Below are 72089 nucleotides of genomic sequence, written 5' to 3' on the forward strand. Positions count from 1 at the left end.
TATTTGCTCAACTGCAACACGAGTTTCTTTCACGATTTTTGTTGCTTGAACTCGACTCTCGCGTCACATTCGAATAACAGCAAAATTTACGATTTTAAAACAAATATTCTAAGTTTCACGGTTTTTAACGTCACTTTGGCAACCTGTACCTTTACAACTCGATTCAATCCGTAGACAAGTCAACCGAAGTCAAAACTTCTTTTTTGGCGGAATCAGCGCCATTTTTGCTGTGCTTGTGACTGGTGTTAGGGTGCTGCATTATCCTGCAGCCTTTCACGCTTCGACTACATTCATTCGCAACATTATGGCAACGGAGAGCATTTGGAAGGGCCTCATAATGTCCCCGAATGAAATGGTTGTGCGGTCTTCTAAGAAGTACTTAATCTCAAACGAGCTCCACCGCATGGATGACTTGATTCGCAGGCGATAACTTTCGGAAATACAGTGGAATCTCGATGATACGAATCTCACGGGGTCACGAAAAAAAATTTGCCGCGTATCTGCGTGCTTCGCTGCAAATGTCGTCGAAAGACGATAGTCTTCTGCCGGCCGTACTACATGAGTGCTAGTCTGATCCGCGGCCACCCGTGATGCTGTTCTCGTACCATTTCCGTCCTGGCATGAAGGTTTGTTTGAACAGATTTCATTTTACCGCATTATTTCATCAAGCGGCCATTTATGTTTTGCCCTGCCTCAGACAGCGCTTCCTTTATGTTGAATCGGCCGCATCTGGCTGGCATTGATAAAATTGAGGAGGCGCTGCGTGAGACATGGACGCCATCTGGCAATACATCGGGAAACATGAGCTTGTGCAGAGGGTTTCCTTCCTCCATGTCAGAGGGCGCTCGTCGGCGCACAGTCGGGGAACATCGTTCGTCGGCGCGCATAGCATGGCATTTTCAGCGCAGCTTAAGAAACTAGGGTCTTTAGAGTTACGTATCTATGTATTTTCTATTAAAGGAACACACCTCCTAATACTTACCTAGTGATGTCGCGCCTCAGATATGCGTAATATTTACTTTGTGATCGATAACGTTCACAAGTATGAACAGCCGTACCAGTTTAAGTAGTGTGGGCGGTAAGCAAGTGGTCCAACTTTGGCCGGGTGGCTGAATCGGGTGACAGACAGACAAACAGGCAGGCAGACAGACAGACAGACAGACAGACCAAATTTTCAGCGTTTAAGTTCCCCAAGAAAGACTATCGTCTTTAATATTCGTATTAGCCGAAATTGATATCATCGAAACACAATTAAAACTAGCTAAATTATGGGGGGATGAGAGCATCAGATTGCGAAAATCGAGAGAAAAATTTATTTTTGAAAACCACGCGTTTCGGTATCTGCAACGCCTAATCTATGCTGTATCAAAATGGTTTGGCTGAAAACGCGCTAAAAGTGGCCGAAAAAGATTTATTCGTCAGTGCGCAGGGCGAGAAAACAGCTTTAAATGGCGCAAAATCACCGCAATTCCCAGAGACATATCGTATTTTCAGCCACCGAGCACCGCCATCTTGGTATCTTTCGAAAGCTCAAAGTTTCGCCGTTCCGCTTCTCAATTCATTTGTCGTCGCCATCTTGTAACAAACGCGCAAACTCAAAAGAAGCGCGGGTCTATGATAGGTAGTCACACAGACCCTCCGATGAAAGCGGCCTCCAATTGGCTGCCGTGCTGAAAGGCGTCTCTCCATTGGTTGCTGCTGTGGCAGAGGCAAGATGGCAACCGCAGTTGTCTGCTTCGTAAACCACACCGGCGTCTTCACTTGACACAGCAGAATTCGGATTACTGAGAGCTCCCAGGTTAGTGATGGATCGTCGCTCGTTGGAGAAAAAATTTTGGACGAAGCACGCCTTCGGAATACGGAAGCGCAAGCCTCCTACGGCAAGAAAAATACGGCGATTAGCGGGAGAAGCGGAGGAGCACCCGACTGAACGTGCCGCGCTACTCGCACCGTGGATTACGTGCCGCGCTATCTTGCACCGTGTGACTCCGGCAGCGAAACCGACAATCGCCCTGTGCCATCGGCACCGATAACGCAGTCGACGGAAGACGCGCCAACGGAGGCTCCCGCGCCTCGGCGTACGGCCACGCGAATCAGCCGAGATCGTATCTCGGTAGACATAGCTCGCTGCGACTAGGCAAAATGGCGCAAACACAAAGAACGCGGCCCGAAGCACAGCAGCCACTCTGTCCGATGGGCGGCCGCCGAAAAGGAGGAAAAGCACGAAAGCAAGAAAAGCGCCACCGCTTCAAATTCTTCGCTCCCAGTCGCGGCCTATTCGCTGTCCGACGCCGCATCCGCGCCTCCGCACCAAAAGAGAAAGGGCGTGACTGCGCGCTGTTCTCTTTCTCGGCCGTCGGTGGGGCGGCGTTTATTCATATCAACCAACGCGGGTCAAAAATCTATTCATAACAACCGTACTCTAGCACGTTGCAAAGTAATGGGGCTTGGCCGGGACCACAGAAAAAGTCGTATCATCCGGAAATTCGTATTAGCCGTGATCGTATCATCAAGATTCCACTGTAGCTTCGCTTTCGCAAGGCTGGGCTCGTTTCGGCACTGAGCCCCTAGAAGTATACGACTGACAGCACTCTTGCCACTGACGTGCTTGGCACAGCGCCAGAAACACTAGTCGGGGACGCTTTCGGTGCAGAGTCACGCGAAATTTCACGAAAGTGAAACTATCTCACAAAGTGATAGCCCAAGAAAAGCTCCATCTACTTCTCAGATAATGATGATAAGTAAAGAGAACTCGTTTCCGAATTTATTCCTTGAATAAAGGTACCATTTCACTTTCTGTTCATCGCACGTTACATCCTCGGCTTTATTTATTTTTTTTATTTTTTTCGTGCACTGAAAAAGTCGGCCACCGCGTTACAATCGTGCTCATGTTACATTCGAGTAAATACGGTAAATACAGTTGCTGACTGAATGTTTTGGACACGGAAGAGGTCGCAAAAATGTCTTAGTTATCGAGCAGGTTCTAAAAACAAATTTCGTTGATAAATTCAATTTGTTGCTTTTGAGAACTCCAGCACCGCGGATAAGTCGGTTGAGGCCACGAGTGCATTTCGTGTTAGCCCATCAGCGTGTGTGTCGTCGTGAAGTTCAGATATTGTGCGTGTGACCTTCGCGACACTGTCAGTTTAAACTGTGTTCTGCAAATTGATCAGTTCGGAACGTTGTCTATACATGAGCCTACGCCATTCCTACCAGTACGTGCACTTTCGAACTTTTGCTATACACATATGCAGTAGTTGCCGGCTGATCACCTGCGAACCCTGCATCAAGCGCGCTGCCGTCACAAGCATATGGCAACCTGTGCACGTGATCTCGCACTACATCAACGTGTATTCATCTACAGGTACAAACATATACAAAGGGCGAGCTTCCCATGACGGCATGCCCCTAAACGCCCCCACCAGCTAGGCCTAACCAGCGTTGTTTCATCTGGAGTCTGCGACCAAAGTTGCAATTCGGTGCAAGTCCACGAAATGCTTCGCAGTGGCTGTAGGGCACTTGGAAAACAGAAGAACAACCGCGCCAACAAAAGTGAGGGCCCATCCCAATAGTATGCTTCGATTCCTGGACACACGTGGCTGCTTGGTCTACTGTGTTTTACACATGCACAGCCTATGAAAATTTTTATTTTGGTTATAATGCGGTACCATTTATAGTGCGGCAATTCACGACTACGGCAACTTACCTTATAAGCAGTCTATTCTGTACCACTGGTGCCACCGTGCAATTTTTAGTTTTTACCACTGTGTTAGACTGCACGATCATCAGGATCGGCCAATGAAAACAGTCACAAGAAATTGCGTTTAATTCCCAAAGAATGCTGAAAGCATTAAAAAAATACTAACACTCATGTTACCTTCAGAATGAACTCGCCTACAACAGTTTTTGACTACGGAAGAGCTTAATGACTGACTCCCTAACCAGACGCCCCACCAAATGTGGCAGCTCTTGGGTGAACACTATGCAAACACTCATGGTGCTCTGCTCGGGGAACTTTTCCTGCAGCCCCTACCCCATCCCGCTCACCTCGTCCTCGCCACCTCGAACGACACCATGCAAGAGCGCTTGGCTAAGCTAACCGACAAGATCAGCAAGGCCACCACTCTTTCTTATCTGGCACGCTCTCCTCCATTCCCTTTCCTATTGTTCCCGATAGAGGGTACCTGCCTACCAAAAGTTGCACAGTAACAGCTGTAATCATGCCATTTCTGCAATTTTGTTCAGTTCCAGTTGAATATTCTGGATGTCTGAAGGCTGTAAGGCAACCTCACTCACCTGTGTGCGAGGAGGGGGCTTTGCAGGTGAAACAGCTTTTCTCTCTGCTGCAGTTGAGACTCCGTTGAGACGCTTCCCAGCGCCTCGTGTCCTCTGCGCCGCTTCACAGTAAATGGGGCACACACTGCAAGTACAGAGTCGAAGGGTTACGTGACAGAGGGGTAAATGGAGCGCAATTGCGAAAAGCCACTGGCGGCACAACTGCCATAGCTAGAATGCCGGGCTAGCAGACGACATAGCTGCTCATGCTGTTTACCGTGTTTGTGGGTGCTTTTTGGCACTTCACAAATTGCAATTTAAACTGCACACCGTGACCGGCAGCTTAGCACAATCCTTGAAACAAAAAGAGTACAATCATTAAATTCTACTGGTACTACCATATAAGCCAGAAATTTGGAGGTTAACAGAGAAGCTTGAGAAGAAGCTAAGGACCATGCAATGAACAACTAACGAGAAATGATAGGCATAATGTTAAGAGACAGGAAGGTAGTGGTGTGGATTACAGAGCAAACGGGAAACGGGGGGTAGCCGATATTCTGGTTGACATTAGGAGGAAAAAATGGAGTTGGGCAGGCCATGTAATGCATAGAGTACATAACCAGTGATCTGTTAGAAATGCTGAATGGTTGCCAAGGGAAAGGAAGCGCTGCTGAGGATGGCAGGGAATTAGATAGTAGTGATGAAATTAGGAAATTTGCAGGCGTAAGATGGGGCCAGTCGGCGCAAGACAGGGGCAATTGGAGATCGGTGGGAGAGGCCTTCATCCTGCAGTGGACATATAATACGCTACTGCTGATGACAAATAACGAAGCGACAAAATAACTCGGTACAAAGCAGCTCCAAGGGCAAGAATGGCCCCAATGTAGAGAGTTTTCATTTTGAACAAGACCTTTCTAAGTGCAGACTCAAATGGTGACACTTGCTGGTGTGGACACTTGTACTTGCAATTCATCAGACAGTTTAAGAATAATGTTCTCAAACAAATGTAAATGTCTTATGTACGTAAACAAATGGTGTTGTCCTCATTGCACATGCTGCTAGGTTTCTGTAGGCTACCGGGGCAGTACTTCGCCAGCCGTAAGCACCAGCAACAAAGGCCTTGCAACAATGAAACAAAACTGAATACCAAAAATTCAAAATTACACTCAGGAAAAATATTTCAAGAAGTTCAAGCACACGGGCAGCTATCCTACACTTTGGAGCGACAGACGCCTCGCACACACACACTTGCTGCGCTGGCCCACCACAGTCCCCTCCTTGGTCGTAAGTCCTGCTGACTTATCAAGCCTTTACCACGCATGCTCCAAAATGCAATAAGCACCACATGACGAGATTCCTCCCGTCACAGTTGTAGCGTCATGTAGTGGGGTTTGCATGTCAATTGTTGTGGCGAGCAATCAACACGATCCCGGCAATCCCCACAAGCTGGTTATTAGCGCCTTTTATAGTTGGTATATTTCAAGTGTCCCTGTCTTCAGCTACCCTGCCTAAAGATTGGCTCTTGGCACGTGTTGTACCTGTACTGAAAAAAGGTGATGGTGCACTAGTAACAAGTTATCATCCTATATCACTAACTTCATCATGTTGCAAACTACTTCAACATATCATAGGTGAGGAAATTAATAAGTTTATAGGTGATAACAACATACTTTCGTCTTGTCAACACGGTTTTCGCAAGGGTTTACTGTAACACAATTAAACAGTTATTCACAATTTTGCAAGTGTTCTTGATAAGACTGGTCAAACTGATGTCATATTCCTAGATTTTGTAAAAGTGTTTGGTCTCGTATCAATCACATAGTAAGCTTATTTATAAACTAGAATCTATTAACCTTCCAACCTACTTAGTGAATTGGGTGGCTGCTTATCTTACTAACCGCATGCAGTTTGTTTCAATTAATGATCACTCATCCAACAAACTTCCAGTATCATCTGGAGTGCCCCAGGGCAGTGTACTGGGCCCTTTACTATTCTTGATATACATTAATGACATTACAAATGAAATCAATTCCCCTGTTCAAATTAGATTATTCGCGGACGATTGTGTACTGTACAATGAGATTAACTGTCATGAAGATCAATTAGTACTAAACTCTAATCTCGAAAGCATTCTTTCGTGGTGTCGGCAGTGGAGCATGAAATTAAATACCAGTAAAACAGTCTACATGTCAATAACTAGAAGGAAAATTAAAAAGCTGTCGTTTTCTTACAAACTAGGTTCTGAACTGCTTGCGGAAGTCAGCGAGTACAAGTACAGTATAGACCACTTATAACGTAACCGCTTATAGTGCAGGACCGGATATAGTGCGGTCTTTTCAGACTCCCATTAATTTTCCCATAGCACTCCATGTATACACGTATCGCTTATAGTGCAGTTGCGGGAAACGAAATACCGGTTACAGTGCGGCTGCCTGGGAGTACGGAAGTCAGCGGAGACGGCGAACGCTCCCCTCAAACGGAGTGCTCGAGGAAGAAAGAGAGATGAAGTGGAGGAGAAGGGCACGTGGTGCGAAAGAACAGCCAGTGAGGCTGAAACCAGAATCTTGAGTGTGAGTCGTGAAATATCACGGCGCGCATAGCGAGCGAGGGCCACAAAAACTGCCAACGCCGGCCAACGCTCGCTTCACGACAACGGCAGTAAACGAAACTTCAGGGAGCGGGCGGCGCCGGCACGGCACGGCGAAGGGCACACGCGGAGACCGTGGAATGTGAGGGAGGAGGGCGGCAGGGAAGCGGATTTCGCCTCGGTAAGTCCGCCGCTTCGGTGGCTCCCCTCGCCCTCCCTCGTAGCTCCCTCACTTTCGACTGTCACCGTGCGCGCCCGCCGCCGCTCCAGCCGGCCCGGCGCCCAGCTCCCCGAAGTTTCGTTTTCTGCCGTTATCGGGAAGCGGGCGTTTGCCGGTGTGGGCAGTTTTGTTGGCCGGCCTGGGACAGCGCCGCTGCTTCCCTCTGCGCCGTAGCTGCAGCGTGCAAGGTCAACACGTGACTAGAAAGTAGAGGAAGCATAAAGGAGAAAAAAGGGTTCACTGCCATTTTCTACGCGTGGCTGCGGTAGCGTGGCTGAGACGTCGGCACGTACACGCATGTTTCGGCGCAACGCAGAATCGGCGACCTTGCCATTTGAGAGAGAGCGAAATTTCCAGCGCTTTTTTTTTTTTTCTTTGTTCGCGCGCGACATTGGGGGGTCTCTCTTAAGCTTTTAATCTATGGCGGTGCCGGAGCAATGCCATTCGGAGGCGCCGCCGCGTGATTTGGTTCGAATTAACGAGATTCGACTGTAAATTGAATGCAAACGTTCTAGCCGCATTCCTCGACTGTCGCATACGCATGGCGGCTCGGTGCACATGTTTTGCATATGTGAGGGCCTTGAAAATTGTTGCTCTGGTTATAGCGTGGTACCGCTTATAGTGGGGATATTCGCGACTCCGGCGACTTACATTATAAGCGGTCTACACTATACTTAGGAATCACAATAGCCAACAACCTCAGCTGGAGTACTCATATCTCTAACATATGTAACTGTTTATTCAGGAAACCTTGCTTTCTCAGACATAAGCTAAAACACACACCTCCTAGTACTAGGTTAACGGCTTATACATCCCTAATTCGACTTAAACTCCAATACGCCAGCATTCTCTGGGATCCCTATACAAAAACTAACACCGATGCTCTTGAAATGATAGAGCGTAAAGCTGTCAGGTTCATTTATTCTAAATATCGTACAAGTGACTCCCTCTAATCTAATGATGCAGCATAATATCCAGACTCTACAATTACGAAGAAAAATACAATGACTAAAATTTCTGTTTTCGCTCAAGAATAATCTCTTGTCTGTAAACCCAGATCTTTATTTAAAACCTCTTACAGCACGTCGAACACAGCATCATCATGCTGACTCTTTAACACCTTATAACGCCCAAACGAACCTCTTCAAGTATTCTTTCTTTCCATGCACCACAACAGATTGGAACAACATACCTCCTTCACAGTTATCTAGTGCTGATTTTTTAGAACATATAAGTCTTTGACATCACTGGCATTTATGTACTGCGAATTTATACCTACACTTGTCTGTTTTCTTGGGTTCGGTTATCGTATGTCTCGTCAGCTGCAGTAACGGCCTCGTAATTTTTTTTTTTTTGTATCTGCGTGTGACACGCTTTTGGCAATTTGGTTGTGTTACAAGTGCGTAAACAACTTTATATATCGTTGTGTTGCTACGCTTCATTGCCCTGCACTTGATGTTGCTATTTTCTAACATTTGTACCTTTCCCTTTTTGTGCTTTTACAATTATTAGTCCTCTTTCTTGCCATGTATATAATCTTGTTATATACTAATATTTGTACGCATTACTTGGACATATTTTTATATACATTTGCCCCTCCTGCTTGGGCCCTATTTCGGGCCTGCAGTATTCTGTAAATAAATAAATAAAATTACTTGTTCACAAGTTATGATTGGTTCCATGATACCAGCCAATGTGAATACAGCTTCAACGCTCAATGACAGCAAATGATCTAACCAATAAACACAGAGGCCCATGTTCCCTCCCCAAATGTTCATTATATATATATCTGAAGCTATGACATTATATCACTTATATCACTCAAAAGTGCACGCCAAGTGCAGCCAATAACAAAACTAAAAGCAAGCATTATTTGCACGAACATGGATACTAAAGTATCACAGAGAGACCAAGGCAAAGCGGGAACTTTACCTCAGCTTGATGGTGGATGTCACCGCTTCTGTTAGTCTGTCTATGCAGTCCTGCAAGATAATAAAGACATCAGTATTATTTGACGTTCAACGCTGATACAGAGAAACTTCCATGCTAGATCCTGCATGTTTGTAAACTAAAAAAAAATGCATTACACATAATAAGAAAAACACAATGGTGTCAACACTCAATGTCAAGGTAAGACCTGATACAAATGTCAACCACACTTCAGATGCCTCAGGCTCTAATTAAGAGTGCCCCCACATCTTTCTGTTTTTTTATTATTTTTTCAAACAGCCACAAATGAGCTAGTGACTCAGAAAAGCACAGAAGAAAACTTCAAGATCAAACTTAATGCAGCACAATGTGTGCCTGGGCTCACCTCTAAGTTTGAAGGTTGGGCACTGAATGCGTGAACTCCTGTCACAGTTGTCAGGTCCTTCTTAGTTTCAGGCACTGATTGGTTGGCTGTCAGGATGATGCGGTAGAGCTATGGCCATGGAAATGAGAGTTAATTCTTTGTGCAATCACAACATTTTTCAATGACTACATACCAAGCAAGAATTCTGCCTCTTTCAGTCAGCGTTCATCTTTTTTCGTTATTCTTTTTTCTTAATTCAGAGATTACCCCGCATTGCCCGAAGGCGCTACAGCAGGGGGGGTTACAGCATTGACATAAACAAATTTTCATTTTTACAGCACACTTGCACTTGAGACAACTTGTTCCACTCTAATGGTTCCAACAAAAAATGATTTTGCGAATAGGTCCGTCCTGGTACGCAATTCTCTTATTTTTAAAGCATGGTCAGTTTTATATGAACGGTAATGAGGTTCTATAAAGTATTTTTCTTTGTTAATTCCTGTTTTATCATTAAATATCTGAAAAAAGAATTTCAACCGCAGTTCTTGTCGGCGCAAGGAAAGCAGTGCAGCTTTCTCCCCCTCTTGTACCGTCCCAAGACGAACCTAGCCACCCGATTTTGAATTTTGTCTAGTTCATCAATCAGTGTAACCTTATAACATGTAGAATAACTGACAGGTCAGGCTTAAAGGCCAACTCCTACGAAATTTCGGACTGCATAGAAATCCTCGTTTCAGACAGCATAGCAACCTCCATTCAAACTTTTACGTTTCAAACACAAGTACATGCATCGTAAAAAGTTAGTAAAAATGCATGCTTTTGAACCAAAAGTGAAAAATTTTTTAAATACTGTCATTACTACTCGAAGGAAGTGACGCATGGCCTAGACCGCTGAGATCTCGCGTGCCTCCATGGCATGAGCTCCGAAGTTAGCAACCCCCATGGTGCATTAAAAATGTTCGGAGGCGAAGTGCTGAGCTCTTTATGTCATATTTGCTAACTACCAGTTGCGCACGTTGTCTGCTTAGGTGCTTTAGAGGCTGCTAATAAGAAAATTGCACAATTAGCAACCCTGCAACTTTACCAAGATTGCTTTATTAGAATATATATATATATATATATATATATATATATATATATATACGACTCGGTTACAACAAATTTAGTCAAAGTTAAATTTAAGTACAGTTTGCCTTTAACATCCCCAAGTAACACAGGGGCTAGCCACATAATGAAGGGGGGGGGGGAGGCTCCGTGGTTAATTTTGACCACATGGCGTTCTTTGACACGCACCCAAAACTTGGTACGCAACCATTTTTGCATTCCATACCCATCAAAACACAGCCACTGCAGCCAGGTATCAAGACCGCCAGGGCATGTTCAGTGGCAGAGCACCACAGCCCCCAAGCCGCGACAAATAACAAGAATATATTCCTATCCATTACAAAGCAATGACAGCCCTTCAAATGGCTCCAGTGCACCTTTGTCACTGCAATATTTCAAGCATACCTGTTAACCTGTGAATTTTAATATTCATAAGCATCTTGCGGACCTGACACCAGAAGGGAGGAGGGGGGGAATGGCAGGAATTTTTTTAGGACAATGTCTTCTTTGATGAGTTACCCCCCCTTTTCCGTATCGGGTATGTGTTTTTATCCTTTTTCGTGGGTCGATCCCGGAGATAGTGCTGTCTAAAAATATGGGCTGATCCCAAAGATAGTGCAGTAAAAACTTTTCAGCAGTCTAACACTGCTCCTATTCCCCTCCCATGAGGGGTTATGCGATAGATCTAGTGCTGTGCGCAGAGAGCCTGCCCCATTCTCACTCCCAGCTCGCTCAGGTAGGCATCGTCTAGGGGTTCAATTGCCTTCCAATTTTGTCTTAAGTTCGCCCTGAGTGCACACCTTTTGTGGCATACATACGTACACACTTTATTAACTATCATTTATCCTTAGACATAGCACACAAGCAGCAGAAAATTTATAAAAAGCAGAAAATGACAAGCAACACACTGTTCTTAGATCACAGTGACTTTTTCAGCAACTTTGCAGTTTCCCGATTTTCGCCTGTTTCAGAAACTCGTCTGAATAAACTTGCAGGCAGCAGGTGTCCCACTGATGTCCTTTGACCATGAGAAGATTCCCGAGGGTATGGTTGGAGACCGATGAGAGAAACATTTTCGCCAAGAGAATTCAATTTTCGAAGACCTTGACGAAACATCCGTAAAATAGTAGAATGAGCCCGAATACCTAACCATTGCGTAAAATTCTGATGAGTTGGCCAATATGTTTCAACAACCACTAAATTGTTCAAGCTAGGCCGTTGACACACTCTCTGACAGACCACACTAGGTACTGCCAACAAGCTCAACAGCAGAAGTTACATGTGACTGATCAGTACATAAGCAATGCAGGGCTGTACTACCATGCATACTGAAAGTGAGAGGAATTTGGCAATAAAATCAACGTGCACTACCCCAAGATTTTACTGACTTTAAAAGGGCACTAAAGGTAATTTTACACTTGGCTTATTTGCTTCAAAAAAATTGTGATCTAGATATTTGTAGTCACAACCGCGGCCTGTTAGTGTACCATGTGCAAGTACGTTTGAAAAACACAAGGAAAGACCGAGCACTGTCTTTTCTTGTATTCCTCTCACGGACATGCGCTATTCAATATCCTTTACTTTGTACTCAACGTGTTTCCTGAAAAACAAAAGTTGAAAAAAAGATCAATTTGCTTTACATGTATCTGAATAGGAAAATCGGACCTGGCCGCGACCTAAAGCATTCTCTCAAAATAAAGCACTGTCATTGTACAGAAACGCCAGCATGATCCAAACCGAAGGGTTGTTCCATTATGTGACTCAACAAATAGGCACGTTAGATCACATTTTTGTCTGTCTTTAAGTGCGACGTCTTCGTTGCGACAGGGTTCAAAAATAGGGACAGCGCATGATAAAATGTATGCGTTCCTCCGCAGTTGGACACGGGCACCGAGGCCACACCCGTTTCAACTACACTTTAACAAAGAAAAACTTACGAACCTTGTCTTGTTTGCCAGTAATAATGCAATGTCCGGTAACATTATTTCCATCGGCTTCTTGTTCGTTCGTAAACTCCTTCAGATACCTTCACAAAAACGAACGAATAGGGCATCAGGTGACAGTTAGACGTGCAACTAACGTAGCGAGGCAGACTCACCTTTTGGCAGTGTTTGTATGAAGATCAAACTTCGACGCAAGCCATTTGTACGTCGCCTGCAGCAACGAATGACCCGGTTGTTAAGGTATAACGAGCCTTTGACTTGACAAGCGACACTTTACAAGGTGCTACACGAGTCGCCAACGAAACTAATCGAATGCGTCGAAGGCTATACCGATACGCGAGGCAGATCTTGGAAGACAGAAAAAGAGGAAAAAAGGTGCCGGTGACTTACAACATGACGATCGTAGACGACTTCGCTTTCAAGTTGATCGCGCACGCTGGAATCCATCATTTGTAATCTTAGCTAGTCTTTCCTGTATTTGCCAGCTTTCGGAAAACGCGTATTTGCAACTTGAGAGCGCGCGAAAAGGTATGAGCTACCACCGCTAGAGGCGCGCTACGCAATTTTCACACGAGCAAGCACGTATGCAAAAATATTTTCATTCACTGTTTTGAAAATGTGCAGCAGATAAAACTTTCTAAATTTATTTTAATAATTTTATAAAACCTAGAACATTTTTTCTGCACACTGGGTGGGTGCGGTAATAAGGTACTGTCATTACATTTTCAACTTCTCATTTCATTTCGCGGTGAATAAAAACAGAAGACTTCTAAACTCTTGGCACTAGTTAGAAGATTCTGAATAATTTATTATAACACTTCTTTTTGCGAAACAGTTTCGGTTTCGGTAACGAGTAGCAGTGATTAATGACGTCAAGGTACATTGGTTAGCTCGGTACATTGGTCAAAGTCACCCTAATTCTAGCCACCCTAGCTCGGTTTCTGAGGTCGCTGCGGTTGTAGCATACAAGCGCAGCCGGAATTTCTTACAGCGAAGCTTTCTTCCAAGAGTTTCCTGATTCTTGGCTGCTGGCTGATGCATAGTGTTATAGTGAGAAACTCTATGGGCTGAAGGGTACTGCTTATTCTAAAGGTCTCAGGGCTGTACCCAAGTAACGTTGGGCTGTACCCACGAAGTACTCATATGAAACTTGTATGCTGACCACGTATGTCCAGTTGAGTTCGGCGTTTGACAAAAAGAAAGAAAGAAAATATTTAAAGATTGTTTAAAAATTATTTAAAAGTTAGACAAAAATCTGAACATATATAATGTCGACTCGGAGGCCTCTCTGAAGCGCACCGATCTGTTAATCCATGAAATGGGAAATTATAATTGAAGGATTTTTTTATTTGCGTATTCTTTTCTTTGATTTAGCCATTCAGTATGTGCCACTGCATAGGCGCCGAGAGGGGGGGGCTCCGGGGCTCGAGCCCCCCCGGCGATCCGTAGCCAACCCCCCTTCCCCCCAGCCCCTTGTTATTACCCGAGTTCTGTTACCCACGTTATTTGAGGATTCTCTTGCGTTGCCTCCACATTTTCACTTTTGTTGTGGCTAAATCTTACGGCACCATTGTTGGCGCGGACGTGCATGGCCTTTAATTTATACTTTCGCTTTATGTCGGCAAAGCCTGACAATAGGAGGACAAGCGCATTAGAAGCACCAGCGCCGCTACCTTATCCTGTTTCCTCACTTCAACATGTCTTTTTTTTTTTTTTCATTTCCGCTGAGAACACCATGCATAGACGCAATATATTTTAATATATACACAGGACAAAGTTTATTATATTTTTTTAAAGAGTAGGAGGTAGCCAACTAAATAGATAGCCTATACCTAGAGAATGAATATGTTGATGTATGTTCACCTCACTTCAAATTACTTTGCGTGCTTTTTTGACCCCGAAAAAAAAACCTGCAGACTTCAGTGACCCCTTTGGCAGAGTCTTCTATCAACAGCGTGTGAAAAGCATGTGCGTGATATGTGTCTCAATATAGATTCTCTTTTGAGTAGGCAATGCTAACAACTGGCGACAAAATAAAATTTAAAAAAAGCTCTTCTAATTATTTACAACATTTACGCATTAGAGATGAAAACATCGCCTCTTGCATGCAGAGACCATAAATACGGGGTGTTTCAGCGAACACTTTCAAAAAACTTTTAAAGGCTGCCTGTGGCAGATAGCACAATTCTAGTTCATGAGCTGGTCTACTCGAAGAGGTGGACATTACTTGCACAAAAAATTGAAATGCATAATCGACTAATTAAAACAATCACCAATTAGGTTTTTAACATATTGTCGCAACATCAAAAACAGAGTTCGCACAGCCCTGATCAAGAGGAATAGCAGCAGGTCACCTTTTTTAACACAGCGCGCTACTGCAACTTCTTTACCGCGCCTTGATAGAAACACGCATGCCTGCTTGCATAGTCCTCCTCTTCATCGGAGTACAGGCGCGGCATTTGCGTCCCTCTGAAGGAAGCATCGTCCCGATGCGGAACTTAAGCATATGAGGGCGATGTACAAATGGCACAGAGTAAGACGCGCAAAACAAAACCACAAAAAAAAAACAGAAAAGAACAAACAAAACTTAGTTCGACAGATATACAGCTTCATCCGCACCACATGCACCACTTTGGGTAAGTGCTTACGGCGACTAGAGCTACTGTCACTGTCAGGAACGACCGCGTAGGTCATGTCGCTCAGGCATCGAAACACTCTGTACGGCCCAAAGTACCGACTTAGCAGTTTTTTGGAAAGTCCACGTCGGCTTATGGGTATCCAAACCCATACTTTATCGCCGGTAGTGTAGAGAACGGACCTGTGTCAAAGATTGTACCGTTTGGCATCTTGGTTTTGCTGATAGCAGATATGTATGCGGGCAAGCTGTCTGGCTTCTTCGGCGCGCTGAGTAAATTCGACAACGTCGGTAGGTATGTCGTCACACTCGTGAGGCAGCATGGCATTCAACGTCGTCGTGGCTTCATGACCGTGGACCAAGCTGAAGGGTCATTCGAGTAGTTTCTTGTCGAGCGGTATTGTACGCGAAAGTGACATAAGGCAAAATCTTATCGCAGTTCTTGTGTTCCACGTCGACGTACATGCATAGCATGTCTGCAAGGGTCTTATTAAGCCGCTCGGTTAGTCCGTTGGTCTGGGGATGATATGCAGTTGTTTTCTGGTGGCTTGTACCACTCAGTGTGAGAACCGAGTCAAGAAGTTCTGCAGTGAAGGCAGTTCCCCTGTCTGTGATGACTACTTTTGGGGCACCGTGCCGAAGGACGACGTTTTCGATGAAAAAATGAGCCACTTCAGCTGCTGTGCCCTGCTGCGTAGCTTTAGTCTCCGCGTAGCGCGTCAGGTAATCGGTTGCGACAATGACCCATTTGTTGCCAGCTGTAGAAGTTGGAAATGGGCCCAGGAAATCCATTCCAACTTGGGTGAAAGGCTGTCCTGGTACCTCGACTGGATGTAAGAGACCTGCAGGCTTGCCGAGAGGTGCTTTGCGTCTTTGGCAGTCGGCACATGTTTGTACATGTTTCACAACAGCGGGTAGCTTTGGCCAATAGTACTTGCGTCGGAGTCGGGACAGTCTTCTCATGTAGCCTAGATGACCTGAGATGGCTTCATTGTGGCATGCTGTTAGTATTTATTTGCGAAGTGATGTCGGTACGACAAGCAGGTACGTGCTGCTGCTGACAGAGAAGTTCTTATAGAGAACATCATTCCGCAGACAAAACGACAGCAGTCCCCTGGCATAGAGTCGCGGGACGTCTTTACTTCGGCCTTCCAAGAAATTAATGAGTGGGAGCAGCTCTGGGTCGTGGCACTGCTCCTGTGAAATGGTGACGGTGTCGATGACTCCCAAAAATGCAGCGTCCACGTCATCGGTACCTGCGGGCTCGACGGGTGACCACGAGAGACAGTCGGCGTCGGTGTGCCTTTTCCCTGATTTGTAAATTATGGTCATGTCGAACTCCTGAAGCCTAAGACTCTAGCGCGCCAGACGGCCAGATGGATCTTTCAAGTTATTCAGCCAACAAAGAGAATGATGATCGCTGACAACCTTGAATGAACGGCCTACAAATATGGGCGAAATTTGGTAACCGCCCACCCCACGGCGAGGCATTCCTTCTCGGTAGTCGAGTAGTTTTCCTCCGTGCGAGAGAGAGTTCGGCTGGCATAAGCGATTAATTTTTCGAAGCCGTCTTGCTACTGCACCAGTACGGCCCCCAGACCAACATTGCTCGCATCAGTGTGAAATTCTGTAGGGACTTCCAGGTCAAAGTGCGCAAGAACTGGAGGCGTTTGCAGGCGCTGGCATAGTTCGTCAAATGCTACTTGCTCATTTTCACCCCACAGAAAGGAAACATCGTCTCGTGTAAGGCGTACATGTTAAAGGGGCAGCAATACGTGAGAAGTTCGCAATGAACCGCCGGTAATAGGTGCACAGCCCCAAGAAGCGTCTCACTGCCTTCTTGTCGGGCGGTGTAGGGAACTTGCCACAGTGTCTATTTTATCTGGGTCAGGTCGTACACCCTCGTAACTGATGACGTGGCCGAGGGAGCACAGTTCACTGAAACTGAAACGACATTTCTCGGGCTTTAACGTCAGGCCAACTGAGCATATGGCTTGAAGAACAGTGAGTAACCGGCTTAGGTGCTCCTCGAATGTAGCTGAGAACACTATGACGTTGTCTAAATATACCAAGCAAGTTTGCCACTTCAGGCCTGATAGAATGATGTCCATTAAACGCTGAAAAGTGGCTGGCACTGAGCACAGACCGAAAGGAAGTACCTTAAATTCGTAAAGACCGTCGGGGGTCACGAAGGCCGTTTTCTCACGATCTCTCTCATCGACCTCTATCTGCCAATACCCGCTTCGCAGGTCCATTGATGAAAAATAATGTGCATGCCGCAGCCTGTCCAGCGAATCGTCTATGCGTGGCAGCGGGTAGACGTCTCCCTTCATGACTTGGTTTAATTTGCGGTAATCGATGCAGAAGCGCAAGCTGCCGTCTTTCTTTTTGACCAAGACCATGGGTGACACCTAGGGACTGTTCGAAGGCTGTATCACGTCATCCTCGAGCATCTTGGTCACTTGCTTTTAAATCTCTTCATGTTCCTTTGGAGCTACACGGTAGGGGTTTTGTCGAATCGGCCTCGTGGTATCATCCGTGATTATACAGTGCTTGGTCAGTGGTGTTTGTTTCACTTTTGACGTAGTCGAAAAGCAATCTTTGAACTGGTGTATCAGCTCCAAGAGGCGCTGTCTCTCAGAAGGCGACAGGATGGAGCTGACGTCGAAAGACAAATCTGTCGATGCCGGAACGGTCGTTTCTTGACGTTGTACAGCCAAACAATCTTTTACTTGGGTGACTTTGTCGCAATATTAACTTATGGCCCATGTTGCAATTTACAAACGTAAACTTTATTATCAAATCGATATTTGAGTCCGGTGTATTTTTAGTGGGTCTGGGCACCCGCCGCGGACGCAGTTCCGAGACCTTGTCTCGAAGCGGCTTCCTCGGTTCGCTGGACGGCCCAGAGTTGTACTGTCAGGTTCGAGCTGCTGAGCAGTGCGGTCTTCCAACGCGAGCGGAGGCTGGCGGTGGAAGAGACGGAGGTGTCAGCACTGCCCGAATTGTTTGTTATGTCCCGACATTCCCATAACATGTGATTAAGTGGGGCAACCTCGCCACAGGATGTGCATCTGTTTGTAGTGTACATGTCTAGATACATGGCGTGCATGAGTCTGGGTTTATGTAAGAATCAGTTTGTAATTGCCAGTAGTGTACTGCTTGCGCCCTGTCTAACCTAGCGTGAGGGAATGGCTATATACCCGTCTCTGTAACTGGTAGTGTGTCGTGATGTTGTTGAACCTGGTCAAACGATGCTCCCACGCCCAGACGTTTGCAGTACCCCGTGGGGGCTCTTCCTCCGATGATGCTCGGTGAGTGAGGCCTCGAGCAACGCGGTGAGCCACTTCGTTGGGAGTGCTCAGTCCAGTGTGTGCCGGGATCCATAGCAAGTTCTTTCGGTTATCGACGTTGGCCTCTCCCTGGTGTATGGGATGTCGTTTGAGTATGTCATACGCCTCTTGCGATATGCGCCCATTTGCAAAATTGCGAATTGCCGTTTGCAAATCGCAGATCACGTATGTAGCCTTGGTTTGTGTGAGGGCCAGTGCTATGGCCGCTTCCTCTGCCGCTTCGGCATATGCCGTGTTCACGGTGACGCTCGTGAGGTGGTTACCTCGGTGGCTAGTAACTGCCGCCACGAAACTCTTCCTGTCTCGATAACGGGCTGCGTCGGTGAAGACTGCCTCCTTGTCGTTGGAGTAATTTCGGTTCATGTGTTGTGCCCTGGCTTTACGTCTCCCCATGTGGTGTTGGGGGTGCATGTTGCGAGGCACAAGTGTTGTTCTATTATGTTTTCTTTGGAATGTGGCTGCCACAGCCAGCAATCAATAACCTGCAATTATGCATGCTCGTCAGCAGAAAAAATTATAACCACAAGTTCTTGCGTGCAAACCAAAATATATGCTTCCTTAAAAGTTTTCTCGTCTATGAATATAAGCCACATCTGTCAAAGTCAGCTTGAAATCAGTGCTTCATGATTGCCCGTCTTAGTTATGCCCCTTGTTTTATGCGTCATTTCGTGCCCGCCATATAAAGAACTGGCCGAAATATCTGCTGCAGAGCATGCCTTGAATAGTTAGAGTTGGTGAGCTTGATGCTAAAAGAACACGAGGTCATCACTTTCCAGGCTACAAGAGGCTTGCAGTGGCTCACTTAACTACGTCTGGACCATTCACAGTCTATGTTAACCACTGTACTTAAAATATTCAATATAGTGGAACCTTTTTTTATAACAAAGTAGCATCGGACGCAAAAAGTACCTTTCCTATACGCGATACTCGTTATAAGCACATATTTGTTACTCGCTGCTATCGACAACAAACATTTTACAATTACTTTGTTGTATCGAGATCCGACTATCCGTTGTTCTGCCTATCCATTGCTGGTAATTCAAACCATACAAGGGGAGTTCAAGCAACAGGAACGATCTGCATGATTAACGTTCAATATACACACTGCAAGCTACGGTGAGATACACTAATCTTGCCTTCACTGAGATCCTCTTCTGCTACGACAAGCTTCTGTGAAGCAAACAATTTGTTGCTTAATATTTCAAACCAAGCTGAACAACAGTGTCACATTGTTACTAAAATTTAACCATGCAAATCAACACTCACTGATGGCGCTTTCATAGAAAGTCTTTATTCAAATTGTGTCATGCGAGATTGTGTCAGCCTCTTTTTTGTTGTTGTTTTGTGTTTTTCTTTACAAAATGTTGAAAAAGAGAGCCTTTCCCTCCCCACACAACAGATCTCCACTCCACAAGCTGCAGACGACACTAAACTCTCACTGCAAAGTATTACAGGCACACAGACGTGGCAGCTTTGGCACGCGGCTACGTGGCCGTCTTTGGATTACTACGTCGGCAAGCTGGAAGCGCGCTACTGTCATGCAGAGGACGAGGTGTTTGCATATACACCGGCCACAGAAAAGAAAAAGAGCAACAAATCAAATACTCCAACAAACTCGGCATGCAAACTAGCTAAGTAAAAAATAAATCTATGAGCAGCGTAGCCGCAACGTATCTTGCACTCAATAGAACAGTCAGCAAAGGGGCCTGTGGCAAGCAGGGAAACCAGTTTAAAGCTGCCTAGTATTCATAAGTACTGTGCATAAAGCAAATTGATAAGAGAGCCAGCGTTGCTTGTGATAATTTGTTACGTGAAAAGTGCGCAGTACCAAAGTTTGAGTGGACAGCTACAGCGTGACAACTCCTCGTCATACAGCGTCAAATCCTTCAATACTAAAACCTTGAGCCAATGGATATCACGTGATTACTCCTTCATATACAGCCTAGACTTTCTTTGCTATCGATCTTTGCGCCTACGGTTTCCAAGTGATCACGCTTATATGCATAGTCTCAACTTCTTAGCTGCAATGGCATCTTCTCTGAACTGAATTCCAGTATGGTAATTCGGGAAACAGGCTGAGCAACCCCGTATTTATGTTTTGCTTAACCAATTTTGCACCTACGCAATCAACTAATGGTACCGACTAGCCCAAGCCTCTATGGTCTTGCAACTAATGGTACGTTGCCGACTTTGTTCTCTCACAGCTGCACACAATTTTTTGACAACTTAGTGTGTGTGAAATCAGTGACGTACACCACAAAAGACAAAAATAGCTGTGTTCCTAGACACTATATGGCATAAATCACCAAGTTCAACGAATTATAACTGAAAGGGGAAAAAAAAAAGGGGCACCAAACATGGGTTACAACTTGTCTTCTGAATATACCACTGCTTGAAAGAGACCACTATGGTTAGGCTCTAGCCACTAGGCTACGTTGACTGCTCTGCATTGAAATTACAGACTGTTGCGAGTCGTTTGCTTTGATCAATGAGTGCTAGGCTGCAAAAGAAAAAGCATCATGACTAGGTGCTGTAAAAGAGCACAACAGCCGCTTGAAGAAAAAGAAAGATTCATGCCTGTTCCTGCAGTGAGTTGCAAGTTGTGCCAGAAAAAAAGACCAAGAAAAAAAAAATAGGCACCTAGTGGAAAAGTGAACACCCACCAGAATGAGGTACACTGCATGCAACTTCAGTTACTGTGGCAATCTGGAAGAATGTAGAATTTCTTACAAAGCAGCACCGTGAAAGATAAAGTTAAGAAAAGAGAGGACGCATATCAGGCACTCGGATAAAGTTTGCAGAAGGGGAAAGAACGTATTGTCTTAATTACTTTGGAACAACCTTAGCCACTAACTGCTATCAACCAGCATATTTGGTATCAAAACATGAAGCAACACTAATATCAAGTATGAATTACATTTTTTTTCTTTTTTTCTTGCCCCCCATTTGAGTAAATACATTTTGAACAGGGAAACAAAAAGAAAGCCTTAAATGCAAGCCAAGCACTTTCACCTCTTGGCTTGACAGAAATGCACGATTCTCAGAATAAAAAGTAAAGGTACACATATGAGGCATTTCATTCGTGCACACGCTTATGACACACTCGGAGAAAGTTTGTTCTCACGAAACAGATGCGACTACCCTGTCAGCACAGCACAAAAGTAAAACTGATGCATGAAGTATCTAAAAGGATGACGTACATGTAATTATATCTTTGGAACGCAGCACTACCACAAAGCAAATGCTACAACAGAGACAAAGGTACAGTCCAATATGCGTAGCAGAGAGCTACACATGCAACTACGTATAGATATGTTAACAGTATACGGGTGTGTGAATAGTGATTTTTCAGACCGAATCAAATATGAATCGAATAATGCCAGAACTGAATCGAAAACAAATATAGAATACTTTTCGAATAGTTTTCAAATAATGAACAGCTGTTGTCACGATTATAACAAAATGATGTTCGCATCCTAATATTCTTAAAGTTGGCAAGTTTCAGTCATTACATAGTACGTAATGAAGCGTTTAGTAAAAGCACAAATTGGGCACTAGGGGCAAACAAGTAGATTCTTTGCATGCACAGGACCCTTCAGAGAGAGCGAATGGTGGCTGTATAGAATGTAAAGTATGGATACTTAAGTGACGTAGCCTGGTTCACTACGCAAGTTCTGATGTTTTTTGGTCTATTTTATGCCCGCAAGGATGAAAATGTAGCATACTTTTGCTCTAATTATATGCTTAACTGGGTGCAATTGACGTTTTGTAATATTCGAAAAGTATTAGAAAAATATTCACATTTACGAAAAGTGACTATTCCGTTCAAAGACCGAATCAAATAGGATACTATTCAATTTGTTATTCGAAAGTTTAGAATATTCACACACCTCTAGGTAACTGACAAGTTTTTTTTTTTTTTTGTTCCCATTTTCAGATCAACTAAGTACTCAACTGTTTATTCTACGGCAACTGACTTCCAAAATATAAAATGAACACAGTTTAACAAACTCTGCCAGTGCATTCTTTTGTTCAATATCTCTCATTCAAGATGATTACCCAGAGGAAACATGTCAAAGAACATGTCAAAGAACATGTCAAATAAATCGTATCAAAGAACAACATCCCAATTAACCCGAGATAATTACATTCTTCACTACCTCTTGATGTAGCGCAGCAGACACTGTGGTTTTGGCAACAAGTGTGGGTCACAGAAGACATATATTAAAAAATACAGCACACTACTGTTGGCCCCCTAATTACTGCCAACAGAATGAAAAAAAGGAAAGATGGCTAAGGAATAGCCCAAGCAGAAAGTGTGGGTAAAGATGAAAACGCAGGCGTTGGGTGTAATTGATGGTTCACCCAGAAATGCACTTCGTCATGTGCATTGTACACAGGGCAGACACTGCCAGCTCTGGCACAATAAAAATTTCGTTGTATAGTCGGCAACAGTTGCCATAAACAAAACTATGAAAAACGAGCAAGAAAGGAACGTAATGATCCGATGTAAAAATTTAGCTGAATGCATGTCAAACCAGTGTTGTGAGACGGAAGTAGGCATTCACAGTGGCACTACTAAACATTTATGTATGTAAATAAAGATATAGAAGCAGTCCTAAATTGTGATGAAAGAATCTGGAAAAATATAATGAAAGATGTGACCATTGTTCTTAATGTGCCACCATCAAGAGCATGATTTCCCTGTTTAAACCTCACAATTCATTTTCTTACAAGGTCCAAATGCTTCCAAGTACGCTGTTGAACAGCCAGAATTGGTGCAGACTCGCAACAGATTTTTGCATACAAGAAAAAATAAGCATAGTATTTGACAATTCAGGAACAGGGTAGTTTCCCACGAGGTCACTTGAGTCAGTTCCTCTAATTGGAAAACAAGCATTGCATAAATTTGACAGAGCTACAAAGGGAACTAGTATATTCACAAGGCAAAAAGATGAGAATGAGCACGCTGAAAGTCAGAAATGCCACACGCAAAGAGGAACAAGGTCAAGGTAATGAGTGAATGTGACAGCACACACTTTCTCAATGTCAACAGGCGACGAGCAAAAAAAACAAACACAGCTGAGATAACAGGTGAATGCCAGACGTAATGGCCAGTGCATCCAACACATAGATGTGATGCCCGTGGAGTCAAGAAAGCCCGGGACTGGCAACAAATGCGCACAAGTTTCTCGATGCTCAGAACTCGTCATGCCGGGTCAGCGCCTCGCCGTAGTCCGTCGCCTGGCTTCCCACAAAGACGTCGTACTTGTCGATGATCTCGTCTCTGGTGAGCTTGCCATCCTGCAAGGAGCGCAACAGGGTGACCATCTTCTTCGTTCTGGGGTTTTACCTGCCAAAACCAGTTCTGATTATGAGGCACGCCGTAGTGGAGGGCTCTGAATTAATTTTGACCACCTGTGGTTCTTTAACGTGCACTACAACGCAAGCACACGGGCGTTGTTGCATTTTGCCTCCATCGAAATGCGGCCGCCGTGGCCGGGATTCGATCCCACGACCTCGTGCTCAGCAGCGCAATGCCTCAGCTAACTGAGCCACCGCAGCGGTAGAACACCCTGACTATGTGAGGAAAGAGTGCAAGATGGCTTGAATGAAAGTGGGCACAAGAAAGCTGGCATGAAATAAATGAAGAGTTATTGGGTAAAGCAACATACAGGCTAAGGAGATGCCATAGTAGGGGGCTCTAGATTAATTTCGGCCGCGTGGTTCTTTAACATGCACTTTACAGCAGGCTACCATTAATGCACGATTCTCAGAATAAAAAGTAAAGGTACACATATGAGGCATTTCCTTCGTGCACACGCTTATGACACACTCGGAGAAAGTTTGTTCCCACGGAACAGATGCGACTACCCTGTCAGCACAGCACAAAAGTAAAACTGATGCATGAAGTATCTAAAAGGATGACGTACATGTAATTATATCTTTGGAACGCAGCACTACCACAAAGCAAATGCTACAAAATAACTCTATGTAACTCCGGTTAATTCGATTTCGACCAAAGGGCCCGGCCGGCACCTATGCACTTCTATGCATATAAACATCGGCCGTATAAACTTGTAAACATTAGCTTACTAACTAAATTAACAAGCACGGTGTCATGCACGCACAGGCAAACATGAACACATCTGGCTCGATGACCGCGGAAACTCACTGTCAAAACGCCGGATTGAGGAAGCGCGGCAGCAGCAGCGAGCGAATTAACCTTCGGGCTGTGTCTCGCTTCAACGCGAACTAAACGTCGACAGCACAGCACATACGAAGCTGCCGGTATTAGTTGCACTTTGTCTACATCGCAGACTGCTTTGAAGATGAGGCCCATGCGGGTGCGCACTTTTTGCACGTCGCAGATCGCTTTCAAGATACGGCCCCCCTCCTCCCTTCGCCTTGCCTCGCACGTGACAGAAGCAGCGCGCTTCTGCCCCGCCTTTCTCCCTCACGCACGCGAGGTTGAGCTGCGATTGTTGGCTGACCCTCGCAAGCTTTCACTCGCACATACGGTGTACAGCGCATAACGACAATGTTACCGTGTTTGGACTTTATACGGATACTCACAGCGACGTCCACAACCCCGGTGACAGCAGAAATGCGCTTGGAGTGTCCCTATAATTGCTATATCGTAATAAAAGTGGATGCATATTTGATTCGAGGGTATGTTAGAATCGAGCAAATACTGGCAAAGGAATCAGTGGTGTGTTTTCGTGCTCTTCCTGCATCTTGTTTAATTTGACCCACAAAATAATTCAACCAATTTCGTTGGTCCCCATCAGGGTCGAATTAACGGAAGTCGACTGTAGTATGGTACATGAGTCTTTTCAAATTCTGCCCTCCATTGGAGAATGAACCTTCACGGTTAGTGGCAGAAAGCCATTGCCACTGAGTCACCATGGCAGGTAACATGCAACAGGGGCAGCCAAGTCTCTATGGAGCCAGCACTGGCAATGACAAACACAGCACTTCCAAAAGACGGACATAAATGGGGCTGCCTGGTACCCAACTCAAAATGCACCACGAATTGTAGCCAAAGTAGCCAAACTGTGATTAAACTATCAGCTAAGCTATCCATGCTCTCCTCCCAATGGTATTAGTAACAGACATATCTAATACCATGTATGGCACCAAGGAAGATTCTATTTACGTGTGCTGCCCAACCAAGACTGAGCAGCGGCAACAGTGCCAATGGCAAGTAGTAAAAGGGCACCCAGTGTGTGATGGCCCTGCGTGAACAAGTAATGCATTATGAAAACAGTAGTGTGCTCTTTTTGTAGAGACATTTTATGTGGATTACACACGGCTGGAAAAATTGTGCCGAAATGGCCCGCAACCATGTAAAGGCCACATCTTGTCAAAATCGCGAAAGAAAGTTCACCTCTTAGCTAGTGTATTGAATATTTGCTAATTTACGAACCCACTCGGAAACAATTTAAATGAATTTCGAGAACAGCCAAAATATAATTAAGCTATAGAGAAGGCAAATATTTTGTGGATGACAGGTCTCAAAGAAGTAGTTAATCTATAGTGTAAAGTGACCAAACCTCGCAACCCTGAACCACAGAATTGCCAAAGCTATCAATTTGACAGCAAAGATCTGATTGCACTGCAAGCTAAGTACAAGGCACCAGGGCTGCTCAGATGGGTTGAGTTCTTGACAAGCACAACCAGCTTGGAGACCAGGGCCCTGCCAAGCACCTTTCGGTTCAATGGGCTGCTAAAGCCAAAATGTTCGACAAGGCTGGATTCTCTTTTGAAACACAGCTTATCTCCTTCAGTCAGTGTGCCCACAAGTGTGCACATTTGGGTCGTGTGTTATAATTAAAAGCAGTAAATAAAATAATAATAATCATAATCCTATCAGGAACACTAAAGGACAAATTAGGGCCTCTCCCAGCAATCTGCAGTTACCCCCTGTCTGGAGTCAGCCCCCAACTACATCCTATGCCCACAAATTTACTAATCTCATCGCACCACCTGATCATCTACCATGGTTATATGTACTAAGCGTTCCATGGCCTGTCCAGTTCCATTTCTTCCTCTTAATCTCAACTAGGATACCAGCTACATGCATTCTATAATTTATAGTGCCACTTTCCTGTTTCTTAGCGCTATGCCTGCCATTTTTGGTTCCATCACTTGCTGTGCAATCCTTAGCTCCTTCTCAAGTTTCTTTGTCATCCTACAGCAACTTGACTGGTAGGCTGTCATCACTAGATTTAGTGATGGCAAATCAGTTCTACAGAAGCCTGCAAGGTAGAGGGAGGTTCACGAAAGGGAAAATAGCCATCCACCTGACTGTAGCATGAAGCTACGAAGGAAACCCATGCGGGTTTCTCAGAAAGAAAGCTTTGCAACTGAAGAAAAATTCGTCCTGGTTCGAGGACAAAACCTGGGACCAACGCCCTCCGGGGCGGTCACTCTACCATCCAAGCTAACCAGGCGGCTAGCAGACCGCAGTGCGAGGGCACATTGATCAACAACTTGAAGCACAGGGACCCCTTTCATACATTTAGTGATGAAGACAGTATGGAGTGGCTGCTCCGGTGATGACAGTGTCTCGTCAGCCGAGCCAGATGCACAGACAGCAACGACAATCACAACGTTCAGCAATGGCAATTTTTGCTGATCAAGCCGTCGCTACAGCCAATTCAGTGTGGTCAGCCAATCTGAGAAGTGCGTGAGAATGACCCCACTACTCACGTGGTCCTTGTCGGCCTCGTGGATCAAGTGGCGCGACTCGGAGACGCTGTGGTCGTAGTCGGCGGGCATGACCCAGTCACGCACCTCGTCGGGGCCCATGAACCCGTCCTTGTCCTTGTCACGGTAGTTCTTAAACTGCTCCTTCTCGTTCTGAACCCAGTCTGGCTCCACTTCCCCTTCGGCTGCACCTTCGTACATGTCGCCTGCCGTGCAAGCAAAAATGAAAACGGTGAGAAAACGTGCATAGTGTGTAGACAATGCTGCGGTGAACACGCAAGCCAAATATTATTCCACTGCATGCTGCCGGGAGCCAGCAATCTCACATAAAAGATTGCTTGCTCTCTCTCCTGCGACTTTAGAGGCCCCCCTTCTCTATTGCTGTTATGAACGACATCATAGCCAGCGGGAAAGCCAATATACACCAGCCACTGGGTGATTGTTCCTGATCATGCATTAAGGCCGGAGTACATGGAGCGAATAACCGGCGTCCGAGCGACGAACGTCCGACGGCCGGCGTCAATAAATTTGCCGTCCGTAGCCGATCTGCCTGTCCAGACATTTTCGTCGGGCGAACGCCGCCGCCGGAAGCGTCTAGCGCGCAGCGGTGGACGACAGCCAATCAGGAGGCACTAGTTCCGGTCGCAATGCATGGTGGTGTTTCGCGCGCGCGTGCCTTTTCGTGTCGTCTGCAATCGCGTTGGTGTTGCCGTGTCTGCATGTCTTTGCACCGATTGAATAGTTCCCAGTATGATCTCTCAGGAATCGCGTTGTATTTGTACACCCCATATCCGCTGATCTGCTGGGAAACAGACAAGCAGTGCAAGCTCTCTAGAACAACCTTCAACAGAAATCTTCTGATCTCAGAGGCCGCATGCTGTCGTCATGCCTATCTCCCAACTTCCCCGATAGATGGCGCTGGCATCGGATTTTTCTTTCGTTAGGCTTAGACGCGTTCGAAACAAGCGATCTCAAAAACTACTCAAGGTTATCCATAACACTCTGTCGTCGAAGCGACCTTAGACTAAGCGAAAGCCGTTTACGCAGTCATTTGCTACCAACCAAGTGAATTCTACAAGGACAACGCCAAATTCAGTTCGAAGCGGGCGGCCGGGACCGCCGCCAACACGGCGGCCAACACGCGGCGGCGTTCGCCGCATGTATCGCGATCGACACAGCGAACATCCTGCGTCGTGTCGCCGCGTCGTTACTTGACGCGTGAAGTTCGTCAAGAAAGTTCGCTCTATGTATCCCGAGCTTTACTCCTGAATAAACGCTCATTGCACACATGCACACCCCTTGAAATCTTTTAGTAAACAGAGAAGTGAGAGTTGCTAACACGTGCTGCCCATCCTGTCACTGCTCTTTTGTCACTCTGTGGCACCTTTTTCAGATGCCAGCCTGTAGGGGTTACCATAAGTGGATCTCGTAAAGAAGCAATTGGAGTGTGTGTTACAATGAAGAGCGTGGTATTCATTTCTGGACATGAAAAATTGGGCATGTGTTATAATCCAATAAATACGGTAATCCCAGAAACACAGTCAACTTCCGTTAATTCGATCCTGACGGGACCGACAAAACTGGTCGAATTATCCGGCGCGTCGAATTAAACAAATTTTGAGGCCACATAAGCTTCGCCTTTAAAGGAGTACTGACACAAAAATTTGTAGTCGAGATAACTTGTGAGATCGATTTACATGGACACACACACATCGTCTACAATATATCAGCGGCGAATATAGCTTAGCACATATTTAAAATCAATTTTATAAGTATGTGCGCGCAGCCACCCGCAAAGCACAGCACCTCGCAACATTGACATCAAGGAAGGATTGTAAATAACCAAGAAAACACTACGTCACTGTAGCTACGTCACGAGTTTGCGCTGACTTCGGGGCGGGGCCGGCGAGCAAGTTTCTCGCAGCTCCGATCGTCCCGGTGCTTTTTTTTCTCCCTGGTCGAGACGCTGGCCTCGTTCGCCGCTGACGGCGGCACAAACATCAGCTCAATTGTTTGTGACACGAGATAACTCTTAGTGTAAAGTGACCTCGAAAGTGTGCATGTTATGAAACGTGCTACTATATGGTTAATCGTTGGCGTGATTTTGGCTCGCAAGCGGTCAGCGCAGCCGCCGCAGCAATTGTCTCTACGAAGCGGCTCGCCTTGCTAACGTGTTTTCTCATCGCTACCAACGCCGTCGGCAAAACTAATTGTGCTGTCAGTTATGAGCGTCATAAATGTGCAGACGTTGATTGTGTTGATGAATACAGGCGCTTTGTTACGAGCTGCGGACGGATCGCAAGAGCCGTCGGCCTCGGATCAGACGGCCAGAGAGCTAGGCCTATATCGTTTCCCAGCGATCGCCAGCTCGCCTGTGGTGAATCGAATCAAAAGTGGTTGACCACGTCTAATACGGTGGCGACTCCCGCCTGGAGGAAATAGTCGCCGCTGGATGACGAAAACGATGACGGCGACGACATCGCAAAGCTCGTGCAGGCGTAGCAGACGAACTAGCAACACGAAGCTCGCTCGCCTGCGAGCGCGCTGGCTTGAACACGTCACAGTTTTGTGCGATCACGTGCTCACTGTGTTTACAATCCCTCTTCTCCCATCCCGTTGCTCTCTGAAACCGAAACTTGAGACTGGTCGCTGCAAAGAAGACTCCAAATAATTACCTGTAGCGTTCTGAAGCAAATGAGGTTTCGCGCCGTGATTACTGGGTCATTAGCTACTTATTACAGCAGAAAAAACAAGTTCGAAAATTTTTGTGTCAGTACTCCTTTAAGAGTGGAACGCGAAAGCATTAAAAGATCCCTGGCTGCTTATCAGGCTTTTTTCTCGTATATTCAAATTACAATCCAAGGCTATCACATCTGTAGGCTGTGGTTAAGCCATACTTTACGATTTTCTGACGGATATTACTTTGAGAAATTCAATTTGTGTTCACTAACGCCTTGCGCCACGCGAAGGGCCTGCCCGGTCGGGGTGGTTCAGGATGATTATTTCCGCCAACGACGCTGGCGAGCCCACGCCGACACCGATGCTGACACCGGATTTTCTGAAACACGGGGCCCTTAATGCTTTCTCGTTAAAAAGGCAGGAAAGACGCCTAAACTTGGCACTTGGTAGTATTGCCTTCACTTCAAAGACATTCACTTGACAGCCTTTAGACTTAGCTTCACCGCAATACAGCTATGTTATGCGGTGAAGCACACTAAGTGGGGGGAAAAGGTATCATTGTTACGGGCAGGCGCGGATCCAGGGGGGATGTCCGGAAGTCCTGACCCCCCCCTCAGATTTCTGCATCGCCCCCTCGCTGACAGGGGAATGGCCCTGTCCCCAAAAAAAAGTATCGCCACCAGCATTCTTCAAAATTATTTTTCGCGAGTACCAGTGGTATGAGCCATGTAGAAGTAAAGCTAGCTCGCTCACAAGCTTAGTTTTATTCCGTAGGGGTGTATTGTCGCGAAGCTGCCGTAGTTATTTTTTCTCATGAACACCTTGGACCTCCTGGCGCCGGCCGTGCCTTACTCTTCCCATCGGTGGCGTCGAATGAACGAGGGGACGTGCCTTTTGCCAAGCACGCAGATGTCCGCTCGAGCGCCTTCGCAACTGATCAACTCAGTTCCCGATTGGGGTGTCATCGGTTGCCTCATTGGCTGTCATCGGTTCCGCGACCAACCTGCTTAATGAAAGAGATCTCTCGCTGAAGTGTTCATATATAAATAATAACAACTAACAGCTAAACTAAGAACTTCACATAGGCAACTTTTTTTTAAAACTGTAGCACTCAGTGTGATCACTGGTTTTGGCACGTAAAACCCCAGAAAGAAGTGTGATCACAGTTACACGTTGACATTATCCAGTACGAGCACAGTACGGTTCGTACGCTACAAGTTTTTCATTGTAACTTCGCAGTTTCATTGTCGTACATTAAGCATAGGAGGCTCAAAGCCGTCGGATCCGTTTATCTGAGTGGCCGTTCTCGTAGGGTGCCTCGATGCCAGCGCCGCCGTTCAGGGTGGTGCCATCCTTTGACCGCCCCCGCGCCGCCGCTTTCTCGCTGCGGCGCCATCTTGAGTCACAGCGAGCGGTTGCGAGTGCTTGGTGCCGGTGCTTAGTTGGAGACACAGTGCGCGCGGATGCTTCGCTGACGCTTCTACTTGCTGGACAGTGTTCAGCCGCATGAATGACAAGCTTGTCAAGTGCATCGAGTCGACATGACGGGCTGTTGTGTTCCCAAGTGCACCGGATCGACGCGTAAAGGGCTTCGTTGTTTACGCTTCCCCCGGGACCCAGAGCGAAGGAAGAGATGGGAAGCCCAAGTAAAGCGGTATCACTGGAAGGCAACGGATAGCTCCTACATTTGCGAGGTAAGTGTCAAGAAAGTTTAGACTATCGCATCGTGTTTTTCATTTAAATAAGAAAGTATTCTCTGATCCTCGCTCACGTACCTACGTTCGCTCACGAACTAAGCACTGCACCGATGCTGAGTAGCCTATGGTTTGCGAGCGCGCGTCGCATAGGCTTTTGCCGTTTCGATCAGCGCAGTCTATGCGAGTAGTACCCTTATTTTAAGAACTGACGAAAATGCTTCGCCGCGAAATAGCCTTACATTAGCTACAAATCGTCATGTAAACCACCTATTTTACTTTTTCACGGGAAGCACACATCGTGTGTCTCTTGTTTCTTTTTTTTTTCCCCTCAGTTTCTTTTTTCGCTACTGGTTATTTGGGACTAAAGAACGCAGTGCTTCTTCTGGGGAGAGCGGCTGTTGTGTACGTGGCAAGCGAAGCATTGTGATTTTCTCTATTCTCAGCAGATATCTTGCGGATCTCAGGTTGTTACGTTATATAGCTGATTTTTTAGACGAATATATTTGTAGCGTGGTGCTCGTAAGCCGATGGTCATTCGTGCTCATTCCTGATCGTAGTGGGTACTGTGACGGTCTTTAAATGCCTGTGCACGGTATGCCCAGGTGTAGTAGAGGTAAGGGGCATCATGGGACCAAAATGTTTCGGCGCTTTCTGGCATAGTGTCTGTTGTAGCCTGTGCATTTCTTCGAAACGTGTGAAGCGAAATAATACAGGATTACTTCCGCGAAAATTTATTTTTAAGCACTGTAATAGGTTCTCTGTATTTACAAGGCAACTTTTCATATTAATAATCACTTTTGTTGTTTTACTTGTACTTAGAAACACTTTGAAGAGGACCAGTACGAGGGAAATCGACAGGATGGGCGCCGTCTGTTAAAGTCAACAGCCCTACATCATCATGGACTATATTTTCGAAGTGAAAAACATTGCTAATCTGTATTTGACTGTCTTAGTTTCATTTACAGTTTTTGTACGCGATATGTATGCAGTGTTATTTATTTTTTCAATGTAGTTATCAGTGTTCTAATGGTTATATATAAAATGTTCTGTACTCGCCATCGATGTATTTGCTGATGCGACGTATTCGATGGTAGCTGATGTATTCTGGCTGGATATCTTGATTAATATTACCCGCGGTTGCGTTTTCTTGTTTGCATTCTTGTTTTCGATTTATATTGTGTGTAATAAGGTTGATGTACTCACTTGAGCCCGCCCCCCCCCCCCCCCATGTAATGAATAAAGTAAAAAAAAAAACTCTCACTATCCCTAATTGTGTGTCGAGCCTACTTGCGAATTTCTTTTGTTTATCTCGTCTTTCAACATAACCTTCAGGCGCCACACAGTACATATAATTTTTCATGTACATATCTCTTGCATGATTGATTGTACTAGACATTATAAGTAAATGTATTTTGTGCATCGTTTGGTTTCTTGTGTGTACTACGCAAGATTGACACAGACAAGTTACGTTACATGTTTCTCTACAGCACTAACTAAACCTTATTTTCACATCGCAGTTATTTTTACACCAGCTTAATCCTGTCAGCACACAGTTTTGTGGGCAAAAAAAAGCAAAATTGCGCGTAGATATCGTCAAATAATTGCAACGAACGCGAAGAGCACGCGCAACGCAAGGGAAACTAACCGCCGTGCGCGAGTGGCTGGCTACGGTAAACGAGGCGTGACGTGTAAACCAAAATACAACAGCGAAAAAGAAAAACTTCCACACACAGGGGTTCGCAAACCTTATATACCAAGCATCGAAGCGCAAAAAAAAATAGTGCGTATTTCAAACATACACACGGCATATTAAATGTAAATTGAATTAGGCAACTTGGGGCATGTTCCCGGCGCCATACATTTACGTCTTGGACCTTCGACGAGTTAACGGCTATTGGTTATAAAGATGTGCAGATGCGATACCGATAAAATAATCCTCATCAAGGCAAAGCACTTGGAAGTGCGCCGCGAGTAACACATTTATGAACGCAAGCGTAGCCGAGTCTCAGCTCGTGTGACTCAATATGGCGGCGCCAGCGGGGTTGTCTCCACCCTGGACGGCGGCGCTGGGCATCGAGGCACCCTACGAGCGGGGCGAAGCCTCGAGCAGCGGCTGCGAAGTGGGGGAGCGTGACGTCAGCGGCCAACGCCAGCGCGCGGGCGTTGGCCGCTAACCACGCGTGGTTAGAGAAACGGGAGCAGATGCGCGCCTTGTGTAAAAGGATGACGTCGCGTGGGAAGCAAAACATGTAGACGCTGGCTCGCGCTCTCGGCTACTAGGCCACATCGTTCTTGTAGGTGGCGTCGTGAGTCTTCTTCATAGGCGGTGATTCGCATATCGTAAACAACCAGCCTAGTGGTTGCCGCGTTGGAGCTACAAAGCAAACGAAGGTGTCTCAGCCGAACACAAAGAATCTTCTTAAGGAAATCAAGATGTCCCAACAGAACTCCAAAGATGGACCCGTGCTTACGCATTGATAAGAAACCTGCGACAGATCATCCCAAATTTTATATTAAGAAACAATACACGCTAGATATACCGGGTGTTCAAAATTAAGCTTTATGGTGTTCTTAAAATTATGCACTGGGAGGCACGTAAAGACCACCTGGGCAAATAAGTTATGTGGCCAGGGGGACACAAAGTGAGATAATAATTATTGCTGTCAGCAGCCGAATAATACCTAAAATTTAATAATTAACTATTCATCGACTGCAGTAAGTGTGTATGTTTGTATTGAAAAGTTAGAGGCAGCCGTGTTTCTACACAGTTTCACTTGATAGAATTCTTCTAGCATGTCTATTCTCCAAGATATCCAACTCCAAATTTTAATTGTCGTTCGCATGATTACGCATGCAAGAGAGTGAGGATTGGCGCAAAGCTCCTCCATGATGTGACGCGGCTGTTGGGTGCGGCATTTAGTCTGACAACGCGGCGGAGGCATTGGCAAAGATAATAACTGTCCCCCTTCCCCTGACGGCTGGCGATATAAAAGAAATCGAAGAACCCGTAACCGCTGTCTTAACACGCGACCGCGCAGCCTGTAAAGCTGGCGGCAGCTGCCATGCCGAGATAATGGCGTGAGCGGAGAAGCCGGAGGGCAATGCGCGTGCGTAATGGTGACTAGACGACCGGGCATGGTCATTTCCTGGGCTACGCAAATAAAGTGACTGCTGATTTCCAAGTATTGTAAGTTTTATTGAAATAAAAAGCAACAACTACACCATCAACAACAGAAACCTTTTTAGCTATGCTAACGAATATTTCATATATACTACCGTTTTAAGTTTGATGTTGTCATGCACGAATCTCATGACAACACTTCACCCATCAGGATGTCAATGCCCTAAAGACGTTCAAAATGCCTCCCTTCCACAGAACCGCAAAGCATAAACCACTCCCGCGTCGATTCCATAACTCTTCGCAGTACGACAATAGAAATTTGGAGTCGGATATCTCGGAGCACGAACACGCTAGAATAATTCTTCCGACCGATACTGTGTAGAAACACTACTGTCTCCAAGTTTTCAATACAAACATACCCACTTACTGGAGTCAACAAAAAAATAATTGTTTAACTTAAGTGAATTCGGCTGCTCACAGCTATAATTATCCTCTCACTTTGTGCCCGCCTGGCCACATAACTTATTTGCACAGGTGGTCTTTGCGTGCCTCCCAGTGCCTAATTTTAAGAAAACCATAAATCTTAGTTTTGAACACCCTGTATTATCAGGCACAGCCGCCAAGCACAAGGCTGTATTGGGTAACGTCCTTTTCCTTTATGCTCGGAGAAACCGATACCTGGCTTCGCTATAGGGCTTCTTCCTCTTTCTGGGGTTTTACGTGCCAAAACCAGTTCTGATTATGAGACACGCCGTAGTGGAAGGCTCCGGATTAATTCTGCCAACCTGGTGTTCTTAAACGTACACTACAACGCAAGCACACGGGCGTTTTTGCATTTCGCCTCCATCGAAATGCCGCCGCCGCGGCCGGGATTCGATCCCGCGATCTCGTGCTCAGCAGCGCAACACCTGAGCTGACTGAGCCACCACGGCGGGCTACAGGTGTTGCTCTAGCCGTATAAAACGCGGGTTTATCGTGAGCAGAAACGGTGCATTTCGGTAAATGAGAAAGGCTACTATCATCATCATCATCATTGACAGAAGCTGACCCCCCCCTCAGAAAAAACCTGGATCCGCCCCTGGTTACGGGACATAGCACATGTTCCTTAATTTACACATGCGCAGGCGCTGGCCATCTCCCGTCACAGTACAAGCTCTGAGTGGCTGCCAGTATGCTTATTAGCCATCTAAGTGCTCGTATCGTGACCGGAGAAAGCGCGAGCAACCCTATATAATTAAGAAACGCATACTATGTCCCGTGACAGTGGCCCCTTTCCATTCTTGATATGCTTCACCGCATAACAATGCTGTATTGCGGTGAAGCTGGCCAGTTAAGCTTGAATTTTTTGGCGAAGGCCAGTTTTGAGACTAAAATAACGGAAGTTTTGGCCCATAGAAATGTATGGGTGCCGACCAGAACTTCCAATCAGGATCAAATTAACCAAAAAAATCCAATTAACCGGAACCAAATTAACGGAAGTCTACTGTATACTGAAACGGATAAGTAGGACCGCCAGGTATACACAACTCTTGCAGCTATGCCGCTAGCTGACTTTTGCTCATATTTCATACAGAAGTAGCATTTCATGGTGGGTTCAGTTTAATACCCCATCTGGGAGAATATTTTGCTTGTTTCTTTCACAATAAAGCTGAAGTGAGTATGGCCTGTTGCATCATCAGAAGTGCCCCCTTTGCGGCACACTTGTTGTCTCGTTATATCTCTGCACATTCTTTGTGTTTGTGCGATGTCGCAGACATATTAAAGCAGTCAAGAACAAAAATTTGTTGAAGTGTCTTGAATGCATGTTGCCTGCTAAGGCTCAACTGGCTGACTTGTGTCACTACGAACAGTGACATGCTCTTTGCTGCCCGGGTGACTGCAATTGCACTTTTTTTTGAAAATTACCACCCTTCACCTGATTAGGTATGTGATGATGCAGCACCCTGTTGTGCAATTAAGAAAATGCAAGGTCTCTAGATTTGTGCTAGAAAACATCCACACATAATATGCTTTGCGCACAGGAAAAAAAAATTTACAAGAGGTTTTGGAAGCAAACATACAAACAAGTTAATCTACACAAGTAGATAGTCACAAAGTAAAGGCGTGTTCATGTAGCAAATATTTCTCAATTCTTTTCTTTTCCAACTGAATAATAGAGGGTGTCCAAATCGAAGAGGTCCAGTGACAGCTTCTCTCGGTGTAACGAAAGCCCATCTCCAAGGCCCCCCCCCCCCCATGCTTGGTCCTAGGTTCTGTAAAATCTCGGTCAATGAGATTTTACTGCCTATCACAAACATCTGGCCTCAAATTCGGTCGCTCATGCCAACTTCATAACCACAAAAGCCAAAAGCTATCTCAAAAGGTCCTACTATGCACCGTCAAATGCTTGGACTGATTTGATCCGTGACTAAAGATGTGGTAAATGCTTCAATGTTGATTGTGAGTGGTGAGCGTGATTGCATTTTACGTCTCACATGAGTAAACAACCAAAGTACAATTGGATATTTTTTAATGACGGGAAGAATAGAGAAATGGACCTACCAATGTACTCGTCGAGGGAGATCTTTCCATCCTTGTCCTTGTCAATGTCTTCCATGGTCTCTTCAACGACGACACCCTTCATGTCCTCACTCTCCTCAGGATGCAAGAAGTCGCCAAACTCATCCTTGTTAAGGTGGCCGTCACCATCCTTGTCGGCACGGTCCCAGCGCCGCTTGTCCCGACGCACCATGTCCTGAAAGCTCATGGCACCCCCATCTGAGTCAGAGTCCGAGTCATCAGCATCGCTTCCTGCAAGAAAAGCAAGAGTCTTGCACTTTTCGTAACACATCATAAGAAAGAAGTCTAAGGCAGTGTGGCAGCGCTGTTGTACTGTGACAAAGCGTGGCAGAGCAGCGCGAGCACAAGCACCCATGAGGAGATTAAAGTTCAGTCGATTCTTGATACATCCAGTGGCAGCATTGTCTTTTTGCTATTGCAAGAAGACAACCCACTTATAACAATACCGGTTTTAACACTATATTGGATATAACATTGAGCAGCCATGGCACTGACAACTTTTGTCTGTGTCCTATGATTAAATAAACCGTTTACTTCAATGTTCCCATGCCGTGCTATTGGTTGTAACAAATAAATTTGGCTACTGGGTATCTGCGCCAAAGAAAGAAAGAAAAAAAAAATGCGAGCTGTCCCATCTAAAGCTGCGCAACCATGTGCCACTCTCCTGTCTCCTTTCCACCCCTCTGAAACCTGTGTCCACTGGGCCGGTAGCCCTGACGGCCACCCTCGCCGACACAGTCAACTCATGTTTCGGAGAGGTGGAAGGAAGACGGGAGAGAAGCACACGATACGGCAAGGTGCGCAACGACTCGCATTTCTTCTTTTTTTTTTTTTGCCGGATTTCACATTTCTTTTTCTGTCAAAGCAGACACCCAGTAGCCATATTTAATTGTTATCACCAATAGTGCAGCATGGAAACATTGTATTAAGCAGTTCATTTCACCATAAAACACGCTTTCAGTGCCGCGACTGCTCATTGTTACACACGAGTATAGTGATACTTGTTTCTATCTAATTGAAATGTTTTGATGTGTGTCCCCCCTTTTCTCCTTGTTTTTTCATGCAACCCAGTTATAAGAATTATTGGTCCTTACAATGGAATATTCTTGGCGTTTCAATATCTTTATAAGTGTTTGGTGGTGATACTGGACCATGAAACAGCACATTCCATATCAGGAGTATCCCTTGATAGCAAGAAACCAGAGCAAGAAACCTTTAGAAGTGGAAACTCCACCAGTTGGGGCACCCGGAAATGTCACAAGCTCGCGGAGCCACTATCATGCTGGTGGCACCTGGTGGCCGAGAAAGAAATTATTGCCGATTTGGTTGCCAAGGCAACCGGCCGCGCGCATTGCTCCCGTTCGGCCGCACGCCTGACAAGTTCTACTGCGGGCACTCACACGTCCCACCTGCATCCCATCTTAGGCTAATAAATTCCGAACAACGGCACACTGCACGTATCAGCGCTGTTAGTATTACGGCCCTCGAACAGACACTGACAAGAACAGTTGCTGATTGACTTAAAAGCGCCCAAATACAATGTTACAGCGTGCACGCTGAAGTGAATGCTCGTGTCGTCTGCTTTGAGCGGGAGACACAGGTGCCGCCGAAGTGAACGCGCCTGAGCAGCCCACCGGTACACACTACCGCCGAGCTTCAGTTTCTTTTTTTTTTTTGCTGCTGCTTGCACGACGCGCCGCAACTGCATGCGCCCCCGTCGGCGCATACTAACGTGACGTTATCTGGTCGCCCGTGCTGACGGGAGTTTCTACTCCTAAATAATCCTCCTCCGTGCCCTAGGAGCTGTTATGCAATACAATTGCTTCCCTTCTGGCCTGACCATCCTGACATCTGTTTTCAAGTTGACAACATCACATTGATAACAGTAGCAATCTGGACGACTTGATACTGCTTCATCTTTGAAAAGGTGCTCAGAACGGGGCACAACGTTAAGGGAGACAGGCTACGGTGCATGTGTTCTGTCTGCTTAGCTTCTTCCCTCATTCTAAGTGCCTTTTCAAGGATGCCAGCCTAATGTTGCAGCAGGCATGGTATGGTCATATACTCAGCACCTTGCCCAATATCCTTGTCAAAATTTGTGGCATCCTAATGGTACTGTAATACAGATTATATCCATTAATTCTACCCTAATGGGATCGACAAAATTCAGCGAAATATCCAGTGGCTTGAATTAAAGGAGGTCACGACATGATATAATGAAGAAAACGTGTGTTATGCTGAAACAAGGTGAAGCAATTCTACATCTTCCAATGTGGACAAAAGGGTGTGTTAGCTTCAGTTTATTTTATGTGTGTGTATGTTTCTGCTCTGTTTCTTCAGTGCTCGTGCGTTCCAACTCTTCTATGCATGCATGTGTGTGTGCACGCGTGCATGTTGTATTGCTGCAGGCGCATCTAACCTCGTAAAATGGCCAATACTTGTGCTACCGAGTACTACATACTGTCTAATTGGCAGTGGCGTGCTGATGCAGTTTATCAACGTCGGTGACAAATTACACGAGATACTGTTCCACGTATTTGCACACATGACAAGTCACAGGAGAGACCACAGGGGGAGCCTGTGAAGGATGCTGGGAACAATGTACTAAACGGTGGGGTGTGTGCAATGTGAGACACTGGTGGCGTGTCGCTGCAGTGATGTGTGTAGAGTTACTGTAAGTGCTCCTACAGGAAGCAGAGTTGCACTTCCGAAATCAGTATGTTTTGTTTTTCTTTCTTTCAGTTCCATAACTGCACAATAAACAAACTCTTCTTTCTTCTGTATTTTGTACTAGTTCATAATTGCTGTTTAGTGTGTGTTTTGACAGATGCCGCCGCCGAAGGATCTCGTTTTCTCAGCACGTGCAAGAGGTTATTTCTATTCATTCAGAAGTCGAGCAACTACCACAGCTCGCATACACGTAGTTTGTAATAGAGTGTTCCTCGAGTGTCCATGGTAAAGCAGATTGACCATGTTGGTTGACGATGATCACTCGTGTCGCAACAAGCTTGGCTCCTACAAATCTGACGTGTGTGGTTCGCACAACGTTGTGTGAACAAAATGGCAGGCCTTCGTGTAGCCTGGCTCCCTGTGAAAGAATATGCAGCAACTCTAGCGATGTGTGATTTGAGCACGAACGTCGATACTATGCCTCCTGCATTACGCAGTGCTTCACACATGTTTGTATCGATACAACCGTAGATCAATTCCAACATATCACATCCATAGGATGAATTGTAACTCTTCTATTACAGAATCTAGAATCTAGAAAACTTATACTGCACCTCCACCCGCACACGTCTCACACCCTGAAATCTGCAAGCACCGACTGATCTTTTCGTACCTTCCGCTCCGTATGTAATGTTACGGTACTCCTCCCAGCTGACACGGTTGCTCTCCTGGGGGTTGTAAACCTTCCACTGCTTGTCAACGTCATCACGGATGTAACGCTTCTGCGTGTGCCGGATCCACTCCTCGAGCTCCTGCTGCGTCACGTAGCCATCCTGCAAGTCATGCACAGTCACTGCTAAGCTGGATGCCACAGATACGAGTCCCAATGATGCTGGCAGGTAGGCTGATGCCAAGACAACTTCAAATGATTAAAAAGGAATGACAATGATGACTTCTTAACCCTTTATTGATGGCACATAAGATATCCGGAAAAAAAATCGTTTATTTTCTATTTAAATGTGTAAAACACATAAAGAATAAGCTTAATCAGCGAAACAAAAATATTTCGCGGAAACTTTTTTTAGCAAGAGGACAGAAATCACTGGCAGGAAACTTGAAGTGGGCTTCACCCCAAACCATCGAAGGCTTTGTTTGAAATTTTTACAGAAAGCGCTTGTCACATGTGAACCACAGATGCACACTTCGTTTTCTTTACATCTCGTGTGTAAAACTACTGCAGCTGGAGATCTCGAATCGGTCTGTCTCCTCTGAGCATGCTTTCAAAAGAAAGCAAGTCTCGTGCCAAGCTTCTCCTTCCTCTTCTCATGTTCCTGCTCTAAACCAACGAATCATGCTTACTGTCTGTCATTCAGTCTTGTCCAAGACATTTAGCCAGAAACTGCGTCCTCAATACCAAAAGAAATTTTTTTCCTGGTGTGTTGCATGTAGGCCACATTCATCAATAAGCGTTCATTTTACTATGCCCCACTGTTAGGAGTATGCATATCTGCACATACATTCTGAAATCTACATTTTGCAAAGGGCTTTAGCGTGACACATATCGACATACTTATTATTACTGTTGCAAGGTGGGTTATATACACTGAATAAGTGCATTCAAAGTATGATATAATGAGCACTGACATTACAATTTATTGGACATTACACAGTAAACCTCAAATTTTCAAGTTTCAAGAAGTTGGCCTTCTAATACTGCAATAGCCTCACAAGCCTTCTTTCCATTTTTTATTATTGCGATAGCAATTATATGGACACTGCCAGCGGATTTCTGCCGTCGCCGTGAGGTTCCGTATAGAGTCCAACGGCGATAAAAACGTCGCCACATGGCGTATGCTGTATGTGCAAGTGAAAGCGCGCGAAGGGCACGCGCTTTCATGGGGAGCGAACGCACGGCGGTGAGCAAACGCTGCTTCTTCTGCCGCCCGAAAGGCCGTGGGGGGACGGAAGGGAGGCAACGTTTAGCTGCGGCACCAAATGCGTATTTATATAAAAACGTTGCGAGGCGACAAGGTGGTAAAGACTTCCGACGCTGCTCGACGAGTGTCCCGTTCTGATCTCGTTGAAAACCTCCAAGCCGCCACCAGAGGCACCGGCAACAGCCCCCAACGCCACCGCGCGTTTGGTGCGAACGCGGGCAAAACGCCGACGGCGTCGACAACAGTTCTGCGTTTTGCTGGTGCTGTTGCATGTCCAAGTTTATACAGCTGATAAAACTACTATTTTTACTCCGTATAGCTCTCTGCTAATTTGCTATCGCAATTGGTGCTTCGCGTTTCGGTTGAAACTGCGACATTTTTTTCTTTCCCAATATCAGACCAACGTGTATCACCAATGCTTGAATGCAGACATGTCCAGTATAAGGTGTAAGCACTCCCAACTACCACATTTTCACGCGTATAATATAAAAAATTCGGAAAATTTAACAGTAATGTCTGGGTGCGGATTAAATTGAAATTTCACCTCATGGTGTGGCTTCACAGCAGCGCATGCGGCACTGACATGAACCAAGGCAATGTTTTTCCCCATCTAAAGTTTAACTCCTAAGAAACCCCAACCCAGAGTGTTGACGGTCCCTCTTCCCTCTTTCATGGTCAGCCCTATTCGTACTCCTTTCAGACCATCATATTACGTTTTCATTGGGTTAGCAATCAGCCCGTGGTGCCGGCGAACCAGAACTCGGATCACGAGAGCAGCGCTTGACGGCAGTCCTTTACAGCGTAGCAGAAGGTTACCAGCGTCGCCGAAGAGGTGGAGGGCAGAACTGCTGGCCGAAGATATAACATGGAAGAGTCGTGCATCCGCGAAACTGTTTTATAAAGATTTGAGCATCGTTGTGTGCAGCTATATGTGAGGGTTATACGCGCTGACTACTTTCCTTTCGAGATGTTGTAATTGGGGGTACGGGTTACATGTAGAAAAATATGGTACAATCTGTGATCACAGAAAATAAAACAAAGGCTACTCACGTTGTCCTTGTCAATCTTGTCAACAATCTTCAGCAGCCGTTCCTTGCTCTCAGCCGGCGAGAGCTGGTCAAATGTCTTGGCCGTGTCTTCCCCAAGAAAGGCCTCATGGTCATACTCAGGGTTATGCTCAGACTCGCCCCCCTCTGGGTCCTCTTTGTAGTGTGGCTCATCACTCAAGGGCTGCATGTGTGTGCATGCGGAAAGAATCCATACAAAAATGACACAAACACATGCCTAGGTCTGACAACTATCACCAAGTGCAACTTAGTAATCAGCAAATTTACATGTAGGCACTGTGTACACTGCGCAACATATATTTAAAGCAAGATAATTGCACCCTAGCAATTATGTGATAAGTATCTATATTTTAAACAGTGAGTAAATTGCGCACATTACGGTTAACTGTAGCCACAATGGGGATTTCAGATTACTGCATATAAACTTGCCACTACAGCTTCAGTGAATTCACGCTAGTGCGGTTCCACTGTACTATAGAATTTTTTTACGTGCTAATCATTGTATGAAATTAACTCTTCTATGAGAAACACTGCATCGACAACGGCACACTTGAGGAATATTAATAAAAGATGCTTCCCAAGTGCTACAATAAAGCACTCTTGTTACTTGGTACCATTTTTTACCAAGTAAAAAATTACAGCTGTGTACAATATACACTGGGAATTATAGTGCATGTTCACTGCTTTACAATCTATATAGGTTACCCAAGTACTCGCAACAGTGATAGCTTATATATTTGATGTATTAATATATCCATATTGGTTGTGTAATTAATGATCTTGTGTAAGCCAATTAAAATTATTCCTGAGGTATTACATGCCAAACCAAAATCTGACCATGAGGCACGCTGTAGTTGGAGACCTCAGATTAATCTTGACCCTCTAGGGTTCTTTACCATGCACTGAATACAAACACAGGCATTTTTGCATTTTGCACCCATCAAAATGCAGCCACCATGGCTCGGATCTGATCCCACAACGTTGTGCTTAGCAGCGCAATGTCGAAGCCACTAAGCGACTACGCCAGGTCTCATGTACACCAATAACAATGATGCCACATATAACAGCGTATTACACACAAATATCAGCCATTTCAGCACAACCACTTGCATTAACTATATGCAAATATAAACTGCTTAAGTAACAGTGGATGGAATCTTGTAAATTCGAACATACTTAATTCCAACTTGCGGTTATTCTGACACTGAAGTCATGTTGAAATTATGTGCATTTCAGTGTGCGAAAACGCCAGGCAATTGAAAGCATGAGTGTTGGTGACAGTTAATTCGAACATACCGCACTGCTGATCATGCTGTCAGCAGTATAACCCATGCTGCGGCGCCTCCGACCTGGCAGTGCAATCGCGCTCCGGCTGCTGTTACTGTCTCCTGTTTTGCGAGTGCCATAACGTGGCATGCCAAAAATTAGCCACACTTCCAGACATCACTGTGTTCACTATGTGCACATGAGCCAACAAACACAATGCCGCATTTAAGTCCTCCATTCAATGAGCTTCCTTAATTCGAACTTGATTTAATTCTAACAAATGTTCAGGCTCCTTCGAGTTCGAATTATGGAGATTTGACTACAATTATGATAGCATGCTGCATGTAGCTATCAACTTCTTTCTTATATTACCAGAATAGGGGATTAATAGAATTTTCACTAAACATACAATGTACCTATATAGGCTGGCATAAGGGTAAGGGCTGGGATAAGGGTTTATACTGGTCAGATCAAGTTTGATAAGATCGATGACAACGGGCTGCATGGAGATGAGCAAGTGGCACAATGCTTGCGCATACTCAGACAACTCCAGTGGAGTTTATGCATATTTTTTTGGCTGTGTCTCAACGCCATTTTGGTGTTGGAAATAAAGGTTTGAAAAACACGATCTGATTATGAGGTATGCCGTAGTGGGGGATGCGGGATTAACTTTGACCATCTGGGCTTCTTCAACATGCATCTAAATTTAAGTACGCATGTGTATTTGCACTTCACTCCCACCGAAATACAGCCGCCGTAGCCTGTGATTGAACCTGTGACCTCAAACTCAGCAGTGTGCAACACCTCAAGCAGGTTCGAAAGAGCGCGCACCTTGGGTGTGTGGATCTTGCGGTGTTCCTCCCTGGGGATGGCAATGGTCAGCGAGAGGTGGAGCAGACACAGACCTAGCGAGTAGCGCATCACCAGAGACGCCATGGCAGCACGCTTGTGACAGGTCTCCTACTGCCTGCAGTGGGGGGCATCAGAACAGTGACAGGGTAGGCAGTCAAGCTTTCCATTGTATTGTTCATTAGCCCACAAGCACCTGGCACATAGCTGTTCTCACATGTATCTTGTGCATCAATTGTTCATCTTATTTCTGTCTTATTTCAACAGACAGACAGAAGAGCGGCAAATAAGAGCTGCCCTTCAGCAGCTCTTATCAGCCTTTCAATACACGCCCGTGTGCATCTGCAATTTGCTTCGACATGTTCTAAATGAGCATTTTCTCACGAGTCTGTGCAGAGGTGCAGGCCCGAAAACTGCCAAAATATGATCGAGTTTAACATCCTCAACAGCTTAAGGAGGTAGCATATTTGATGGGAAGGAGGGGAGGAGGGCCCTGGATTGATTTTGACGACCTGCGATTTTTTTGACATGCAGACAAAGACCAGCATACAAGTGTTTTTGCATTCTGCCCGCTTTTAAATGCCAACTGCAACGAAATTTCACTATGGCTAAATTTGTTATAAATGAGTAGTATATACCACTGAAGCAATCTTGGCAAAGCAGCAGGGCTGGTAATTGCATCGCTTTCTCGTTAGAAGAGTTTAAACAGCACCTAAGAAGATGAGACATACACCTGGTGGCTGTCACTGCGACGTAAATCCCAGCATGCCGCCTCCAAGATTTTTCAGCGTGCCGTGGGCACTGCCTTGTCTCAGAGGCAAGCAGTAATGGCGAGTTTTTTTTTTTTTTTTTTGCAGTTCCGGTATCAAAAACAGCTACTTTTGCTAGCTTTTCATTCTGTTTGCGCTCATCTTACAAATGTCAATTTTTGTATTCTATCGTAAATTAGGCTTTGGTCGAAAATTTTGTAGCAGTTGACCTTTAAACATTACCATCATGAATGAAAATCAAACCCACAACGTCGTGCTCACGAGGTGAACATCACAGTCACTGAGCTATGACGTTGGCTCCAAACTGAGCTCACATAGCCACACGCAGTTGGCACAATATACTTGCACTGTCCTCAGTTACACTTGGTAGCCCAAGCAATGTCTAGAGCTCACTTTCGGCGGACGAGTTCAGCCCACTAGATGGACACAGAGGAGAACAAACACGCAACACAGAAGTGCTGGCATTTGCAATCAACAAAGTTTATCGTAGCCAAATGATGCATGACTTGCGACTTGCAGGTGTCATTGCTTTGTGTTGTGCCTTTCTTTTTCTGCATACTGTCTACTGCACAGAATTCCATTCAAAACGAATGTGAAGCAACTAGCACATACTTCCATACTTCTTTTAGAGGTTGCACAATTGATGCGGAAGTTGTATGCAGTCTACTACAGAAAAATCAAATGTGACACAGTATTTTAAAAATTACGCAAAGTAACTCCCCCGTGATGTTGCAGATCATAACAGGAACATCTTGCTGAAGATATTAAAGGAAGATTAGGAAACCCAACTTGTCAAAATTAATCGCAAGCCCTATACTACGGCCTTTATCATACCCTACTTCACAGCATGTTAAGCCACACAATTCTTACAGAACCTTTATTCTGTTGAAAAAAAAAAAAGAAAGAAAGAAACGAAGTTCAACTCAGTTAATACTACTTTTGCAGTCTCGTCAAGGCAGAAGAAACCACTTGAATCTGCAAATACGTGAAGCTTTGGGACATTTGGCAGTCAAATTTCAAGTTATTGAGGTTCAATATCCCAAAGTGACACATCATTAATGAGGGGCACTGTAATGGAGAGCTCGGATTTAATTGTGACCTCCTGGAGTTTTTGCATCATCGCACAAACAGCTTGAGTAAGTTCAGCCAAGACCTTCAACCTTCTCTGCTATAGTGATTCATCACTTGTCAACAAATTCCAAGCGAGTTCCAAAAGAGCAATGTGTCACTCTCACCAGATGTAATCTTTGCCCTCAGTGTCCTTTTAATGCTTTCGAGACAGAAAAATAAAATAGGTCAGATTGAAAGGAAAGCAAGAAGTATGCTGCACTCCGAGATATCAGAACAAAGTGACAAGAGAATAATGATGAGAACACGAATGCATCCCAGACAACTGGGCCAAAAAAATAACAAAAAATGTACACGTATGCTGGACACCAAAGAAACAATAAAAGCAGCATTGGAATGCAATTATAACCTGTTCGAACACAGAATTCCCGCAGCTGTGATAATGTCTTATCAGTTTATACTTAAGTGACTGGTTGGGGTTAACATACGAGCTATATGAGATATTTCGTAGCGAATGGCGTTGACCACCTTAATTTTGAGAGATAAGTTTTCACCCCTTGGGATCTTTCAATGTGCGCCGAAACCTAAGTACACATGCATTTCTGTACGAACCTTTATCAATGTGACACACTGTGAGATAAGAAAAGATAACCATTGAAGCAATAGCTGTCCTTTGCAACAAACTATTCAAGCAATGCTTTGAGTGAATAGTTGAGGCAATATTTACAACTTATTCATTAACTACCTTCACAGACATGCTTGAACGGAATATACCGCGCTTATTTATTAATTGGCCGCATTCACAGTAAATTCTTCTAACAGCGCGACCAGCGAATGAGTATACATACAAAGAACAATACTACTAAAGCAAGAGGATGTAAATAGGAATAAGCGGGCGAGAGAGAACGTCAGTCGTCTAAATATAGCGGAGCCGAGCTCCAAACATATCCCACGCGCAACTGTGATGGAACGATCGAGCTGAAGGCGAACGAAGGCTACGAAAAAAAAAAAAAAAAGAAATAGAAAGATGCTGCTCCTTCCAATAACGCCACATCATCGCTCGCCGTTCGTCTCCCGACGAGTCAAGGCGAGCGGCGGAGTGACCCGTCGCGCGGTCTCTCACAAACCGGTGTAAAAGGACACGTCAAAAGCCACAGCTAGAGCGCTCTAGCCACTGATACGTCGGCGAGAAGTCAAACAAGCGCAAATCAGCCGATGAAAATCTGGGCGATATCGCATTTGAAAAAGAAGGCGCGGTTCTCTCAGAGCGATATGTCATTGAAGGCGCGCGGCGAAGGTGGAATACCTAAACCTCAAACCACGCCTCAAACTCAGCAAAAGTCCTGCGTCGCCAACGGCGTTATTTTTAAAAGCGACGTCCACGACCTAACGAGACGGGCTGCTTGCAACGGCGCCGGCGTGGAGTTATAACTGCCGACTTTCAGCGCCTACAAGCTCCGTCACGTTCAGTTAAACAGCAAAAAAGAGTTCAGAATTAAACGACGCCTGTATTTTACAAATAAGGGGATAAAAGTGCTTTCCAAAGAGTTCTATCGGCCTCCGGCCGTTTCTTTTCAGTGCGTGGTGAAAGGGTCTATTCAAAGACGACGTGAAACCGAACTCGGGAGGTAACGTGTGTGACGACGCAATTTGCCGATAAGAAGCAGAGCTTTACAAACGAAATGCCACGCGATATGCGATACCTGCTAATAAGGTAGTTTAAATGCAAGCACTTTCTCTTCGCTCGCGTAGCAGACAGCAGCCGCAAACTTACCCGTTGGCACTTTTGACGAGCGCAAGCGTGGACTCGCCGCTGTTGCCAGGCTGTCGGCTGCCTCGGGGCCTTCCTTGGAGAAACGGGAAGAAAGTCGGGTGGGGCGCAGCGGTCAAGAGCGCCGTTTTTGAACGAAACAGCTGCAACGCGAAGCACTGATGTTGCTGGTGCCGAGAAATAAATGCTTTTTACTATCTGCCTGTTTCCATCACTTGGACAAGTTTGCTGAACACTCCTTTACATTATTTATTTATTTATTTTTATTTATTAGATAGTGTGGACTCAAGGTCCAAGCAGAGTGCACGGGCATCATAATATGGAACAGATAATATACGAAGTTCTCCACCACACCTCAAGTGCCGTTGCCACTTCAAGCCGTTACCAGGGAGAATGGAACGCCGCCAGCCACCACTTGACCGCTGCCGATCCTTCGGCTCGGATGTGACCCGCTTCTACACTCAAGAAGGCTGAAAGTGTCACCGGTAAACTGGGCACAAGCTCCTAGCAAACGGGCGTATTAGTTGATGGGTGGCCGAGGCAATTGCCAATGTTGAGAGCAGCAGCGTAGGGTGCGGTCCTGGTAGCGGCTGCGGCCTGACGTCCTGCCAGCGTTCGCCTGCCTGAGCTGGGTCGGAGAGCTGGAGGAGCTGGCTGGCTCGGCTTGGACCTAGGTGCTAGGTGGTGTTGGTTGGGGACGCCAGGCGCGGATCCAGGGGGGATGTCCGGATGTCCTGACCCCCCCCCCCCCCCCCTCAGATTTCTGCATCGCCCCCTCGCTGACAGGGGGATGGCCCTGTCGCAAAAAAATATGGTCACCAGCATTCTTCAAAAGTATTTTTCGCGAGTACCAGTGGTAGCAGCCATGTAGAAGTAAAGCTAGCTCGCTCACAAGCTTAGTTGTATTCCGTAGGGGTGTGGTGTCGCGAAGTTGCCGTAGTTAATTTTTCTCATGAACACCTTGGACCTCCTGGCGCCGGCCGTGCCTGACTCGTCCCGTCGGTGGCGTCGAATGAACGAGGAGACGTCCCTTTTGCCAAGCACGCTGATGTGCGCGCGAGCGCCTTCGCACCTGATTAACTTAGTTCCCCCTCGGGGTGTCATCGGTTGCCTCATTGGATGTCATCGGTTCCGCGACCAACCTACTTAATGAAAGAGATCTCTCGCTGAAGTGTTTATATATAAATAATAACAACTAACAGCTAAACTAAGAACTACGCATAGACAACTTTTTAAAACTGTGATCACAGTTACACGTTGACAATATCCAGCACGAGCACAGTACCATTCGTACGCTACAAGTTTTTCATTGTAACTTCGCAGTTTTATTGTCGTACATTAAGAATAGGAGGCTCAAACCCGCCGGATCCTTTTATTTGAGTGGGCGTTCTCGCGGAGCGGGGCGAAGCGTTCTCGCGGGAGCGTGACGTCAGCGGCCAACGCCAGCGCGCGGGTCTAGGATGGCGTCGCGTGGTTAGAGAAACGGGAGCAGATGCGCACTTTTTGTAAAAGGATGACGTCGAGTGGGAAACAAAACATGAAGACGCTGGCTCGCGCTCTCGGCTAACACGCCACATCGTTCTTGTAGATGGCGTCGTGAGTCTTCATACGCGGTGATTCGCATATCGTAAACACCCAGCGTAGTGGTTGCCGCGTTGGAGCGGGGCGTTACGCCCGTATTCAAGAACGTTCCTCTAGTCAACACAACACCTCGACTCAAGAGGAAAGATAGCACCGCCATCCCTCCAAAGAAGTGGTCACTGAGGTTCACTATCATTCACGGGAATTCTTTAGAATTGTCGCATCTTTATCACTCGAGAGGCGGCGCTGTGCTCAACAAGGTGGAGTGGAGGAAGAGCTTCGAGTCGAGGGCTGTTTGAGAATAGGGGAGTTAGTCCTCCAAAGCAAACGAAGGTGTCTCAGCCGAACACAAGGATCTTAAGGAAATCAAGGTGTCCCAATAGAACTCCAAAAACGGACGCGTGCTTACGAATTTATAACCAACCTGCAACAGATCATCCCAAATTTTATTTTAGGAAACAATACAGACTAGATATACGGGGTGTTCAAAATTAAGCTTTATGGTTTTCTTAAAATTAGGCACTGGGAGGCACGGGAAGACCACCTGCGCAAATAAGTTATGTGGCCAGGGGGACACAAAGTGAGATGATAATTATTGCGGTTAGCAGCCGAATTAACTAAAATTGAATAATTAACTTTTTATTGACTGTAGTAAGTGTGTATGTTTGTATTCAAAAGTTAGATGCAGTCGTGTTTCTACACAGTTTCACTTGGAAGAATTCTTCTAGCATGTCTGTGCTCCAAGATATCCAACTCCATATTTTAATTGTGGGTCGCACGATTACGCATGCAACTTGCAAGAGAGTGAGGATCGGCGCAAAGCTCCTCCCTGATGTGACGCGGCTTTTGCGTGGGACGTTGAGTCTGACAACGGGGCGAAGGCATTGGCAAAGATAATAACTGTCCCCCTTCCCCTCACGGCTGGCGAAATGAAAAAAAAAAAAAAATCTAAGAACCCGTAACCGCTGTCGTAACACGCGACCGTGCAGCCTGTAAAGATGGCGGCAGCTGCCATGCCGAGATAATGACGCGAGCGGAGAAGCCGGAGGGCAGTGCGTGTGCGTAATGGTGACTAGACGACCGGGCATGGTCCTTGCCTGGGCTACGCAAATAAAGTGACTGCTGATTTCCAAGTATGGTAAGTTTTATTGAAATCATGAGCAACAACTGCACCATCAACAGCAGAAACCTTTTTAGCTATGCTAACAAATATTTCAGACTGCCGCTTTAAGTTTGGTGTTGTCATGCACAAATCTCATGACAACACTTCACCCATCAAGATGTCAATGCCCTAAAAATGTTCAAAATGCCTCCCTTCCACAGCAACACAAAGCATAAACCACTCTCGCGTCGACTCGATAATTCTGCGCAGTACGACAATTGAAATTTGGAGTCGGATATCTCGGAGCACGGACACGCTAGAATAATTCTTCCGACTGATACTGTGTAGAAACACGACTGCCTCTAAGTTTTCAATACAAACACACCCACTTACTGCAGCCGACAAAAGTAATTGTTCAATTTAATTAATTGGGCTGCTCACAGCGATAATTATCATCTCACTTTGTTCCCCCCTGGCCACATAACTTATTTGTACCGGTGGTCTTCGCGTGCCTCCCAGTGCCTAATTTTAAGAAAACCATAAAACTTAGTTTTGAACACCCTGTATGATATATCAGGCACAGCCGCCATGCACATGGCTGTATTGGGTAACGTCCTTTTCCTATGGTCTCGGAGAAACCGATACCTGGCTTCGCTACAGGTCTTCTTCCTCTTTCTGGGGTTTCACGTGCCAAAACCAGTTCTGATTATGAGGCACGCCATAGTGGAAGGCTCCGGATTAATTTTGACCACCTGGGTTTCTTTAACGTGCATTACAACGCAAGCACGCGGGCGTTTTTGCATTTCGCCTCCATGGAAATGCGGCCGCCGCAGCCGGGATTCGATCCCGCGATCTCGTGCTCAGCAGCGCAACGCCTGAACTGACTGAGCCACCACGGCGGGCTACAGGTGTTGCTCTAGCCGTATAAAACGCGGGTTTGTCGTGAGCAGAAACGGTGAATTTCTGTAAATAAGCAAGGCTACAATCATCATCATCATCAGTGACGGAAGCTGACCCCCCCTCAGAAAAAACCTGGATCCGCCCCTGTTGGACGCGCCCCCACAATAACACAAAGGGCAGTGCCTTGCTATTCGAGGCTCGAGCCGGTTGTCTAAGGACCAAAACATACCGGAGCAAATATTCGGAACTAGATGAGGCATGTGTATGCTGCAGTAAAGATCCAGAGACCACTCAGCACATCCTAATGGAATCCGAAGGGATTCACCCAGCGAGAACCGTAGGTAACGTACAACTTCCAGAATCGCTTGGGTTTAAACTGGAAGGAAACATCAAGCGATCAGCCGTAGAGATAAGCAAGAGACGACTAGTGTGCTGGTGGAAAAAAAGCAGGGAAGCGGTACAAGGTAGATTTTTGGGGAAAAAAAGAAAAATATTAATGAGAGGTATACAAAAATGCCAGATAAAGAACATGTATAGTATACCTGATTAAATCAAGCAGGCTAGGTGACTATGTGCCACCGCCCCGTTTCAAAGGGGATGCCATTAAACCATCATTACCCTTGAACTTCGAAATGACATCGCGGCGCACCGAGACAGAGAGATTTCTTGACATCGGTTAGCAGTGTGGGGAAGGAGAAGTGCCGTAAAGATGCCCGAGATAGGAAGGAATTGAAAGTGCTTGGAATCGACAGCTTTGTTGGCACATAGGCTGCTCTGCGAATGCTATACTTGCGCAAAAGGTGCACAATTGCGATTTCGAAGGCCACGGGCGCCCTTACGGTGTTCGCTATATTACCGCAGGCTATGCAGGAAGAGGCTTGATGAGGCGTCTTTGCCCACGTGGGATCCTGCTGCGACTACCCATCCGCTCGCCGAATGTTCTCTGCGTAGTACCGCTGCGCTGTGGCTGTCTGTGGTACCACGTACAGTCATATAGGTTGAGGATCCGCTGCGGGCATGAGAGACAGGCGTCGCCAGCTGGAACATGGGTTCTAGGAGGTGTATTGAGTTCGAATCCAGTTGCTGCAAAAACCTCCCCGTCTTTTTCTTCTTTTGTTCCCTAATTGACCCTTTTCGCGGCGATCCCGTGGGCGCTGCCATGTTTGATCACGTGGTGACGCGTCCATTGCTTGCCTCAACTGCCTCCGTGTTTACAATGGATGTGTTTGACGCCGGTGCGGCTTAGCAAACTTCTGTTTCGCGAGATATCGTAGAAGGTGACTGGGTGGCGACACGACGACACGAACCTGGAGAAGCCCAGACCCCGAAATTCGCAGAGTTTTGTTGTACCTCAGGGTGCGACAGGACTTGTATATACTATGTGGTGCAGGCTCCTTCCCTCAGGACAGTTCACCCCGAAAGAAAGCCGAGTGCTGGGCCAAGGTTACGCCTGCGCCCATTGTGTAACCGGTGGATCGTCATCATCATCATCATCAGCCTATCTGTATGTCCACTGCCGGACGAAGTCCACGAAAGCCTCTCCCTGCGATCTCCAATTACCCCTGCAGTGTGTTGCGCTAGTTGTGGGTAACCGGCAGCAGCGTGGTTTTGAACCTACGTCCTCCTGCAGTCGAGGCGGACAGTTAGAGGGCTTAGGTTAAATTTAATGTCCTAGACCTCTAAACCGTAGAAAAACTGTTATCGACGCCGTCGGCGTTTTGCCCGCGTTCGCACCGAACGCGCGCGGCGTTGCTGACTGTTGCCGGTGCCTCTGGGGGCGGCTCGGAGGTTTTCGACAAGATCAGAATGGGACACTCGTCGAGCTGCGTCGGAAATATTACCCACCTTCTCGCTTCGCAACGTTTTTTATATAAATACGCATTTGGTGCCGCAGCTAAACGTCGCCTCCCCTCCCTCCCTCCCTCCCTCCCGTCCCCCCACGGCCTCTCGCGCGACGGAAAAAGTCGCGTTTGCTCTCTATATATGGTGATTGTAAAGGAGGAAAGAGACGCTTAATTCTGTAGCCCTCCAGGGAGCACGGCACAGAACGCGCGTTTGCTCTCCGACGTGCGTTCGCTCCCCGTGAAAGCGCGCGTCCCTCGCGCCCTTTCACTCCCACATACAGCGTCCGGAGCGCGGCGCTGAGCCGTGCTCCCTCAAGGGCTGCAGAAGATAGCGCCAACCTTTCCCTTTCCCTCAAGAACCACTTATCATCGGCGACGATTTCATCGCCGTTGACGTCATACGGAACCTCACGGCGACAGCGACAGCAGAAATCCGCTTTGGAGTGTCCATATAATTGCTATCGCAATAAAAATCGTGACAAGCCTCAGAGCGCCGTGAATAATTTAATATAACAGGTTTTTACTGCCACTTTCGTTTACAGGAGGATACTGCGTCCTGACGGCACGAGACAGTATGTGGGAGCACGACATTGCAACGTTTTGATTGGTTTCGACAGTCGCTACGGCTCCCTCGGTCGCCTGCTATGCTGCGACTCGTTGTGAAGGCTGATGTAGCGGCATAGCTGATGACCTAGCAAGCCGAATGTGAGTGTCAAAACGTCGCAATGTCCTGCTCCCACGTGACCAAAAAATAATTAAATTATGAGGCTTTACGTGCCAAAACAACGATCTGATTATAAGGCAAGCCGTAGTGGGGACTCCGAAATAATGTTGACCACCTGGTGCTCTTTAACGTGCAACTAACTCCAAGTACGTGGATGTTTTTGCATTTCGTCCCCATCTAAATGCGGCCGCCATGGCCGGGATTCGATCTCGCGACCTCGTGCTTAGCAGCGCAACACCATAGCCGTACTGAGAAACCAGGCTGGGTCTCGCACGTGATCAAGGCAGCGCTTGCAAAGTCTTAAGGTATGAAGTCGTTTGAAAAGAAAACATTTGAATAAGAGTAAGACAACAAATTATTACTCCATCTGAAATAGCATATTTTTTAGGCAAATCGAAGTGTTATATATAACGTAAAATAAATGTTGATACTTTTTGTTTTAGAAATTGTTGGGTGTCAACAAATCTGGGTGTCACGCCGGCACTCATAACATAAATTTCTATTGCCATGAAAAAAACAATTCTGGGTAGCCACGTAAGGGAGACATTGATCTGTGCATTGAAGCAGAACTAACGAGATCTGAAGAATCCCGAAAGCGTAACGATGAAATAACCGAAAAAGGTTCTATTTGACAGGAATTTGCCCTTTCATAAATTGTAGCCACATAAAAATTGTCGTAACATTATATTTTTTGAGGTTCACTGCACAGCCAATTATGTAAAAAATAACTGCACAAAGTATAACTGAAAAATATTCATTAGAAAGACAGTTATGCTTGTTGGCGTGTAAGAAATGCAAAATAAAAAAAGAAAGAAGGGTTTTGAAAAAAAATCAACAAGGAAGGTTTGAAAAACCCCCTGAAGCGATCACATAAAACATTCAGGAGAGCTAAACTTTCCGAATTCGTACCTCGTCTCCTCCCGATTCCTGTTTTTGCCTAATTTTTCTCATTGGTCATCTCATTTTTCGTTTTCTAGCTTGTTTTGCAGCATCAGTACTGTAACGGGAGGCCACATTCAACATTTGCCAAAAGTGCTGTAAGACATCAGTCCTACTTGCCTTCACAATTCACGTCTGCTGCACGATTATCAGCCCCATTGTGGTGTCTGCACCGGCCGCAAGTACAGTTGACAATTCCTGGCATCAAAAAGAAAGCTGGAGCGCCGTTGCAAGCTTTGAAGCAAGCAACTTTGGAACACATTTACAACGTCCATAGATTCCGGCAACATGTCTACACAGATGGTTCGGTAAAACTCAACAGCTGTGCTGCTGCAGTAATCATCCCGGCAGAATCTAAGAAATCAAGCTAAAAACTTCATTTGTTCCCACCTCGACGGGTGCAGAACTTGCGACACTCCGTGCTGCACTTGATTTCATTAATCAGGAACCACCGCAGCAATGGACAGTTTTATTGCGATAGCAATTATAAGGACACTTCAACCGGATTTCTGCCGTCGGCGTCGCCGTCGCCGTGAGGTTCCGTATGACGTCAATGAAGATGAAATCGTCGCCGCGCGCCGTATGCGCGAGCGAAAGCGCGCGGGGGACGCGCGCTATCACGGAGGGGAACGCACGGCGGAAAGCAAACGCGACCGTCGCGCGAAAGGCCGTGGGGGTATGGGAGGGAAGCGGAGCGGCGCTGTGCTCCGGCACCAAAGGCGTATCTTGCCACTCAATCTCCCACGCGAAAGCAAGAAACGGGAAGAGGGGGGGGGGGCAGCTTCTCCTCTGCCAACAACTTCTCCGCTGCCCTTTGCCCGGCGGTGCCGGTCGCCCGCAGCGTCTTTTATCTCCACACGGCTCTGACCTTTGTATGCGCTGTGCATTCGCCGCTCAGTTTCCGTTGAAGCGATAGACCGCGCGAACCTGCGCTTGCTGCCAGCGTTTTGACAGTCGTTGGCTGCGGTCATTCAGTGTGATCTATTCATGTTTGTTTGTGCGCGCTGACACCACGATTGTTAAATCAGTTAGTAAGCCAATGTGTCCAAGTTTATGCAGCCGATAAAACTACTATCCCTACTCCGAATAGCTCTCTACTAATTTGCTATCGCAATCGATGCTTCGCCTTTCGGGCGAAACTGCGAGATTTTTTCAGCGAAAGCTGTATATGGCTAGGCGAAACGAAAAACCGTTCGTCCCATGTTTCTCTAAACGTCTCCATTGGCTGCGCCGTCAGTTACGTCGTTCTCTACGTCGCACACAAGCGCGCGCGCCATTGGCAGCGCCGTAAATGACGCCGTTCTCTGCGTCGTACCTGCTCTGTCCGCAACGCCGGCTCCTCGGCTCGCCGTTGTTGCATGCGTTCGATATCTCGAGTTAGCTCGGCATCGTGGTTAGCAGCGTCCGCCCGCCATTGGCGCTTGCGTTCCACTTCGCGATTTCAACCTGGACGTTTTGTCGTAGCAGAAGCCAAAGTGCCGCTCGAGAAACTCCCGCCGAAAGCGGGCGTTGGCCCCGGCGAACGCGTTCCCGCCATTGCCACGTTGACGCTGCTCAGAGCTCAGCCCACAACGCCTCCTCCTCGGATCGCCGTTGTCGCATGCGTTCGATATCTCGAGTTAGCTCGGCGTCTAGGTTAGCAGCATCCACCCGTCATTGACGCTTGCGTTCCACTAGAAACACAAACATGTAACCAATAATTGAGAAACGCTTCAATACAGCATCGGGATTAACCCACTGCTAAACACCGGGGCCGCACGTTTCAGCTTCGCTGGTTAACCATCTGTACGGAGTGCTTGGGCGGTGTTTTATTGCGATGTGAATTATATGGACACTACAAAGCGGATTTCTGCCGTCGGCGTCACCGTCGCCGTGAGGTTCCGTATGACGTCAACGGCGATGAAATCGTCGCCGCGCTCCGGACGCTGTATGTGCGAGTGAAATGGCGCGAGGGACGCGCGCTTTCACGGGGAACGACCGCACCTCGGAGAACAAACGCGTAGGGAGCCTACATGCAACGCCGTTTTAGGGTGGTGACAGCCTTTGTAAGGGTACTTGCCGCCGCCAGCTAAATTAGCGGGTTAAATCTGGGGCATAAAATGGCGAAAGACCAGCCGACAGACCACATTTCCGGCAACCCTTGGTTACGTGAAATCAATTACCTTCTTTTAATAAACTTTGGCTTCAGCAGCCAGAGACAAATGGCACGTCTGAGCGCAGTATACGGCACGTCTATGTTTTAGTTAAACAGACTATTAAGGACATGCAGTCTTTATTACAGCACACTTCTAAAAGCACCCTTTATATATTATGTACAACTGGAAGGCAACGACAATGCTTAGTGCAGTTCACATTCTTGGCGTGAGATAATGCTACCACGAGCACGCCATCGTGCCTTATAACTTGTTGCTTTATGTGTCGCACTACGTGCAATAGAAAAGTAAGTTTGATATGTTCAAATAAAAGGAAAAGGCAACTAATATATTTAATATGTATGCAGGTTTCTTGTGCGCACTGGCACAAAACTAAATTAAAGAAATTTAATAGATCGCGTGCCAACATGAGTACATCAGAGCGTGACAAAAAAAAGGCAGAAAGACTGGGGACCAAAATGGCTACCCACCAAATTTGGCGGTAAATTGCGGCTAAAATGTTGGTGTTGTCACCACCCTAAAAGAGCGCTTGAATGTAGGCTCCCTACAAACGCCCGTTCTGTGCCGTGCTCCCTGAAGGGCTGCAGAATTAAGCGTCTCTTTCCTCCTTTACAATCACCATATATAGAGAGCAAACGCGTCTTCTTCCGTCGCGCGAAAGGCCGTGGGGGGACGGGAGGGAGGGAGGAGAGGCGACGTTTAGCTGCGGCACCAAATGCATATTTATATAAAAACGTTTCGAGGCGAGAAGGTGGGTAAGATTTCCGACGCTTCTCGACGAGTGTCCCATTCTGATCTCGTCTAAAACCTCCGAGCCGCACCCAGAGGCACCGGCAACAGTCAGCACCGCCGCGCACGTTCGGTGCGAACGCGGGCAAAACGACGACGGCGTCGACAACAGTTCTGCGCGTTGCTGGTGCTGCATGTCCAAGTTTATACAGCACTTAAAACTACTATCCTTACTCCGTTTGCTCTCTACTAATTTTTGCTATCGCAATTGATGCTTCGCCTTTTGGATGAAACTACGACAAATTTTTTTAGTGATTCCAAGGCAGCCCTCCAGTGCATACAAAGCCCAATGCGCCATGGACCCAATGAACAACTGGCCTCAGAAATACGATATATATATATATATATATATATATATATATATATATATATATATATATATATTGTGACGTCACAGTAAGGGCGAACCTTTATAGAGCCCGAGAGACGACACGGCGAACAAGGGCGGCGTCCACAACCGGCATGAACAGCCTTCGACACAGTCCACGCTGATGATGCGCCCGCACACGCGATGAAGATGCGGCGCACACGCATGATGATGATAATGTACAGATGATGAAGAAGTGCACAAGAAATGCCCACACTAATTTCCCTCGCGCCTAACACGTCATTTGAGCGGTGGGAGGTACAGCTGACCGGCGATACTCTGGCGGGACAAGAAGCTCTCGTCCAGCAAGTACGTCGAGCAGCCATGGCCAGTGGAGTCCTGGGATGAGGACACCACCCACTCGTCCTCAAGGTCAACGAACTCGATGGTCTAAATAAATGTTTATCTCTCTCGCGCGCGCGCGAAAGCAGCCATCCTGGCCGCTGCCTAAAGGTACGGGGAACGCCGCGTGAAGGGCTTCATACGAGAAACGTAGACCACTTCGGTAGAGCGGCAACGGCGGTCAGTTGAGGAAACAACAGGGGTAACTCGATAATTAACCGGAGAAGCCATTTCCAGGACCGTGTAGGGGCCAATAAACTGACACTGAAACTTTTCGCACAACCCAGGAGTGCGAACTGGTGTCCAGAGCTGCACTTCATCGCCAGGCTGGTAGAATACTACGCGATTATATGCGTCATAATGATCCTTGCGGTCCCGCTGTCTGGCTGCGGTGTTGGCGCGGGCACGCTGGCGACAATGGACGAGGCGGGAAAGATATTCTTCGCAGGAAGATCGACATGGACTGACAGGGGCGCACACACACGCACACATATACACACACGCACACATGTGTGTGCCTGTGTGTGTCTGCAACGAGCCACACAAGGACGGTACGGTGCATTAGTGAAAGAGGAAGATGAAGATTAAAGCTAGTGTTCGAGCGACCATGTTTGTCTCCGTCCGCAACCTCCTGCTCGCGTCACACAAGTCGACAGGATGAAGACCTGGCAGCCACCTCATCAGCCGCACATCAACATGGAAGCCTTCCATGCCGCGCTGTGAACTCTGAGCGCAGAGATCCACCACCTACACCGACCAGCATCATGATTGCATCGCCGCTAGCCCTGGACGTACCCAAGTACACCAGCGGACGATGGGCCCTATTGCATACGGACCCTTTCCCGGAATCACTCAAGTTTCCCCACCACCTCAAAAGAGCGTCGCATTCCAAGTATGGTGCGCCGAGGCGCATCAACCACGCTACCGGACCCGTCAGACAGGTTGGCGACACCCCCCCTCACGCGCCTCACGTCAAGCTATTGCCTCTCATCCTGCTTGACTTTTCCTGAAAGTGCAACGGGAGACGGGCACGGTTCCCGGTAGGAGGCCTTGGTCGAGAGCAAAGTGGTTTTGCAGCACTGGAGGGCCATTCCGAGAACATCCCGTCTCCTTCAGCTGAGCTCTTCCCGGCGAGGAGGCAACGCCGGAGGCAAATCAACCATCGGACAATGGACCCCTCGGAGCGTCCCCATTGGCCGAATATGACGGCACTTGCACGGGCCAATACCAGGGGAGGAAAATGACGACACCTGAGCTGGCTCGACCATTGGCAGAAAATGACGGGACCCCGAGGGATCTCAACGGACTTCGAGGAATTCCGAGAGACCCCGAGAGACCGAAGGGGTTAAAAGAGCGACAAATCGAGGACAGGGAAATTCCTCTTTTTGCCTCGGGCCGCAGCGTCCGATTTGCTGCCGGCCATCGATCACTGTATGACTGGCGCAGCAGGGTCATAATGGCGTAGCACGGGGGGCGAAGTAAGTAGGCGGCGCAGTGTCGCAAATGCGTCGTCACAGGCCGGTGTCCAGTGGGAAAGGTCGCTGGGGCCGGCGAGGAGCTTCGTAAGCGGTGCGATGATGGAGGCGAAATTTCGGACGAAGCGACGAAAATAGGAGGCCAAGCCGACAAAGCTTCGAAGTTCTTTGAGGGTAGAAGGCTTCGGAAACTCGGCAACAGCACGTAGTTTTTCCGGGTCAGGGAGAATGCCATCTTTGGAGACGACGTGGCCGAGGATGGTTAGCCGGCGAGCCCCAAAGTGACATTTCTTCAGGTTGAGTTGAAGGCGTGCGTTTGTAAGGCAGCGGAGAATTGTGCGTAAACGAGAGAGATGAGTAGCGAAATCGGGGGAGAACACGACGACGTCATCCAGATAGCACAGACATATCTTCCATTTCAGACCGCGTAAAATGCCGTCCATCATCCGTTCGAATGTTGCGGGGGCATTACAAAGTCCGAAAGGCATCACGGTAAATTCATACAGGCCATCCGGTGTGACGAACGCCGTCTTCGGACGATCACACGCCGCCATAGGGACCTGCCAATATCCCGATCGCAAGTCGAGGGAAGAAAAAAATTCGGCACCTTGAAGGCAATCGAGGGCGTCGTCTATTCGAGGAAGAGGATAGACGTCTTTGCGAGTAATCTTGTTGAGGCGTCGGTAGTCCACACAGAATCTAATAGAGCCATCTTTCTTTTTGACCAGTACAACAGGAGAGGACCAGGGGCTGCAAGAAGGCGTAATGACTCCGCGCTGAAGCATGTCGTCAACCTGCTCCGTAATGACACGACGTTCCGCAGGTGACACACGGTAGGGGCGCTGTCGCAAAGGAGCGTGAGGCCCAGTGTCAATCGTGTGAACAACCGCATTAGTTCGGCCTAGGGACGCTTGCGGTAAGTCAAACGAAGTGCGGAACTCGTGTAGAAGGGCAAGAAGCTGCGTCCGTGCAGCCGGATCGAGGTCGCTGTCGATGGAACGGTGAAAAGATTCCGAGAGCACGGCGTCGGACGCAAGGTGAGGGGTCAGGGCGTTCAGCGGATGCTGAGTCTCAGGCACAGAGGGGTCAAGGGGTACAATAACAGCAGCGTCTACAGGCTGAACGTGGCCAAGCGTTTCATTTCGGTGCAAAGTCAGAGGGCCTGAATTGGGGTTGCAAACAAGTAGTCCGGTATTCTCCTGATGAAGCGCGAGGATGGCAAAAGGCAGTGACGTATTGTGGCGGCGACGAAACAAGTCAGATGGCGTGAAAAGAACGGTGGCGTCGGAAAGGGCGGCACAGGAAACGGGAACAATGACGGCACTCTGAGGTGGCAGGTCAATACCGGCGGTGACGACAAGCTTTCTATCCCCAGGACCGGCCACATGGGTGGAAGGCGTCTCGGGAAACACAGCGAACTCTACCTGAGCACGAGCGCAGTCGATAACAGCGTGGTTACGGGACAAAAAATCCCACCCGAGGATCAGGTCATGGGAACACGAGGCCAGCACAAGGAACTCAACACTGTAGATCACGTCTTGTATGAGCACCCTGGCCGTACATGCTGCAACGGGTTGAATATATTGTGCGCTCGCAGTACGGAGAGAAAATCCTGAAGGTGGCGTCGTCACTTTACGGATAGAACGGCAAAACGAATGGCTCATTACAGAAATAGCGGCGCCGGTGTCCACAAGCGCAAGAGTTCGTACACCGTCAACAAACACTTCAATAACATTGGCGGGGGACAAGCGAGGACTTAGACAGGTTGACGACGGCGCAGCTCGTGCCTCAGAAGCTGCGGTAGTCAGTTTTCCGCCTCACCAGTGTTGTACCGACGACGCATAGGCGAAAGAGAACGGCGGCGCGGTGAGGGGGACCGACGAGCAGCAAAAGGTTGGGCATCGGAAGTGGGCTGGTGATCACGGGCGCATGTTTCAGGCTCTCGTTCTGGCTGCGTGCGATAGGGAGGTCGGAAGGAGTAGTCTGGATATCTCGGCGTACTCGTGGTCGCCGCGAAGCGTCGGCGACAGAATCGCGCAACATGACCCGGAATTCCGCAAGCATAGCAGATCGGGCGGTTGTCTGCAGTGCGCCAAGGATTTGCGTACTGTGGCTGCGCCCCGAAAAGCACCGTCGCTGGTGGTCGAATTGGTGGTTGAGGGGTTAGTACTGGTTGAGGACGTGGCTTCATGACGGCATCCGCGTACGTCAGAGGCGCGGCAACAGGAGCCGGAGGAGCAGCAGACGGCACCACAAATGATAGCGGCGCGGTGACACCAGTCGGCTGAAAGGCAGACGGCAAAGCCTCGGTGACCTGCTCCTGTATCACTTGTCGGATGGTTGGAGTCAGCCTAGGCGTAGGCACTTGCGTGGTCGGAAAAAATGAAAGCTGTCGAGCAACTTCCTCACGCACAAGCTCCTTAATCTGTGACAGGAGCGCCGTGTGGTCGCCGCCGATGGTCAACGCAGCGAGGGAATCGTCTGTTGACGTCTGCCGCCGAGCTAGGACGCGCTGCTTACGTAGTTCGTCGAAGCTCTGGCACAAGGTCACGAGTTCAGACACGGTGCGTGGGTCCTTGGCCAGCAACATCTGAAAGGCGTCGTCGTCTATGCCTTTCATGATGTGCTTTATCCTGTCTTGCTCAATCATAGAAGGATTCACGCGCTTGCACAAGTCAATGACGTCTTCAATATAGCTCGTGAAGTTCTCGCCCTGCTGCTGCGCACGTCCGCGTAGACGCTGTTCAGCGCGAAGCTTGCGCACTGCGGGGCGACCGAACACTTCCGCGAAGCTCGTCTTGAAAGCCGTCCAATTGGCGAAGTCTGACTCATGGTTACGAAACCAGAGGTTTGCGACGTGTGTTAGGTAGAACAGGACGCTGCGTAGTTTTGTAGCGTCGTCCCACTTGTTGTGCGCGCTCACCCTTTCAAATGACGTTAGCCAATCTTCTACGTCATAGTCATCGGTGCCGCTAAAGAAAGCGGGATCGCGCTGACGCAGCGCGCTTGACACGATGACCGATGGAGCTTGGGCCGCGTCTTGCTGGGTGGCGTCATCAGGCATTGTCGGAGCAGTGGTGGGCAACGTCCGGCTTCGGAGTTCCAGGTTTGAAGGGGGTACCCAGCACCTCCACCACTTTGATAAGGAGATTTACTGACGGCAAGCGGCAGGCGAAAAACCAGTTCAGTCGCCAGAGAGCAACGGTCTCAACGCCAAGAGCTCGTGATCTGCGCTCGCGCCCTACATCTATGAGAGCGCCCCACTACTGCTTGCTCCCTGTTCTTCTTCTTCACTACACTTTGTATATTTTCACTGTAAATAAGGTAAATGAACCTCCATTTCCCAAAGTCCGTCCTCGACGTCCCCCGACTCTCGCACTCAAAGGCACGATCTAATAGCCCGTGGAAGATTGGTTCCGCCTCTTCGAGCTCCACGCATCCGCTGCATCATGATCGGAACGGGATATGGTCGCCAACTTCAATGAATACGTCATCGTTGAGGCATTTCGCTTCTACCTCACGCACATCTTTGAAAATAACGAATCATGGAATAAAATCAAAGAAGAGATGATGAGTTGATTTCAAGTATATGTCGCAGATCCCTCCATTATCCACCAGCTGGACACATTTCAGTTGTGTCGCCGCAGTCACACACAAACTCAACGTAACTATCATCATCAGTGGCGAACAATTAGGCCTCGGTATGAGGAGATCGTGGAGGAGTTTCCCATGTAGTGATCCTCCCGAGAAGACGACGCACAAACACACTCCTATAATGGTTATGACTGCCACACAGCCAGCTTCACCATCTACGCTCTCGACACGCCGCAGGAATCATGTCCCTGAACCATCTGACGCATTCCATCACTCGTCTCGAATGCGCGGATACGACTCTTCTCCTCAGTGCATGCTTTACACGACTGAGCACTGCGTCACGACATCGCAGACAGACGACGACCTTTCTTTGCGAGGACATGGCCAAGCCATATCCACTGCGACATCCTCCAGCGATCAATCAACATGAATTCGAAACTGTATAGACACAAACTTCCGTATGAGCAATACGAATCGAGAAAATACAGCATCAGCTCTTCTGGGGAAACAAAGCCAGCACGATTACTGCCAAGACAAAATCAGAATACCACAGCCAGCACCAACGCGCTTAATTTTCAAGGCGAAGACAATCTGGAGCCACTTACATCTGAAGATCAAGCTGCTTCGCGATTGTCAAGATTCCTTCTGCGTACTAACCCCCAACAATCGATTGCCACTGCAGAAGCGTCGCAGGCGCCAACAAGCATGGGACACTCAATTTACAGAAGCGTACGTCCATTCTGAATGACGTCGCAGCAGCCTCAGAAGAGTATCCTGAGAACGCTGGCAAACTGCCCTCGCCACCAGATAAGCCACACGAAAGCAAGCAGTGTGTTAGTTGCCCATCGCATGCGACACAAATTTGCCAAACAGATACCAGGTTTATTCTTGAATCAGGGCTACATCATCAGTTATCACAGTCACGTCAGAAAGATCCGATTCAGTCACTCTAAGATAAAGTTCAGCTACCTCGACGACGACTTCGACACAGACGACGACGGAGAGCACAGCCGAAAGCACAGTTGCAACAGCAAGGAAAACGTCATTGCGCAAGCTAAACACAAGGCGAACTCAACGAAGACGAGGTTTTGTAAGAACCAAACGTCACCGAGTACCCCTTCAGCACCACCAATCAGGACTGCTCCCACCTCGACGATTCCTGCGAGCACGCTGTCCACAACGACCAAACGGACATGGACACTTTCCCGGCATACCGAACTACCAGAGACGTCGGCTCAGCTACACAGTCCACCGAACGTTCGAGCAGGAGACGCCGCATGTTTACAAGTCGCGACGAGTAAGCCGACGCCTTCTACATCGGAGTTCCCCCTGCTGCAATGTCTCCATGCCTTCCTTACTCAGATCATGCATATGTCGTCGAGAGTGCAACAGCCAGCCTCGGCCTCATGAGCTATGATGGACGTCACTGGATTGCCGCACTTTCCTCGGAAAATGTTAGCCGGAAGTTGTTAGTTTACAGATGGAACGTTATACTAACTACACCTTCTCACATTTCAGTATCATCATATCCTTGCTCCCTCTCATGCAGCTTGTTGCGCGCGCTCTCTCGGGAGGAGGGGGAAGTGTGTAACGAACCACACAAGGACGGTGCGGTGCATTAGTGAAAGAGGAAGATGGAGATTAAAGCTATTGTTCGAGCGACCATGTTTGTCTCCGTCCGCAACCTCCTGCTCGCGTCACATTATATATATATATATATATATATATATATATATATATATCATAGCAGCCATGACAAGGGACACAACATAATCTTGCAATGGATTCCAGGACATTGCAACATCAGCGGGAATGACCACGCTGACGAGGCCGCCCGATCTGCACATGGATCGATGGATGGATGGATGGATGGATGGATGGATGGATGGATGGATGGATGGATGGATGGATGGATAAAACTTTATTTCATCTATTTAAATGTGGTTGGGCCCCTAGATGTCCGGGAGCCCCCTGGCCGACATCTCTAGGCAGGCCCGGTCCACCAGCCAGAGCTGGTCATCCGAGCAAGTGACCCGAAGAGCGGCCTCCCACGAGGAAAAGGAAGGGTTGGGAATAGGTTGTACCGGCATGGGCTTGGGGCAGCTCCACAAACAGGGGAAAATATCTGCCCAGGGCGCTTGGCAGGTGGTACACTTTGGATTATTGAGACCAGGGTAAAATAAATGTGCCAGATATGGGAAAATAGGTGCCTTGGTCTGGATCTGGCTCCAGATTGAACTCTGATTAGGGGTAAGGGAATAGTGAGGGGCAGGTAAATCTCGTCTACCTTTCCTGTAATATGTGGTAATCTGGTGGCAGGTGTAGATCCCCTCTCCTGGTTCTTTCGTGGGCTTGGATGAGTGGTCGTCCAGAGTCCGGAGGGAAAGACCTCGGAATTGCGCATTAACGCGCTCGTTCCTGGGGACACACTCATGCCCAGGCACCCACGTGATGGTCACCGGATGGGGAAGCCCAGTGGGTGCTCGGGAGAGGCGCAGGAGTTGATTACTTCAGTTCTCTGTGCCTCTATGATTTCCTGGACGGTATTATAGAGACCAGTCTGCAGAAGGCGGGTAGTGCCAATGCGCACCGGTAGCCTCAGTGCGGTCTTAACCGCCCGCCTGATTAGTCTATTAGCCTGATCCAGTTGTTTTTCAGTGAGATGATGGTACGGGAGGTGGTCGGGGAGACGACTGACCACCAAAGCTTCAATCATTTGCATGGTGTCCTTTTCAGACAGACCATGATTGCGTGACGTAATCCGGCGAACCAGTCCTGAGATTTGCTTTATTTGCTTATCGAGAAGGTTCAGTGTAAAACACGCGTCTATATGGGTTAGATTGAATGTGCAGACCCAGGATCCTGATTTTATCAACCTTAGGCACTGGTTGACCGTGTACGAACAGGTCTATGCCTGGGTCGCACGTGTAGGTTTTAATCGTGAGCAATTCGAACTTTTCTGGCGAGCAGAAGAGTCCCATTATGCTAATATGCCGTTCGATGACGTTGATAGCTGTTTGGAGGACATCTTGGGCCTCCCCAATGGAGCCTTGGGACACCCATAGGGTCATATCACCAGCATAGAATGCATGGTGCAATTTAGGTATATCTGTGAGCTCTCTGGCAAGTGGGGCCATGGCTACGTTAAATAATAGTGCTGATATGACTGCTCCCTAAGGTGTGTCCCTGTTTGGGAGGGCAAAAGCAGCGGATGTGAGTGGACCTAATCTAATCTCGGCGGTGCGTTTTTTCCAAAAAAAGCTTTGACATACTGCCAGATCCTACGGCCGCATCCTGTGGTGGCAAGGGTCCTGAGGATATGTTCGTGTCCTACGTTGTCAAAGGCCTTTTGTATGTCTAATGCTAGGATATAGCTCTCGTGCGTGCCGTCCGTCGTTTGGGATAGAATAAGGTCTCTTTAATATGCAGGAGGACATCCTGCGCCGATAGGTTCGGGCGAAACCGAAACTAAGTGTTGGGGAAGAAACGTTTAGCTTCTAAATGCGGTTGTAGAGCGGACTATCATGTGCTCAAATAGTTTACCTACACAACTCGTTAGCGAGATCGGCCGTAAATTCTAAAGAAGTAAGGATTTGCTGTGTTTGGGAACAAGATTAATCTGGGCGTGTTTCCAATCGCCAGGCAGGATGCCCTTTCGCCAGTGCTCGTAAAAGAGATCCGTGAGCTCGTGCAGAGATATGTCATCTAAATTTCGAAGGACTTGGTACGTTATCCGGTCGGGCCCTGGTGCAGTGTCCCGGGTAATATAGGCGAGGGCCTGTTTTACCTCCGGGAGTGTGACATCTGCATCCACGTTTTGGTCCGGATCAGGCAGCGTTAAAGGGATTGCGTGAAAGTGGTCAGTGTGTCTTCATTCCACTTTCGCGAACAGACGGTGCGGCTGGACTGCGATTGATGCATTTCCCGTGAATGTGCTTTGCCGCTGTGGGACTCGAATACTTACACCATGTGCTGTTTGCGTTCGTTGTCTCCTGATACACGGTTGCATCTACCGCCTGGATTACCACGACGTGAACAGACCATGTTGTACCGTCTATGGCTAGGCGTTGCATTTACAAACTAATATGCCTTCCTTATTGGAATAACCAACAGCCCCACGTGTGCGACATGTGCAACAGTGATGAGACGCTCGCACACATTATCTGTCTCTGCCCGAGCTATAATGCCGAAAGACAAGTGTTGTGCAGAGTTTTGGACAAATTGGACAATCGTCCACTAACAGAAAAGCTTCAGGTCAGTGCTCCGACAGAACATCCGCGCTGAAGGCCTTACTCGCGTTACTAAGGTTCCTGTGATCTACGGGCCTTCATGATAGACTTTAAGAACGCCGCTCCCGACCGCTCGATAGCGTACGCGGTTTGTTTGTGCTCGTCTCTCTTTCTCTCTCTCCCCCCTTCCGCTCTATCACTTGTTATCCCCCTACTCCATCCCGCCGTGCGGGGTAGCCAACCGGAACTACATCTGGTAAACCTCCCTGCCTTTCCATGCATCCTTTCCCTCTCTCTCTCTCTTCACAATTAGCAGCCGGTGAATTGTATGACAAGTTTTTATTGTGTAGAGGCCGCGCTCTAATTCTAACTGTTTCGGCATATCGTACCCATCTTTTCGCCTTTAGAGGAAGCTTTAGCTCAACGTAAACTCCCATTTCCAAATTCAAATACACGCAAAACGTGCAAATGCTTTTATGAGACAGTGGCTGGACCGATTTAAATGAAATTTGTTGCATTTGAGGGAAAAAGTTAGGTTCTTGTAGCCTGAGCAAGCGATGGTTTTACAAAAATAGCCAAAATTTATGTACGCAAAAAAAATGTCACAGTTTCGCCCTAAGGGCGAAGCTATGAATGCGATAGCAACACAGCAATGTCATACGAAGTAAGGTGAGCGGCTTTCGTAGCAATATGAATTGTAGTAAACATGAGATGATTAAGTAAGCAGGTGTGCTGCGGCGTAAGTAGACCGAGATGAAGAGAGACTCGATGACCACGAGAAGGCGCGTGTGAAACGGTGGTGTTGATGAGAAGCGCTTCCCGTGCGGGCAGCGCGTGCGAAGGGACACACCTGTATCTGCACTGCCGATCCGGGCAGCATTGCATGTGTAGCGTGCGTTGGAAAATGTGGCCCGACTATTACTAACTGAATGAACAAGCGTGGTGTGAGCGCGCACAAACAAACATGAATAGATCACACTGAATGACTGCAGACAACGACCGTCAAAACTCTGGCAGCAAGCGGATACGCCGCAGCGGCGAAGGTACGTGCGGTCTATCGCTTCAACGGAAACTGAGCGGCGAATGAACGGCGCATAAAGGTCAGAGCCGTGTGGAGATAAGAGACGGTGCGAGCGAGCGACGAGCGCGGTTGTTGGCAGAGTGGAAGTGCGCCCCCCCCCCCCCCCCGCTCCCTCCGGCGCTGGTTTCCCGCTTCCTTGCTTGCGCGTGGAAGATTAGGTGCGTTCACTCTCCGTGATAGCGCGCGTCCCCGCACGCTTCCGCTCGGGCATACGACACGCGGCGAAGATTTTATCTATAGGGAACCTCACGGTGACGGCGACGACGACGGCGACGCCGAGGGCAGAAATCCGGTTGAAGTGTCCATATAATTGCTATCGCAATAAAACACCGCATATCCACGAAGTGAATGATGATGAGTGGGCGAAGCACAGGCCGGGGGATCATTCGGGCAAAACGCAGGAAGCGTTCTTTGGAAGCCGGAAGCTGGCTTCCGGTTCCGGAACCGAAAACGGAGCCGGAACCGGAAGACAGAGCGTGGCGTACATATGCTATATATATATATATATACTGTACATGTGTACAGTATACACAGCGCTTATATAGCCCTTGTGCACCGCAGCGCCCCTAGCTACGGACGAGAGAGAGAGAGAGAGCGCGCGTCGAGAACGAGAGAGAAAGGGCACAGCTTCGCCTCTAGAGGGAGCGGCGAGTACTAGCGTGGCTACGACGGCGCGACGAGGGACAAGACTCGACCCCAAGGAGCTTCGCCCCTAAAAAAATCACAGCATATCCACGAAGTGAATGATGATGAGTGGGCGAAGCACCGGGGGATCATTCGGGTAAACCACAGCTACGGACGAGAGATAAAGAGAGCGCGCGTCGGGAACGAACGCCCTTGTGCAATGCAGCGCCCCTAGCTACGGACGAGAAAGAGAGCGCGCGTTAGGGTGCCTCGATGCCAGCGCCGCCGTTCAGGGTGGTGCCATCCTTTGACCGCACCCGCGCCGCCGCTTTCTCGCTGCGACGCCATCTTGAGTCACAGCGAGCGGTTGCGAGTGCTTGGTGCCGGTGCTTAGTTCGAGACACAGTGCGCGCGGATGCTTCGCTGACGCTTCTACTTGCTGGACAGTGTTCAGCCGCATGAATGACAAGCTTGCCAAGTGCATGGAGTCGACATGACGGGCTGTTGTCGTTGTTTACGCTTCCCCCGGGACCCAGAGCGAAGGAAGAGATGGGAAGCCCAAGTAAAGCGGTATCACTGGAAGGCAACGGATAGCTCCTACATTTGCGAGGTAAGTGTCAAGAAAGTTTAGACTATCGCATCGTGTTTTAGGGGCGAAGCTCCTTAAGGCGGCACCCGTTCGTCCCTCGTCGTAGTAGTAGTGTGTAACCAGTCTGAGAAAAATGAGAAAAAAATTCCGAAGTTGTGTCCGTAGCGCGGAATCGAACCAGGGACCCCTCGCTTCCGAGCGCGCGGCGTTAGCCCACTACGCCACGAAGCACACATAGACACAAGCACCACGATGGCAATAAATACCCAACATTAACGAAAGGCCGCGTTTCTAGCGCGTTTCTAACGCGTTTGTGCTAGCGCGTTACGGCCCGTGTAAGAAGCTGGTGTAAGACGCTGTGGCCTCTCCGCCTTACCTTCAACGCGTTTCGAACGCGCTGCCCAAGGCGGTGGCAAGTCAAGTTCAAGTCGAGGAGCGTTTATGAATACGGGGGGTATACTCTCTCAGCAGTCATGTGATGGCGTCGGCAAACGCGGTGCACGTTCCGGCATGTGTAAATGGCTGCGTAAGACGCTGTGGCCGCTCCCCCTTACTAGAGAGTACTGCACGTCTCTAACGCGTTTGTGCTAGCGTCCCCTTAAGCGGGAGATCCGATGATTCCCTCCGGAGCTTCGCCCACTCATCATCATTCACCCCGTGGATATGTTGTGATTTTTTTTTATTTAAAAAAAGTTGTCGCAGTTTCACCTGAAAGGCGAAGCATCAATTGCGAGAGCTATACGGAGTAAGGATAGTAGTTTTATCAGCTGTATAAATTTGGACATGCAGCAGCACCAGCAACGCGCAGAACCGTTGTCGACGCCGTCGGCGTTTTGCCCGCGTTCGCACAAAATGCGTGCGGCGTTGGTGACTGTTGCCAGAGCCTCTGATATAAATAGGCGCTTGGTGCCGCAGCTAAACGTTGCCTCCCTTACTTCCCTCCCCCCCCCCCCCCCCCCCACGGCGTTTCGCGCGTCGGAAGAAGGCGCGTTTGCTCTACATATATGGTGATTGTAAAGGAGGAAAGAGACGCCTACTTCTGCAGCCCTTAAGGAAGCACGGCGCAGAACGCGCGTTTGTTCTCCGCCGTGCGTTCACTCGCCGTGAAAGAGCGCGTCCCTCGCGCCCTTTCACTCGCACATACAGCGTTCGGCGGCGCGCGGCGACGATTTCATCTCGA

At 47.5% G+C, this 72089-nt stretch overlaps 2 protein-coding genes across 4 annotated transcripts in view; both read right to left on the reverse strand.

Moving 5' to 3' along the window:
- The window catches only part of LOC119450736 (DNA polymerase delta subunit 3-like), a 37383-nt gene extending 24415 nt beyond the window's left edge, over positions 1-12968 (reverse strand). Inside the window, exons 1-6 of the mRNA XM_037714248.2 lie at positions 12813-12968; positions 12578-12633; positions 12421-12505; positions 9397-9504; positions 9015-9064; positions 4297-4420 (exon numbers count right to left, since the gene is read on the reverse strand). Of these exons, the coding sequence (XP_037570176.1) occupies positions 4297-4420; positions 9015-9064; positions 9397-9504; positions 12421-12505; positions 12578-12633; positions 12813-12872 (483 nt within the window). The 5' untranslated portion in view covers positions 12873-12968. The remainder of the gene's footprint in view (positions 1-4296; positions 4421-9014; positions 9065-9396; positions 9505-12420; positions 12506-12577; positions 12634-12812) is intronic.
- Positions 12969-19679: 6711 nt separating this feature from the next.
- LOC119450737 (calumenin-B) lies at positions 19680-48645 on the reverse strand. Of its 3 annotated transcripts, none has more exons than XM_037714251.2 (7): positions 48580-48645; positions 44950-45085; positions 42836-43015; positions 40522-40681; positions 37161-37409; positions 27126-27328; positions 19680-23714 (listed from the first exon to the last, which is right to left on the reverse strand). In XM_037714251.2, the coding sequence occupies exons 2-7, from the start codon at positions 45052-45054 to the stop codon at positions 23610-23612; spliced, it is 1002 nt and encodes a 333-aa protein (XP_037570179.1). In that variant the 5' UTR covers positions 45055-45085; positions 48580-48645; the 3' UTR covers positions 19680-23609. The 3 variants fall into 3 exon arrangements, with proteins under 3 accessions (XP_037570179.1, XP_049522134.1, XP_049522133.1); XM_049666177.1 differs by having other exon boundaries at positions 48509-48585; XM_049666176.1 differs by lacking the exon at positions 48580-48645 and adding an exon at positions 46973-46995.
- Between the last annotated feature and the right edge of the window lie 23444 nt (positions 48646-72089).

Source organism: Dermacentor silvarum, chromosome 4 (assembly GCF_013339745.2).
Source record: "Dermacentor silvarum isolate Dsil-2018 chromosome 4, BIME_Dsil_1.4, whole genome shotgun sequence".
NCBI classification, from domain to species: Eukaryota; Metazoa; Arthropoda; class Arachnida; order Ixodida; family Ixodidae; genus Dermacentor; species Dermacentor silvarum.

What these genes read in the sequence shown, in the direction of transcription:
- LOC119450737 (XM_037714251.2), bottom strand. Translation starts at nt 45,054, where the DNA reads ATGGCGTCTCTGGTGATGCGCTACTCGCTAGGTCTGTGTCTGCTCCAC. An exon ending in GCAAGATCCACACACCCAAG is followed by an intron (nt 43,016 to 44,949) that starts GTGCGCGCTCTT and finishes ACACACATGCAG; the next exon opens with CCCTTGAGTGATGAGCCACA. An exon ending in ACGAGGCCGACAAGGACCAC is followed by an intron (nt 23,715 to 27,125) that starts GTGAGTAGTGGG and finishes CGCTCCTTGCAG; the next exon opens with GATGGCAAGCTCACCAGAGA.